General features: G+C 33.5%; 6 protein-coding genes and 1 pseudogene across 8 annotated transcripts in view; 5 read left to right on the plus strand and 2 right to left on the minus strand.

Moving 5' to 3' along the window:
* Positions 8,422–10,101, plus strand: LOC105172104 (annotated as a pseudogene).
* On the minus strand, positions 21,417–23,095 carry LOC105171981 (3'-hydroxy-N-methyl-(S)-coclaurine 4'-O-methyltransferase 2-like). Its single transcript, XM_011093284.2, has 2 exons — positions 21,956–23,095; positions 21,417–21,834 (listed from the first exon to the last, which is right to left on the minus strand). Exons 1-2 carry the CDS (start codon positions 22,682–22,684, stop codon positions 21,538–21,540), a joined length of 1,026 nt encoding a protein of 341 aa, XP_011091586.1. The 5' UTR covers positions 22,685–23,095; the 3' UTR covers positions 21,417–21,537.
* LOC105171982 (UDP-glycosyltransferase 86A1-like) lies at positions 35,541–44,168 on the minus strand. Of its 3 annotated transcripts, XM_011093286.2 has the most exons (4): positions 43,892–44,168; positions 39,308–39,452; positions 37,454–38,023; positions 35,541–36,628 (listed from the first exon to the last, which is right to left on the minus strand). In XM_011093286.2, the coding sequence occupies exons 3-4, from the start codon at positions 38,004–38,006 to the stop codon at positions 35,694–35,696; spliced, it is 1,488 nt and encodes a 495-aa protein (XP_011091588.1). In that variant the 5' UTR covers positions 38,007–38,023; positions 39,308–39,452; positions 43,892–44,168; the 3' UTR covers positions 35,541–35,693. The 3 variants fall into 3 exon arrangements, with proteins under 3 accessions (XP_011091588.1, XP_020552784.1, XP_020552782.1); XM_020697125.1 differs by lacking the exon at positions 43,892–44,168 and having other exon boundaries at positions 39,308–39,559; XM_020697123.1 differs by lacking the exons at positions 39,308–39,452; positions 43,892–44,168 and having other exon boundaries at positions 37,454–38,115.
* Positions 49,166–49,825, plus strand: LOC110012699 (uncharacterized mitochondrial protein AtMg00810-like). The gene is made up of 2 exons (XM_020697252.1): positions 49,166–49,183; positions 49,313–49,825. Exons 1-2 carry the CDS (start codon positions 49,166–49,168, stop codon positions 49,823–49,825), a joined length of 531 nt encoding a protein of 176 aa, XP_020552911.1.
* LOC105171983 (WAT1-related protein At4g30420) lies at positions 51,462–55,380 on the plus strand. Its single transcript, XM_011093287.2, has 7 exons — positions 51,462–51,772; positions 51,887–51,955; positions 52,649–52,765; positions 53,066–53,297; positions 53,622–53,780; positions 54,044–54,192; positions 55,084–55,380. The coding sequence occupies exons 1-7, from the start codon at positions 51,591–51,593 to the stop codon at positions 55,256–55,258; spliced, it is 1,083 nt and encodes a 360-aa protein (XP_011091589.1). The 5' UTR covers positions 51,462–51,590; the 3' UTR covers positions 55,259–55,380.
* On the plus strand, positions 63,211–63,967 carry LOC105171985 (non-specific lipid-transfer protein 2-like). The gene is made up of 2 exons (XM_011093288.2): positions 63,211–63,654; positions 63,780–63,967. The coding sequence occupies exons 1-2, from the start codon at positions 63,308–63,310 to the stop codon at positions 63,787–63,789; spliced, it is 357 nt and encodes a 118-aa protein (XP_011091590.1). The 5' UTR covers positions 63,211–63,307; the 3' UTR covers positions 63,790–63,967.
* LOC105172106 (polygalacturonase-1 non-catalytic subunit beta-like) overlaps positions 71,131–72,089 on the plus strand; it is a 1,011-nt gene continuing 52 nt past the window's right edge. Inside the window, exon 1 of the mRNA XM_011093443.1 lies at positions 71,131–72,089. This exon is cut by the window's right edge and continues 52 nt beyond it. Within this exon, the coding sequence (XP_011091745.1) occupies positions 71,131–72,089 (959 nt within the window).

Genomic DNA, 72,089 nt, shown 5'->3' on the forward strand with positions numbered 1-72,089 from the left:
TCCAAAAGTATTGCAAAAATTTCGTTTTTACTAACTCTGCTAGAGAACTTTGGGTAAAATTGGAAAAGCATTTTGGAGAAAGTAATGGGCCTATGATATATCATGTACAAAGAGAGATAGGTTCTGTAACTCAAGGTAATTCTTCAGTTACAGATTATTATGCCAAGTTAAAAAGATTGTGGGATGAACTTATATGCCTTAATCCGCTGCCACAATGTGAATGTAAGGCATCAAAGGCTTGTGCAGATTTTAATTTCACTACTCAACTCATGCAATTTCTGACTGGATTACACGAAAGTTTTGATTACATTAGAAACCAGATCTTGATTATGGAACCATTACCTACTGTCAGTAAGGCTTATTCAATGGTGTTAAGAGTTGAAAAGCAAAGGAAAAATGTTGATAATACTGATTCAGTTCAAAGCATAGCAATGCAAGTGAGAGATATCAAAAGAACTGCTGGTTTTAATCCAAGAAATGCCCAAAGAAAGAAGACAATAATAGAGAAACAAAATATGATTTGCCAAGAATGTGGCAAGACCGGGCATCTCAAAAGCACATGCTTTGAGATATATGGATATCCGGATTGGTGCAAGACCCTTGTTGACAAGAAGAAGAATGGGTGGTATCAATCAAGCTTTCAACATGATGAACAGTGACAATTCTGTTATGATTGGAGATGGATATACACTGAACAAGAAAGATACTTCAGAATTGATCAAGAATGAGTTCCAAAGACTCATCACAGAAAATAATCTCATCAAGAGTCCCTTTCATCAATTTTCAGGTAATCTGTTACCCAAACCACCTTATGTTTCTTTGGATAAAAGCATATGGATTGTGAATAGTGGGGCTTCTAATCATATGTGTAAAGATCCTAAATTGTTTCATTCCTTTACACGGTTAGACACTGAATCTTTCATCTATTTAGCAGATGGTTCTAAGCAGATAATCAGAGGGGTTGGGGATATAGCATTATCTGAAAATCTTACTATAACAGCTATTTTTTATGTTCCTGGACTAAAACATAACTTACTATCTGTTAGTAAAATATGTTCTAGTGATTCTGTAACTTTTCTTTTCACTGATACTTTGTGTATCTTGCAGGACCTCAGGATTAAAACAATACTTGCAGTAGGAAGATCCATAGGAAAGCTATACTTTTTAGAATCAATATCATTCACTAAAGATGTTATCAATTCCTTTAAAAAGAACATGGATCATTCTTGCTGTTTTTCTGTGAATAATGATTTCAGTTTGTGGCACAAAAGATTGGGCCACTCCTCTAAAAATGTAATGGCACACATACCTTCGATTACTGAGCATAGTGACAATAAAGATGTATGTGATATATGCCCCCTAGCGAAACAACACAGGTTACCCTTTGCTCCTAGTAACACTACTACTGTAGAAATTTTTGATCTTCTCTACATAGACCTGTGGGGTCCCTATGATCAGCTTTCCATCTCTAATTGTGTTTATATGATGACTATTGTAGATGATTATAGTAGATGTACATGGACATTCCTAATGAAGCACAAAACAGACACCTTATCATTGATTATGACTTTCTAGAAAATGGTTCTCACTCAATACAGTAAGAGAATTAAAACTATTAGGATTGACAATGGTAGCGAGTTCTTAAATAAAGCTTGCCAAGATTTTTTTAGACAGGAAGGAATCATACATCATAAAACTTGTGTTTATACCCCACAACAAAATGGGATAGTTGAAAGAAAACATAAACATTTTTTGCAAATTGCAAGAGCCTTGATGTTTCAAGCTTCTTTGCCTTCAATTTTTTGGGTTGAAGCCATTCTTACTGCCACTTATATTATGAATAGACTTCCCTCTGTTGTTTTAAAGTGGAAAACCCCTTATGAAAAACTGTATAACAGGCCTGTTACTTATTCCAATATGAAAGTTTTTGGATGTCTTTGTTATGCCACCAACACTCAACCTCTTAAATCCAAATTTGATCCTAGGGCTGTAAAATGCATTTTCATTGGATATGCCCATGGACAAAAGGACTATAAACTCTATGATATTGAGAATAAACTTACATTGGTTAGCAGAGATGTGGTTTTTTATGAAAAGGAATTTCCTTACAAAAATGACCTTGTAGAACCTGCAGATTATTTAGTTCCTTTACCTTTAAGTGAACATACTGATGATATTCTTTTTGATACTAATGTCTTGAATGAAGAAAAGAAAGATCAACATCTAGATGATATAGTCTCTGTTCCTATACCTAGAAGGTCAGATAGGATCACATCCAGACCTACTTGGATGTCAGACTTTATATGCAGTTTTTCTGAATCTCATAACAACAATATTGTATCTTCTATCTCTGCAACATATGCTAGTTTTGTGGCTTCTATCTCACCCTTTTAGGAACCATTTACGTATGAAGAAGCAGCATCAAAACCTGAATGGAATGAAGCAATGCAGTCAGAGATTAAAGCTCTAGAAGATAATCATACGTGGGATATTACTCCACTTCCACATGGCAAGCCTATTGGTTGTAGATGGATTTTCAAGATTAAATTCAAATCAGATGGATCTATTGATCGACATAAAGCTAGATTGTTAGCCAAAGGCTACAATCAAATAGAAGGCATAGACTATTTTGAAAGCTTTTCACCGGTTGCCAAGGTTGTTTCAGTAAGAGTTCTCATTGCATTGGCAGCAGCAGCTGGATGGGAATTACATCAACTAGATGTTAATAACATGTTCCTTCATGGGAACTTAGATGAGGAACTATACGTGGAACCTCCTAAGGGTTATGCAGTTCCAACGGACCATGTATGCAAACTCCAGAAGTCCATTTATGGGCTTAAACAAGCATCGAGACAGTGGAACTGGGAGTTCACTTCAAAGCTGAAGTCTTTTGGATTCATTCAATCCAAAAACGATTATTGTTTGTTTACTAAAGCTTCTTCTCAAGGTTTTCTTGTGTTATTAGTTTATGTTGATGATATTCTTCTTGCAGGAACATCTTCAACACTTATTAATGAGGTGAAACACTATCTTGACACACTGTTTACCATCAAGGATATGGGACCTGCTAGATATTTTCTTGGGATAGAAATTGCTCGAGGAGGTGAAGGGATTACACTTACACAAAGTAAGTACATATCCGACATCATCAGGGACCTCAAATTAACAGAAGCTGGAGCTGCCAACACACCGTTACCACCTGGAATAAAACTTAGTTCTGCCTCAGATCAAGCCCTGTCAAATCCAGCCATTTAAAGAAGACTAGTAGGCAGACTTCTATATTTGAACTTCACCAGACCAGATATCTCACATGCCGTACAACAATTAAGTCAATATCTACAGGTTCCATGCAAGAGTCATATGGATGCAGCTACATGTAGTTCACTATTTGAAGGGATCAACACACAAAGGTCTGTTTTTTGCTGCCAATACTAATTGTGATATCTATGCATACTATGATGCAGATTGGGCATCATGTTCGGACAGTAGGAGGTCCTTAACAGGGTACTGTGTCTTCTTGGGAAAGGGACTAATATCTTGGAAGACCAAGAAACAAAATACGGTTTCAAGGTCTACGGCTGAAGCGGAGTATAGAGCAACTGGATCAACTACTTGCGAGTTACTTTGGATTGTATCTTTAATCAAAGACTTGGGATTTCTAGTGCCTCGTCCTATTCCTTTCTACTGTGATAATCGTGCTGCCTTGCACATTGTCAGCAATCCCGTGTTTCATGAAAGAACAAAGCACCTTGAAATCGACTGTCATTTGGTTAGAGATTACTATCAGTCTGGCTTTCTTGCACCTACTCATGTTAGCTCCAAGAATCAATTGGCAGATATATTCACAAAGGTTTTAACTGGTCTGTTGTTTCATACTTTGCTTGGCAAGCTGGGCTTAATTAATTTTACTATAAGTCCAGCTTGAAGGGGGGATGACAAAAGTACTGGTTCCTAAGCTGCAGAACTTGGAGCTTGACAGCTTGAAGACGATGAAGCACTTATCCACTAAGGCTTGAAGAAGTCGCTGTTTTCAGACTCCTTGGCACTAACACTTTCTTATGTCTTATGCGTTTTTATTAGTGCTCCTTTTCGAGCATTTTTTAGCTTAATCTCTTATAAGCGCCTTTCTCTTTTGCACGCTTCCGTAAGTTGTTTCGCGTTTTCTCACTAGCCGTTGTAAGAAGTGGTTATGAGTAACCACTCTTTACCCTCCCTCTGCTGTATATATACAGCAACTCTGTATCTTTCTTTTTTTAAGAGATTTTTGAATAAGAATGAAAGATTGCTTTGAGTTTTACTCTTCTTGACAGTTGCCCAGATTTAGGTCTTTTTTTCCCTGCATCCGTATCCTCTACTCTTACTGCCTACTGCAACGCTGATTGGGGAAGTTGTTTACTAGTCGTGATATTTAAAGTCGGAGTTTTGGCTATTTGGTTGTTAAATATTCTAGTCTTTTGTTGGGTTTGTATTTAAAATTATAGTACTATTTTCTTTTGAAGTTATGTATATGATGACATCTTATGAGGATAAATATAAAGTTTTGATGGTAAATATATTTTCTGGATATTACGATAGATCAGAGTCAGAAAGCAATTAATTATATGGTATGGAGACGAGAACATTGGAAATGGAACTGTATTCATCACTTTTGTAGAAGGGAACTGTATCATTGGAAATGGTAAGTAATTAATATCAGTATACGTATTCATCACTTTTTGTGACAACCAAGCTAGTAGTGAACATGCGTATCACGTATATTAGAGTATTAAATCATGCATGGTTGCATGCATATAAATAATGCTTATGCTGCACTACTGGCTGACAATGCTGATATTATTTATTAAAAACTTTGGCACTGGAAATAATTAATAGCTTTCCACCACCTACCCGTAATTAATATGTTATAAAATAAAAATATCTTCATTCACACACTCTCTCTCACACACACAGTCTCTCTTTGTGACTTTAAAGAATTAATTTTATTGCTATTTAATTTTTTGCAATAAAAAATACTTCTTTATTTAGTAATAAATATTATAGTTAAAAAACATAATATTGTTATTGATATTATATTTATGAAAAAATAAAAAAAATATTATTTTTCACTACGATCAATTACTATAGCTAAAATAAGAAAATTACGACAGATACAAATCAACTACGCTTTGCAACGACCATCAATTTTTTTACTAGTTTTTTAGGACTGCCTTTGGGATGGCTATAGTCGTCTTAAATGCAAACCAATAAATAAATAAAATTATATCTTTTTGTGGGACAAGAGTTACAACCGCCGTCCCAAATATTATAATTCCATCTAAAAAATAGTTCCTAAATAATTTATTAAGATAAACCTAAAAGATACGTCTAGTGCACCTAATTGTGTAAAATTGAATATTAATATTTGTATTACAAATCAATTAAATTGCATAAAAACTAGAAAGTAATTATTTCTCATATGCTTACTGAGAAGGAAATGATAATTGAATTGCAACTTGTCGCTTCGAGTTTATGTTCCGTCACAGTGTATATCGTTAATTTTTATCTGATTGCCAAACAATGAAAAACTATATGATCACTCTTCGTTAATAAAAAATAGGTAATTTATGGCACACTCTATGTGTGTGCGTGATTCTTCAATATTATTTATAATTTTTCTACTATCTAATAAGTATATACAAAATAAAATTAGTATTATATTCATAAGAAAGTGATGATAAAAAATAAAAAAAATAACAATATAAGATATAGATGAGAGAAAGATGCATGAAAACAAAAAAGAAAAACCTGCTAAAAGATCATGGGAAGTAGGAAGTTGGATTAAAAAAAATAAAAAAATTAAATTAAATAGTAAAAAAAGAAAAAATAATATTTTTGGTCCCATAAGTTAAGGCCGTCTTACAAAAATTAGCATTTTTTATGGGTTAATTATTTAATTGTTACAATCGTTATAATTGTTACAATTTCTATAATTGTTATAAAATGGATATATATATATATATATATATATATATATTGGATTTGGGAGTCCATACCCATTTTTTTTTTATTTGTAATAATTATTGAGATCACTTTTATTAACATGCTATCTTCTCGGTAATGAAATTTGAAAAACAAATATTCTTTTATTAGGGGCGTTTACAATTTGCTACTTATATTGATGGACAAAATGCATAAAATTCTTCTGTGTTTTAAAAGATTTGCAAAGAAAATGATATGGTATTGACCATGGGTGGCCCGATCTTTATGGCGTAAGCTACAAATGGATAAAGTGGTCCGTAACCTGAAGAATGTAAATAGCCAACCACGTTATACAAACATGACCTACTACTTAGAACATTCAACCAACCACGAGCACGAGTAAACCAATCCACACAACGACACACTTGGGTCGAGCACGAATTGGGGGCTTTGTGAATTTGAATCACTAATCTAAAAGACTAGATTGACAAAACAAAGGTTTCACCAAAGCTAAAACAAGTATATGACTCTCCAAAATAAGAGAACACTCAATATTTTATAAACTTAGATCAATTCTTGAGTATTTCGATTGTATCCCGCATGCATCGCTGGTATGTGCATTTTATAGGCCTAAAACACTTCCAAATTAACCTTTCATATCCCCAAGTGACTCCTTGGTAGACGTACATTCAATACTTGGTCAAAAATAACTAAAAACTAAGCATTCTTGGTAAAAAACGAGTAAAACCCAAGCATGACCATGTGAATCCGAAAATTGGTGTATAAATGCACTTTGAATGTAGTTGAAAGGTCTCTTTTGACCACATGGCTGCACTTGGACGAGTTGGGCTCCTATTGTGGGCTTCCTTGGGTTTGAATTAATGAAATTAAGCTCACATGTTGGGACTCCGATTGTGACTTAATCCCATTAGCAAAGTCTAAGTTGGATTGGGCTTGAATTACTTCTTGCATTCTCTTCAACCTTTCTCTTGTCATTGGCCCGCTTCCAATGGTTAAATCTTGTCCATTGGATCTTGAATTTCTTTTACATGTTGGACGCCCTCGGTGTTCCTATCAGAAAACCCTCCTGTTATGAGAGCAGGTTAAAAGCCCTCCTGTGTTTTGTAAAACTCAACTCAATCGCCCCCTTTACGTTAAATCCAACTAACGGTGTTACTTTTTTAGAAAATAACCGTTATACCCTTATACAATATATATTATTTCTTATTTTAATAAACGTTATATCTTTTTTAATTAAATATTGATCGTTAGATGTAATCAATTAATCTCAATTGTTAGAATTTAAAAAAAATAAAGGTTCTAGATTCAACAATTATTTAACTTATATTATATATAGATAATTTAAAATTTAAAAAATATATTATTATATATTTAAAAAAACTAACTACCCCACCCCACCCCCTACCCCCACTCCACTCTCACCACCCTACCACCATCTCCGTCGCTGGCGGTGCAGTTTCTTAAAATCATCCTATCTACGTAAATTTTTTATCAAATTGAGTGAGGCCGGTTTCGTTAGAATTGTCTTGTAGAGACGAGCTTGATGGTAGTGGTCTGAGACCGAGAATTGATCGGATGGCGATAAATCAACGGCAAACATGTTCGGCAGTCGTGGCTTGAGCTTAGTCTCTCCGATCGATGAAAACTCAAATTGAAGGTATGAAAATGTTCGTCTTGAAGAGAGGATTCAAATGATACCATTGACCATCGAAAACTCGTCCGGACGGCGCCGGAAACTTAGAAACAAGTTTTTGGTAAAAAAGGGGGAAAAATCGTTCAGTTTTTCTTTTTTTTTTAATTTTTTAATTAATTTTAATTATATTAATTAAAATATATTCTAGTTAATTAAGAATATTTTAAATAATTATAATATTAAATATTTTAGTTAATTAAGAATAATAGTAATAATAATTATTTTAATTAAATATATATTTTAATTAATTAAAAATAATTTTAGATTGAATAAATTAACAATTATAAAATTGTTTAAATTTAGATATAATTTAATTTAATATTTATTTTTATAAAAAATGAAAAAATAAATAAAATAAAAAGGGCATTTTAGTAAAAAATGCCTAAGAAAAAAGTAAAAAACAATTAAAAAATATCCCCACATGCAGAAAGAGCGCGTATAATGCATTTTTCGTTAATTACTAACGAATGGGTGTTTATTATTGAGTATTACAAAACATAGAGGAGCTTTTAACCTATTCTCATAACAGAATGATTTTTTTTACAAATTTTTCAATACACATGGAATTTTATGCATTTTGCCCTTACATTGATTGAATTGCACAAAACTGATTGAGATAAGAAAAGTGGAGTTTAATGAAATTTAGTTCATGAAATGATAGGAATAATTGTTTGCCTGCCCTTCCCAGAATGCCTCTATATATCATCTTCTGACCCTCAATAGCCGCAGCAATCTTCCTTTTACCATTCTATAATTTCCATTGCAGGTCTCTTGCCCCTTCCTCTTCCGGGTATCCAATTTTTCAATTTGTTGTATACTAATACGAACATCAATCTGTGTTTTTGTTATCCTACTTATGGTTGAAATTAATGCAGGAAAAAACAGAGTTTCAAACAAGAAACAATCATGAAGGTCGATGTCATTAGCCGAAAGCTGATAAAGCCATGCAAGCCAACTCCCTCAGACCTCCGCACCCACAAGATATCTATAATAGACGAACTCAATCCATCAATGCATGTGATTCGCATCCTCTATTTTGAATCTGATCATGCTGTTAATGGCAAGCATATAATCTCCTTGGAAGAATCACTGTCCCAGGTTTTACCCCTTTTTTACCCATTGGCGGGACGATACAACAAGGAAAAACACTGTGTTGACTGCAACGATGAAGGTGCGGAGTTCTCAGTAGCAGAAGTCGACTGCTCACTCCACCAGTTCATTGGCGCTGAGGTGAAATCCGAGCAGATCAACCACCTCCTCCCACTAGAAATAGGTGCAACTGACGAGCCGACCGACCCAATGCTAGCAGTCCAGATCAACAAGTTCCAGTGCGGGGGCCTGGCTGTCAGCATATGCGCTTCACACAGGATTTTCGATTCATGCTCACTGGGCATATTACTGAAGGCCTGGGCCAACGCTTCTACGGATGGGGGATTGGTAATTTGTCCGGATTTCACTCTCCCTTCTATATACTTCCCGTCGGAGAACATGGCACCACTTCAATTTGAGGTGTCGAGAACTCGGGACAAAAGTATTGTGAGCAGGAGGTTTGTGTTCGACAAGAATGCCATATCAAAACTGCGGGAGAGCATAAGTACTGAATGGAAATCAACTGGAACCGAACGCCCGCCATCCAGGGTGGTAGTGGTTTCTACAATACTAACCCAGGCTCTTTTGCGTGCGGACAGGGCAAAACACGGGAAGTCGAGAGCCTCGCTGATTGCGCAGGCAATCAACGTCAGAGAACGGACTGTTCCGCCTGTGCCGAAGTATTCTTGTGGAACGTGGGTTTCCTTATCATACTTGGACTTCAACCCAAACCAAAGCAATGAAATGCAACAGAATTATCTTGGCATGGTTCTAAAGATGCGGGAGGCCATTGTTCAGGGAGTCAAAGACTGTGCAAGAATATTGAGAGACAGAGAGTTTGGAAAATGGGTTTTGGTTGATAGTTATTTCGATGCAGCTCAAAAGGCCTCGGGACCTGATTACAAGGTCATATGGGTGACTGATTGGTCTAAATTCGGAGAGTATGAACTTGATTTTGGATTTGCTTGGCCGATGTGCCGCTTCGAGATCTTATCATTCTAATGAACACCAAAGACAACGATGGGATTGAAGCATGGGTTTATTTGCATGAGTCGGACATGGCGTATTTCGAACGGGATGAGGATCTTCGAATGCTTACAACACAGTCATCAGGCTAAAAGATCTGGACCAAAATTCCATCAGTCTTTGAAGTTCAATTTTCTTGGATGTCAATAAGCAGCTTATTACCGCAATAAGTTTACTTGATAAAAGGACTTCTCTATGAGATATTGCATGTTTCTAAGATTGGTCGTAATTGCTTTGTTTATTGAGTGAGTTTGATGATTATTTTGCAAACTTTTTAAAACACAAAGGTTTTATGCATATTTGCTAGGGTCTAACTTGTAGTCTTTAAAATGTTACCCCCTTAGTTACGGGTCAGTCTTTGCAATTTACCCTATCAAATAATGTCAAATCTCTTAATTAATCTCTCATTTTTACTTTTCATTTCACTTAACTCCTTTATCTTTTAAATGGTTCCTCATCTCTTAAATACATTGCAATAGTCTTTACCTTTTAAATAAATGTTACTATTGTTCTGGACCTTAAATTTTAACGAAATTTATAACCAAACAAAAACACAAATATAAATAAAGAAACAACCATCTTTCAGAAAACAAAAAAATTCAAATGTAATGAATAGTTTTATACCTTATAATGCAAAAATATAGCTAAAATTGGATATGTATCAATCTCATCAATCAATATATTTTTTGCCTTTATTTTAATAAGTTGTTTTTTCTTATTAAAATTTCTTATAATTTGTTTATTTTTTTTGTTATTTTCGGCCATCATATTGTGACGTCCGTAAAATTTTTCACATAATTGAGACTAACTGGTAATTATTTAAGAACTCAAATTTTATTATAAAGAAATTATAATACTTGAGGACAAATTATAATAATTAAGAAATTAGGTAGAATATAAATTACTAAAAAGATAAAATAAAATAAAATAAAATAAAATAAAAATAATATAAAATACTAATAAAAAAAAGAAGAGGGGTGAGCAGCATCACGCCATCCATCGCCTCATTTTAAAATAAACACATACATACACACACATTTTACGCCAAATTAACGCACACACAATCATATTCCAAACACACACACCGACGCAGACACATTGCGAAGAACAGAAGTACGGGATTTTGGATTTTAATTTATATAATTTATATATTTGTGTTATATAATTAGTCTGTTTATTAAATATAGTTTATATTGAGCGATATACTATTTAATCGGACATTTTACGATTTTGGCTACTCAAATTAGTATCGAAGTAAATATCACATTTGATATAAAAATGATATAGTTGGTTAATTAAATTATTAGATTTGTTAGATTTAATTATTATTATAGCTAATTTACACAATTCCATCGAATTATGATTAACCAAATACGTAACTCTATATATTATTTTTTAATTAAATTATATAGCAACGATAAATTGATAGAAAATTCATAAAAATATTTTGAAAATTATATTCAAGAAATATTATGTTATTAAAAAGGAAAAATGAGATTTTAGTGATAATCTAATTTAGGGATGTTATTAAAAACAATAGTTATAAATATATAAAGGGTTTGATTAAATAAACTCTTATTAGTTAGTTAATAAATCAAATATATACCTGAGAAACTTAGAAAGTGTAGTTATTTAAAAGAAATGGAACAGGGGTTTGGACTTTAAAATAAGTGAAATGTTAAAATATTGGTGGAAAATATACAAATATTATATAATATTGTATTTAAATTTATAATATTCTATGTATATTGATTATATGTATAATATTCTATTATAGGACGTGAAGCAAAGTAGAGGGTTGAGCAGTCCTTTGTGGAATCTAACAATTTTAGAATTTAAGGTAAGTATAGCTAATTGGATTTATATATATAATTATATGTGTAGTATTTTATATATATTGGGATTTCTTAGATGTGATCATGAACTTGAATTTATATTTATATACGTGGAATTTATATATTGGTTGTTTATATATTTACTTCTATTTGTTGGATTACCTTAATATCGGTGGAATTGCTACTATATGTCATATGTGCTTGTAATGAATGGACGTGAGAGTGGTATGATTATGTGATCGTATAATTGATTGTTGCATAAAATCGAATTGAGAAGTTATTACTGAGTAAGTAATTATTACAGAGAATAGAATGATGATCATAAATTGAAATAAAAGATGACGCTTACCTAATTGGGAACATAGTCAATAGTTTACGATAATGTGATTGATGATGATGTGATTGATGATGTAATATGAAAAAAGCTGGATACCATGGCGCGTAGGGTACCGGGGTATTCCAGATAGAGGGGAATATCCTGTGTTGTTACCTACATACTGGGGTGGTGTGGGGATACCATGCTTGTTGTAATGTCCTGTGCTGATACTGCTACACACTGGAGTAGAGAGTGTGGGGATATCATATACAATGAATATTCTATGCTATATATGATATGACGTTGATAAGATGATGATGGCCGGCAAAATCATTGGCCAATGTACTCCAATTAGAGTAAGTAGAACCTTAGTTAATAAGCGATAATGTCAGATATTATATTGTAGATTGATGTACAGTCGTGAGTATGCATTATTCCTCACATCTATTGTTGCTATAAGATGAATATTTGTTAATTGATGTGATTGCATTGTACGTGACTTGCACCCTATGTGTGTGTGTGTATATATATAGACTGGTTAGCTATATTTATTGAGTAGGCAGCTTATTCTTTGCCACATACTTTTCAGGGAATAGGTCACACTGACTAGCCACATTGGACTTTGAGCTGTGTCATTGTTCTTATTAGGTGGGTTAGCCATGACATCTGAAGTCGGAGTTTTGGTTGTTTGGTTGTTAAATATTCTAGTCTTTTATCGGGCTTGTGTTTAAAATTGTGGTACTATTTTCTTTTTAAGTTATGTATATGAGGACATCTTGTGAGGGTAAATATAAACTTTTGGTGGTATCTATTATCTTTTGTGATATATATATACATTATATTGATAAAATAGAATTTATTCTACGGGTTGAAAAGAAATTACTTATAGAATGAGTTCTAATTAAGGAAATGATGAAATAGTGATAATTAAACATAGTGAGTAGGGGGTGCTACATTGGGTGGTATAAAAGTAGGTCCACGTTTTTAGGGTAATAAGTTAATTGTGAGATGTGCCTAATGATTGAATTGTTTAATATAGGATGGCTTCTCAATGTACACGTGCTAACCTAGTAGTTAGCAGGGAAAAGTCAGCGGCGTCTGTAAAGGGCTCAGTGGCACCTGCAAGTGCAGGTGGGGTGGAGATAGGTCAAGGGGTGTTGGTGCTGAGGCTCTAATTCCTCTCAGTAGTGCTCTAATAGCAGAATTACCACTAGAGTATGCACAGATATTCCGAATGGCCTTTCAGGCCCAAGCACAAGCACAAGCACAATTACTTGCATAGGCAAGTGCATCCACTCTTGTTCCAGCACCAGTAGTTCCTACAATTGATCGTAATTATGAAAGTATCATAAAAATGTGAGCTACATAATTTCAGGGTACCCTAGATCCCGAGATTGCTGAGAGAATCGATTTAAGTACGTCGAAGATGTGATGAATTTAGTAAATTGCACTCTAGATAATTGACTCAAGTATGTTGCTTCTTTATTCGTGGGTGATGCCTTGATTTGGTGGAGGTCTGTAAAGAGGGTATATGAGCTAAGAGAAATAACTTGGGCTGAGTTTCAGAAAGAGTTTGATGATAAATATAGACCCAAGATGTACTGAGATAGGAAGAGGACGGAGTTTCAACATTTAGTACAAGGGGATGATCAAACGGTGGTAGAATATGAACTCCGTTATGTGGCACTAGCCAAATATGCACCAGAAGCAATAGCGACGCAGGAGGACCATTATTACCGTTTTGAGCAAGGGCTACGATCGGAAATCAAAAGACGCATCGCAGTTAGAACTACAAATTTTAAAACTCTTGTGAATCAACGGTCTGGGTGGAAGAAGCAATAATTGAGGACAAGAAGAAAGAAGAAGAGAAGAGCAAATCAATGTATACAAAAAGGCAATCGGGTAGGTTGACCAAGAGGGGAACCAACCACTCATTCTCAGCGAAAAGTGGAAACTTCACATGCGGTGGTCCCATTTTTCGAGGAAGTAGTAGACAGATGTTCGGTGGATCCATGGACTTTAACAGAGGCTCGTTCGAATGCAGTTCATTTGCTACGCCTTTTACTAGATCGGGAAGGGGAGCTGGACAGAGTTTTGGCCGAGGACCAGTTTTCCCTTTGAGTTGTTCTACCTTTAGAAGACAACATCAAGGGCCATGTTGGAGATGGGATGATATAGCTAAAACCTATTATCGTTGTGGAAGTAGAGGAGCAAGGAATTGTTCTAGTCAGAGTATAAGTGTGGTTGGAAGTGTTGCTAGAGAGACCCAGAGCCAAAGCAAACAATGAGAGTAGTGGCAGGGGAGCTGGGAGAGGAAGAGGTAGAGGAACTGACAACAGAGATAGTGGCCACACTATTGGTAGTATTATGAGGGAGACTGGAGTACAAGTTACTCAAGGGCAGACCCATGCAATGATAAATAACATAACTAGAGAGGAAGCCCTAGTACGAATGACGTGATATCAAGTACTATATTGTTATTTGACATTGAGGCTTATGTTTTGATTGATCCTGGCTCTATACATTCATATATTTCATCCAAACTTGCATGTAAAATACAGAGAGAGAATAGCCCGTTAGGATATAATTTGATGGTTTATTTGCCTGTGAGAGGGGTGTGGTAGTAAATAGTGTTAGGAAAGGGATCTTGGTGAGAATCGGAGATGTAAATTTACCTGTAGACCTTGTAGTGCTAGATTTGAAGGATTTTGATGTGATTTAGGGGATGGATTGGTTAGCACAACATAAAGCAATAGTTAACTGTTATAAAAAGAAAGTGATGATCGAATATTCCAACGATCGAAAGTAATATTTGTAGAGGATTGTCAGGTAGTAACATTTTGTGTAATATCAGTCATAGAGGCAAGACGATTGATGTTAGGAGGTTGTGAGGTGTATCTAGCCCATGTGGTAGATATCGAGAGGGTCAATTCCACATTGGAGGGAATCCCGGTAGTGAGACTTTCCTGAAGTATTTCTTGTACCAGGTTTGCCACCGCATAGAGAAGTGGATTTTTTCATAGAGATTCTCCCAAGAGTTGCCCCAATTTCTATTGCGCTGTACAGAATGGCCCTAGTGGAATTACAAGAGCTCAAAAAGCAAATCAAAAAATTGTTGGGGAAAAGGTTTATCAGGCCGTGGGGAGTATCAAGTGTTGTTTGTGAAGAAGAAAGATGGGAGTTTGAGGTTATAAGTCGATTACTGCCAATTAAATAGGGTAACAGTGAAGAATAAATATCCATTGTCAAGAATTGATGACCTGTTAGATCAGTTAAAAGGAGCTACAACATTTTATAAAATCAATTTGAGGTCTGGGTATTGCCAGGTGAGGATAGCAGAGAATGATATATCGAATACATCTTTCCGTACTCTTTATGGTCATTATAAGTTTTTGGTGATGCCCTTTGGATTAACAAATGCACCAGGGCCATTCATGGCGTTAATGAACCGTGCATTTCAGGAATATCTGGATCACTTTGTTATTATTTTTATAGATGACATCTTGGTATACTCGAAGAATAGAGAGAGTATGAGCAACATCTGAGGATAGTGTTATAGATTTTGAAAGAGAATGAGTTATATGTTAAGTTAACCAAATGCGAATTTTGGGTAACTCAGGTGGTTTTCCTTGGGCATGTAATATCTGGTAATAGGGTTATGCCTGACCCTTCAAAAGTAAAGGCTATTATGAAATGGAGAGTGCCAAAGAATGCCACTGAAGTCCAAAGTTTCTTAGGGTTGGCTGGACATTATAGGAGGTTTGTTGAGGGATTCTCTATAATTGCCGGTCCTCTGACCCAACTGTTGAGAAAGGGGGTAGAATTTTAGTGGACGGAACAATGCCAACAATGTTTTGATGAGTTGAAAAAAAAAATTGACCTCTACTCTAATTTTGGTGTTGTCGTCTGGTAGCGGTGGATATATAGTGTATATGGATACTTCTAAACAGGGTTTGGGATATGTGTTAATGCAAAACGAAAAGGTAATTGCTTACACATCCTGCCAATTGAGGAACCATAAGTTAAATCATCCCACACATGATTTAGAGTTAGTCGCGACTGTGCATACACTGAAGATCTGGAGACATTCTTTGTACGGAGAAAAATTTAAGATCCTTATTGACTATAAAAGTTTGAAATATATATTGACACAGAAGGAATTGAATTTGAGACAGAGAAGATGGATAAAACTGCTGAAGGATTATGATTGCATTATTGACTTCCATCTAGGGAAAGCAAACATGGTAGCAGATGCCTTGAGTGGAAAGAATTCAAGTATATTAGCCAATTTTGGGAGTCACAATCAAACATTACTACTGGAGATGAGGTTTATGAATACAAAACTGGAGGTTGACTAGGTAGCGGGTTTGTTAGTAGGTTTGCAACTTAAGCCAGACTTTATGGATCAAACGAAAGAAGCACAAACTCGAGATCCTTTCTTATTACGAATGCTTGAAAAGATAAGACAGGGTAAGAAACCAACGTTGTGTTTGGATTTGTGTTTTAGTTGTTTTGTTTTGTGTTTTGAAAATAGAGAGAGAAAAATAGAGATAAGTTAGTGTGTGTTGAAAGTAGATGATATGTTTGGATTTGTGTTTTGGGGTAATTTAAAATATTTTAAAATAAGTGGTGTAGGTTTGATGTTGGGATTTGGGAGACAAAAATCACTGTTCATTGTCAAATCATATATTTTTATATATAAATATGTATATATATAAATATTTTATGTTTAATGTTGTATTTTTGAGAGACAAAAATTACTGTTTATTGTCAAATCATGTCTGTTTTATATTATATATATATATATATTATATATGTAAAGTTGAAAACCAGAAAAATACGCAGATAAGGTGTAAAAACACAAAAACAAACATTCGGTATATTTTATCTTATCTCGAAAAACGCAAAGAGTGGAATCCAAACAAAGCCCAAATTTTTGGATAAGAGTTGATAGGGTGATAGTGAATGGGGAACGAGTTTGTATGCTTGATATAGATAGGTTAGGAGAAGAGATTTTGCGAGAAGCTCATGATACACCATATATGATGCACCCTGGTACCACAAAAATGTATCGAAACTTAAAACCTTACTATTGGTCGCAGACAATGAAGAAGGATGCTGCTGAATTTGTTGCTAAGTGTATGACATGTCAGCAAGTAAAAGCAGAACATCAGGCACCAGCAGGTAAGCTTCGACCTCTATCAATACCAGAATGGAAGTGGGAGAAGATCACTATGAAATTTTTCATGGGGTCGCCACGTACATTCAGAAAGCACAACGCTATATGGGTAATTGTGGATAGATTGACGAAATCTGCTCATTTCTTGCCGATACGAATAACTAATTCTCTAGATAAGTTAGTTGGGTTATACATTTTCGATATAGTGAGATTACATAGAATGCCTGTATCTATTGTGCCAGATAGAGATTCTCGATTCACCTCACACTTTTGGGAAAGTTTACAAAGGACGTTAAACACAAAATTACATTTCAATACTGCATTTCATCCTCAAACAAATTAATGGGTAGTCAGAAAGAACGATTCAAACCCTAGAAGATGTGATGAGAGCTTGTACAATGGAGTTTAAGGACAATTGTGATGATCATCTACCTCTAACGGAGTTTGCATATAATAACAGTTTCCGCACTAATATTGGTATGGCTCCATATGAAGCTTTTGTATGGAAAGAGGTGTCTCAATTCGATTTGTTGGGATATAGAAGGAATAAGACAATTGGAAGGTCCTGAATGATTCAGGAAACAGTAGAAAAGATACAAGTAGTTAAGAAGTGTTTGAAGGCAGCACAAGATCGATTAAAAAGTTACTTTGATAAACACCTAAGGGAGATGGAGTGTGAAGTAGGTGATAAGGTTTTCCTAGAGATGTCTTCTTGGAGGAAAATCTTGAGGTTTGGCAGGCAAGGGAAGTTGAGTCTGAGATATATTGGACCATATGAAATTATTGAAAGAATCGGACCACTAGTATATCGACTACCATTACCAACGGAGTTGTCACAAATACATGATGTTTTCCATATTTCGATGCTACGACGATATCGGTTTGATCCTAGCCATATTATTCGTCAGTCGGAGATAGAGATTTCTGAGGAGTTGACATATGTGGAGGAGCCAGCAGAAATTTTGGATAGAAATATAAGAAAATTGAGAAATAAGTAGATACCGATGGTTAAGTGAGATGGAGCCATCATTTCCGATAGAGGCGACTTGGAAGGTTAAGGAGCATATGAGAGAGAAGTATCCCTATTTATTCCATTGAACGGGTAAGGTAGTTAAATTTAGAGGACGAAATTTTGATTAGGGAGGGGGGAATTACGACATCCGTAGAAATTTTCACATAATTGAGAGACTAACTGATAATTATTTAAGAATTTAAATTTTATTATAAATAAATTATACATTAAAATTGAGATATAATAAAATTCGAACGGATTAAATTGGAGTTCGTTATACTATTTGAGGACAAATTATATTAATTAAGAAATTAGATAGAATGTAATGATAATTATTAAAAAAGTAAAATAAAATAAAATATAAAAAATATAGAATAATAGTAAAAAAGGAAAAGGGGTGAGCTGCATCATGCCACCCCCCGCCTCATTTTAAAATAAACACACACACACATTTTACACAAATTAACACACACGCACAATCATATTCCAAACACACACACCCACGCACACACATTGCGGAGAAAAGAGGTACGAGATTTTGGATTTGAATTTATAATAATTTATATAATTATATTATTTAATTAGTTCATTTATTAAAAATAATTTATATTGAGCGATATACTATTTAATCAGAGTATTTTAGAATTTTGACTATTTAAATTAATGTCGAGGTAAATATCACATTTGATATAAAAATAATATAGTTGGTTAATTAAATTATTAGATTTGTTCGATTTAATTATTATTATAGAAAATTTATGCAATTCCATCGGAATGATTAACAATATATGAAATTCTATGTATTGTTGTTTAGTTAAATTATATAGCAACGATAAATTGATAAAAAATTCATAAAAATATTTTGAAAATTATATTTAAGAAATATTATATTATTAAAGAGGGAAAATAGGTTTTAATGATAATTTAATTATAAATATATAAGAGGTTTGATTAAATAAACTCTTATAAGGTAGTAATAAATTAAATATATACCTAGGAAGCTAATTAGAAAGTGTAGTTATTTCAAAGAAACGGAACAGGGGTTTGGTGGAAATATTGGTGGAAATATTGGTGGAAATATTCAAATATCATATAATATTTTATTTAGAGTTTATAATATTCTATATATATTGATTATACGTATAATATTTTATTATAGGACGTGACGACGAAGTATAGGGTTGAGCAGTCCCTTGTGAAATCGAAGAATTTAGGAATTTAAGGTAAGTATAGCTAATTGGATTTATATATAATTATATGTGTAGTATTGTATATATATTGATTTCTTAGATGTGATCATGAACTTGAATTTATATTTATATACATGGATTTTGTATATTGGTTGTTTATATATTTACTTCCGGACTATTTGTTGGATTACCTTAATATCAGTAGAATTGCTACTATGTGTTATATGTGCTTGTAATAAATGGACGTGAGAGTGGTATGATTATGTGATCGTATAATTGATTGTTGCATAAAATCGAATTGAGAAGTTATTACTGAGTAAGTAATTATTACAAAGAATAGAATTATGATCGTGAATTGAAATAAAAGATGGTGCTTACCTAATTGGAAACATAGTCAATGATTTTCGATAATGTGATTAATGATGTAATATGAAAAATATATGTAATAAGCTAGGTACTATGACGCATAGGGTGCCGGGATATTTCGGGTAGCGGGAAATATCTTGTGCTGTTAGCTACACACTAGGGATGTGTGGGGATACCATACTTGTTGTGATGTCATATGTTGATATTGCTACACACTGGAGTAGAGAGTGGAGATATCACATACAACGGGTATCATCTGATATATGATATGACGTTGATTAGATGATGATGACTAGCAAAACCATTGACTAATGTACTCCAATTAAACTAAGTAGGGACTTAGTTAATAATTGATAACGTTAGATGCTATATCGTGGATTGATGTACAGTCGTGGGTATGCATTATTCCTTACTTTTGTTGTTGCTATATGAAGAATATTTGTTAATTGATGTGATTGCATTGTACGTGACTTGCGACCTATGTGTATATATATAGATTGGTTAGCTATACATATTGAGTAGGCATCTCATTCCTTGTCACGTACTTTTCAGGGAATAGGTCACACTGATTAGCCACATTGGACCTTGAGTCGTGCCGTCGTTCTTATTAGTCATGATATCTGAAGTTGGAGTTTTAGCTGTTTGGTTGTTAAATATTCTAATCTTTTATCGGGTTTGTGTTTAAAATTGTGGTACTATTTTCTTTTGAGGTTATGTACATTAGGACATCTTATGAGGCTAAATATAAACTTTTGGTGGTATCTATTATCTTTTGTGATATATATATATATATATATTATATTGATAAAATAGAATTTGTTCTAAAGGTTGAAAAGGAATTACTTATAGAATGAGTTTAATTAAGGAAATAATGAAATAATAATAATTAAATATAGTGAATAGGGGGTGCTACAGATATCGACTAAACTTGTATTGTTGGGTGTGACTCAATATGCTTCACACTAGAATTCTTATAAGTGATTTTTTACCTCCTTCTCAAATGAAGGTGGGTATTTATACTATCACAAAATCATGCTATTTAGGGTAGGTGAAAGTAAAGTACGATTTCGTCCTTTACCTATCCCGTTAAATGGCTATAATTTATCAACTTCGTAATATGTAGAGGTACAATAATTTAGTAAGTTTGATTTCAAAGTTTCTTTATGAGGTTGCATTTTTCTTGCCTTATTTGATTTGTTTTCTTCCTTCATAAATGCAACTTGTTTTCGTTCCATCAATTATATTAAAATTTTATTGTAATTGAGTCTTTAATTTAAAACGATGCATTGAGGTAGAGTTAGATTATTAATTTAGTGCAACAAAAATATTTGTGTTGTTCGGTCACATGAATAGAGTTAGAGTCAGAGTCGAAGATAAAAAAAAAGGGAGGTCACATATTTATTTAAAAGACATTTTCAAATAAGTTGATAGTAGGCAATCACTACAAAAAACAAAAAAGAAAAAGAAAAGTAATTCGGGGCGGGTTTAGGAACAATTTCTTTTTTCTTTGGAACAGTTTGCAAGTGATCGAATTAATTTGGATCGATTTTTGGAACGATTGGACATCCGTCTTTATAAATGGCGTTACAAATATTTAATAACGATTTATTTGTGATCATTCCAATTTGCGACGGGTACTATAACACAATGTTAAAAACCGTTCCTAATATATAGATATAGATATAAATATAAATTAACAATAAAAATGTGATAAGTGTAAGTCATAAAAAACTAAAATTAATAAATGAGAAAGTTAAAGTAGGAAACAACTACTTCTCCCAAAAAGCAACTTATGGAAGTGAATTATTTTGAAATCTTTCAACCATGACCAAACGCACTGCGACACACACAATCAGGGATAGGCCTCAATGACAGATTCGATGGCTTTCATATGCTTGATAGTGTGCCTGCTGAAGCCTGCAGCATCCAGAAGTTGTCCCCATTCCTTAGCAGTCCTTTCCTTCCCATTTACGGTTGCAGCCATGATCGTCATATCCAATGCCAAATGAGCACCCGTGTATTCATCACCTCCTTCTTCATCAATCACAGCTTCAACAATTATCACCTTCCCTGTTTCCGCCGGTACAGCTTCTTTGCATTTCTTGAGGATGTCGATGCACATGCTGTCGCTCCAATCATGCAATATCCACTGCCAGAAGAAATTAACAAATCATACATGCATGAAGAAAAGTATCTGACCTGTCACTTATTATAGAAGAAACAACAAACCAAGTGGAAAACTTTTGCCTATTAATCAAAAGCCAACATACCATGAGCATAACTGCATCAGCTTTTGGGACACTTTCAAACATGTTTCCTCCAACATGCTCAATCCCATCAATGGGTGGAGCCTCAGCCACCACCTCAGGGCGATCAAAGTTAATCCCTTTCATCCAAGGAAAAGCCTTCACCAGCATGCCTACAGCCGTCCCCTCGTGACCACCTACATCCACCAAACAACCAATTCCTTGCAATGCTTCAGGACAGCAATCGATAATCGCCTTTGTGGACGCCCTAGCGTGGCATGCCAAAAATTCCTGGAACAGCTTATCAAACGCTGGGTCTACTTCACCCTTCCATATTATATCCTCACTAGGCGCAGCCTCTAAACCAGATCCTTTTCCAGCTTTTAAATCTTTGGCGCTCATACCAAACTGTTTTCCCGGCGGCCCGGCTTGTAGAAGCACGAAAGGGCCCATGTTATCTCTGGTGAGGAGACGGGAAAGCGGCGTTTGAGCATAAGAAACTGATGCAGGATCTTCTGTTGAGTTACCTAGCTTTTTGAAGATCCCATTGTGTGTCAGGAAACGCAAAATGCGGTAGAGAGAAGTCTCCGGGCAGCCCACAGCAGATGATAGTTGAGAAAGAGTCATGGGACTCCCATGATTTTCCAGGACATCAGGTAATCCTAGTTCGATCACACACTTCACCACTCTCATCGTATCAAAGCCATAAGCATATTTCCACACATCTACTCGAGCTTGAGCTTCTTCGTCCATTATTGATGATATTGTGTGTAATTTAATTTCTTAGTTTTCTGGATGTTCCGATAGAGGAGAAACTGCTGCTTCACTTTAAATACGGAAAGATCAGATTTAGAAAGCAATTCATTAAATGGTATGGAGACAAGCACATGTAATTTTTAATTAAATGTAATGGCAGATCCAGCTGTTTATTTTATTGATTAAGATCAAGAAGGTGGTACCCAAGTATTTGGAGAAGGGAACTCTATCATTGGAAATGGTAAGTAATTAATATCAGTATACGTATTCATCACTTTTGTAATAACCAAGCTAGTAGACCAGCTAATGAACATGCGTATACGTATATTAGAGTATTAAATCATGACAATGCTCACATTATTTATTAAAAACTTTTGGCACTGGAAATAATTAATAGCTTTCTACCACCTACTTGTTTGATCCGTAATTTACGCAGGCCATGAACTGGACTTTGCTTTCAGTAATCTTATAGCATGTTGTTATAGGGTCAGTTTCCAGATGCTTAAATAATATAATTAATGGTGAAGTGTTCCACATGGATTAAGATAAAGAGATAGCATGTGGTTATTTTATAAAAAGTAATCAACTTAATTCATTAAAAATTTAGAAAATAAATAAAATTATAATTTATAATCCACAAGGAAATCTTGGTCATTTTACTACTAAAAAATGAATGGAAATTCAATGAAAACTAATGGATTGAGCTAATTATTAGAGGGTTGTTAGAATCAGGAGGTACTGGTGATAATTTTGAAACAATAAAAAGGTATTTTATAATTATACCAAATTTTAATAAAACTTATCGTAATTTATTTAAAAAGCCAAAAGAAGAAATAAAAGATGATAATATACATTATGTCGCTTGACTTAATTGAAGTAACGATACCGAGCAAAAAATTATTATTATCATTAAACTATATTTTTATAGGAAAAATAATTTTAATTTAATATAAAATACAAACGGTGTTTATGTAATTTGATATAATCTCAAAAAATATTAATATAATTTACCCATATTATTAAATAATTCTCTAACAATTTAATCTTTTTATTTTTTTGGTATGCAATATTAATATAATTATTCATTTTATATTAAATTAAAATATTTTTTCTTATAAAAATACATTGTCATAAACCTTGACAAAAACATTTAATTATGTAGTGGTGGTGGTGACTTCTAATTATCAACTTCAAGAAGGAAATGTTTAGGGATTAGATTGTGATGCTTCAATTTTTTTAAAATGGCACTGCGATTTGAAATTGTGATGCTGTTATTTTATATTTGACTTTTTCTATTCATTTTGTCACTGCGGTCTCCGCGGTGACATAAAATTTTTTTTTTTTTAATTCAAATTGTGGCACCGCGTTTTCTACGCGCGGTGCCACTTAAAAATTTAATTCATCCCAAAAAACACAAAATCTCTATTTTTTTCTTTTTTTTGTATTTTTAAAATAATTTCACCCAAAAATTAAGCATGAAAAACAAGTGGACTATGCTCTCATATCTCCCAATCTCTCAAGTATTTTTGATCGAGTGTTTCGCTCAAATGCTTGATATGAAAATGCTTCACCATAGACTTGATTATACACCAAAATCTCCATCACTTATAAATATGCACACGCTTGAATCAAGAGGTCTTATATTTTGGTTGTAATGGGATTTTGGTATAGAGGTAGGAAGAATTAAGAAAAACAAGGTGAAAATCTAAAGAACTAAATTAGAGCACAAAGTAATAAATGTAAGAATCCAAGCTTCTCAAAATTGATTTATCCCATGCTCTAATTCCATGTCACACTATCCTCGACTTGAGCTGTGCATTTCTTTTGAAGAGAAAATATTCCTTTTTTTTCTTTTTTCTTGTCTTCCTTGATTTTTTTTAGTTTGTTTTTTTTTTCCAAGGTATTTTTGTCTTTCTTTTCTTTTTGCCATGTTTTTCTCTCTTTCTTTGTCTATTTTATATTAAGGCATAGAACAAGATTGTCACATGACATGTTAGCTCATAAACCTCCTTGGCACAAGTATAATCATAATAATTTAGATATCCCCCACATTTAATGTCGAAACCCATACTTAGAATACATCTTTGTTTCCTTGATGCTCTACTAGTCCTTGGAAGGGCCAAACAAGAGTAATAAAAAGACGGTAAAGTTGGTTTATAATTGAGATTTCATGTCAAGGAATTAAGGCTTATAAGACTTAAATGGGCTTACTAGTAGGAATTGCATATGTGTGGTCTTTTAAGCCAAAGGGGTTTTTATCCTAGTGCCGTTATCATTTTGAAGTGTATCCATCGAGATGTAGCCTTTAAATGGTTCAAAGCAAGTTTTAGGAAGACAAAATTATGAAATATTGTCTCTCAAGAGACGAAAAATTTGCAGATTTTCATGCGTGTATAGGCTCAAAATTCTTCTCTAGGTAGGTTATGTCCACCAATTTTTCGCATTCAATTTTCAAATCAAATCACCATTTTGCAAAAACAATTTCTTAACCATAAGTTGTCAAAAATTATTAGATGCACTTTTATCACACATCACTAAATTATTACTTGATTAGCCTAAGTCTTTGATCATAAAGTAGCATGAGGACAAGAAAAAATTGGGTTCTCATAATCACTCAACAAACATGGAGAGGGTAGCAAGCATCAATAAAAAAATCATTTTTCAAGATGGCAAAAGAAGTTCATTCTTTCCAAGACATCAATAGTCCAACAATTAATCCACCAAGACTCATTTTTATATCAAAATAAGCATTCACCATCGCCACACCTAATTCCACAATGTGACAAGCATGCATATCTAGGATGATAAAATAAGAGAAAAGGAGAAAGAGAACGTCCCTTAGTAATTCCGTGGTAAGTGGTTGAACTGCGGGAGCTCGAGAATTATGAGACCAAGAATGAGAGGGAGAGTCCTTTGTGGTTGCTATACCTATTGAAAGAAGAAAAGTGAAATAAGATAGATAGAAAAAAGAAAAAAAATGGAAGAATGAGAAAGGGAGCAGGGGGCGGCGAGAGGGGTGAGAAGTGGTTGACACAATTGTAAAAAGAGAAGGTGAGATTTAGGAATTTAGGGTTTTGATTTTTTATCTTTTTTATATAATTAAATATAAAATAAAAATATAAATAATAAATGAAAAAAGAAAAAAAAATGTGTGAGTGTGTGTATGCATGCAATTGTGACAAATTAGGTCATTGAGTTAGGCATGGGCACGCCTAACTCCTAGTGTCATACTTCCTTTATCGACAGATTAGTTGGTCAAGTTAGGTGTGGGCACACCTAACTATGGGATCAATTTATGATCACCTTAACCTGTAAAAATCAATGTTAGTGATATCACAACACTCACAAGAATCTAAATGAGACAAAAAAATTGAGAAAAAGAAAAAAAAAAAAAACATGGGTTGCCCCAAGGAGCGCCTTTCTTTATCGTCTTTGGCTAGATATTGTTGTGCATTACACCAGTTCTCCCAATTATACTTATGAAAAAATATATACAAGTCTAGAATAAGCTTAACTCGATAGAGTAGAATGACGTTTGATCACGTTTCTAGGAAATAGGAGTTTAAGCGAAACATTGAGGAGCTGAAAGTGGTTTTCCTATTGAGTGAGGATAAACAATGACTTTATGATTTAAGGGGTACGTTAGAGGAGTCACAAGTTAGAGAAGAGATTATGTGAAAATAGTGCTAATGGTTGCTTGAATGAGGCTGAAATACGTCTTACTTTCACTCCCGAGCAAATAACAAATGGAGGAGATATTCCATTTATAGTTGCGAGATGAGAACGAGATGTGGTGCATGGAGGAAAAAGATATCCATATCAGGTTATTTTGGGTATTTTTAACTTATATTTACGTCCACTAATCCCCACCCAAAGGCCATGAATGTAGTGCTTGAGACAATGGAGGCTAAAGATAGCCACCGTGAATGAGACGCTTTTCCAACCATACATGCCAAGGAGGTGAGGACACCTTAGCTCAACAGTACCATTAAAAGTCTCCAAGTCCAAATGGTATCTCCTTCTTTTAGGAATATTGACTCGTCATTGATCCTGCTGTATTTGTTTGTGTGCTAAAATTCTTAAAAATGGATTATCCATATAGCCTCATTTCAATTACGCTCACATACTTCTTATCCCGAAAATCCCTAACCCAAAGAGTGTTGCACATTTTCACCCAATTAGTTTAGCTAATGCGACCAATGAATAGCTTCAAAAGTAGTACCCAACCGCTTGTAACCTTTTCTCCATATTATTATCTCACAAAATCAATCATCTTTTATTCTCAGTAGGTTATTACAGATAATGTCCTTATAGCGTATGAGGTCAAGCATTATCTATCATAGTACTAGGGAAAGTAGGACATGTGGCGTTGAAACTTGGTATTAGTAAGACTGATGATAGGGTGGAGTGAAATTTTCTTCACACTGTTTTTCATAAACTTGGTTTTCATCCTCAGGTGATTTCACTAATCTTGATGTGTGTTAATACTCTCTCCTATTCAATTATATTGAGCGACACTCAGATTCGTCACTTTGACCAGTAGAGCAGTCTTGATTAAGGAGACTCACTCTCTCCTTACTTTTGTCTTTTTTGTGTAGAAGCGTTCAGTTGCATGATCCAGTGTGAGGAAACATGTGGTGTCATATAAGGACAAGCAGTAAACAGAAGACCCCCCCCCCCCCAAATGTGTCTAACTTGTTCTTTATTGACGATAAACTGATATTTAGCCAAGCCACCATTGAAGCAATGGAAAGAAGTAGGCATCTATTATGCCATTTTGAAGTCGTCTCAGGCTTACTTGTCGACATTGAAAAATCAATCTTCATATTTAGTAGGAATATCACCCTTGATGTTAAGATTCAACCAACTCATATCATTAATATGGTTCTATTTGAGAAACAAGATAAATTCTTGGGCCTAACTTCAATAGTGGGTCACTAAAAAAAGAGGTGTTCCCTACATCAAGGAACAAATCTGAAGTAAGATAAATAGATGAAAGTTAAGCACATGTGAAAAACGGGTAAGTTTGTCTTGTTGAAAATTGTGATTCAAGAAATACCAATCTATGTTATGGGTGTTTTAAGCTTCTAAACACTGTTATATGAGATTGAGGGTTGGATGACCGACTTTTTCTAGGATAGTAATTAGAATAGGAAGATACGTTGGCTCTCCTGAGAGAAATTGTGTACTTGCAAGGAGGAGGTGGACTTAGGTTAGACCTTCATGCATTTAATTTAGCCATATTGACCAAATAATTTTAGCCTCTCGACACTGACCTAAGTGACTCTTGAGTAGGATTTATAAGTTCAAATATTATCCTCACTCGGATGTGTTTAGTGCAAAAAATTGTAGCCAAGGCTTTTATACATAGGGGAATATATTATTAGCACAACCACGTCTAGTGGTCGGTATGGCTGGAGATACTACAAGAAATTCCATTTCTAGTAAGGAAAATTTTGTTCCAAAAATTTCTGATTGTGACAAATTATCGTTATGAGTTTTGTCCTTTAAAGCCCAATGCTACAAGATCTTGTAACAAACCTGGGTTTTCGTCACAATGTATTCATAATAAAGTATGACTCCTTACAATAATATCAATTCTAATAACAAAATTGTCCTAAAAAAAGCTTATGCCATCCTTAGAAGCTTAAAGTTGGCGATTGGCGAAGCATATGTGTGTGGATAAATCCGTGGCTCCCCCAACCTCAAACTTTTTTAGGCTCCTGACTTGTCCCCACATGTTGTTTGATACAACTCTCAGCTTTTTAATCTATGAGAATAACTGAGGGTGGTATAAAGTGATGTTGAGGACTGTTTTTCTTGATGAGGATGTCAAACTCATTAATCCTGCTTGGGGCTGCACAAAATAGAGACATGTTGTTGTGGCATTTCAAACACATTAAAAGAAAGATTTTCAGTCTGAGATGTTGCTTTTTTCTTTGGCTTCAATGTTCAAGAATCGAAGCAATCAGTATATCAAAAGTTGGATAACACAGACTACGACCTCTTTCTTACCATTTATGGGATGTTGTGGTACACAAAGAATCAATGCATTTCCATGAATACCAACTAGAGGCAAAAATGATGGTTAGTATAGCCCGATGTACTTCAACTATCGCCTGTGAGATCAAAGACGAGTTAACTGTTAAGAATTGAGCCAAAAACAACAGGGAATTCGTGCAATTGAACAGAGCAAATCATAAAGGCAGACATGGGTTTTCTTCTTATTCAGAAAATTCTATTACAGAGATCATATGAAGAAGATGAAGTCTACCGTTTAAATAAAACCTGGTGCCTAAAATAACCAACACATAACTGCCTATACCATGTGGACCAAGTAACCAACTCATAACTGCCTATATGATTTGGATGATGACTGGACAACTAAAATGCTACAACATAAAACGCTAAGAATGCAAATAACGCTTTTGAATACTGCTTCTTATCCTCTGTCCAACATATCAACTGTAGCTCCAGCACCTGCAGCTACCACAACACTTTGATGATCATCTATGGTGGTAATGTAGTCATGAACTCCATCAATGGAAGAAGATCCAACAGCCCCCCCACAAGTGGGACTGGGGGCAAAAGACACCAAGCCCAACTTGGATAAAAAAGAGCCAAACACCTTCAGTGGAAGCGCCTTGGTAAAAACATCTGCGAGTTGAGCAAAACTGCGAACTAAGACAGGATCAATGAACCCCTCCTTATAAGCATTGCGAACAAGATGACAGTCAATCTCGATGTGTTCAGTGCGCTCGTGAAAAACCGGATTAGCAAGAATGTGTAACGCAGCCTTGTTATCGCAAAACAAAGAGATAGGCAAAGAAACATGTACGCCAATATCTGCGAGCAAGTAAGATATCCAACGGAGTTCACAAACCGTAGCTGCGAGGCTGCGATACTCCGCCTCCGCAGTAGACCTAGAAACAGTTGATTGTTTCTTTGTTTTCCAGGAAATGAGAGCAGGTCCAAGGAAGAGACAAAAATCGGTTAAGGATCGCCTAGAATCCGAGCATGATGCCCAGTCGGCATCACAATACCCCTGCAAAACCAGAGAATTATCAGCAGGGAGAAACAACCCAAGTGAGGGGCATCCTTTGAGATATTTGACGACATGGAGAGCAGCATTCCAGTGTGCGTCACAGGGATGGTTCAAGTATTGGCTCAAACTTTTAACGGCGTGGAAATATCCGGTCTGGTGAAACTTAAATAAAGCAACCTGCCCACAAGACGCCTGAAGGAATCAGGATTACGAAGTAGAGCACCTGCATCCGAGCTTAATTTGATGCCAGAGGGGAGTGGCGTTGAGGCAGCCTTGGCCTGCATCATGCCAGTATCCGCTACTATGTCTAAAACATATTTTGTCTGAGCCAAATAGATTCCATCACAGCTACGTGCAATCTCCAATCCTAGAAAATAACGAGCCTCACCAATATCTTTAATTGTGAAAAGGTTATGAAGATAAGTTTTGATCCTTTGAATTTCTTCAACACATGCACCGGCAATAAGAATGTCGTCCACATAGACGAGTAGACAAACTAGACCACGGGAAGTTTTGAGAAGGAATAGACAATGGTCATGAGCACACTGATTGAAACCAAATTTCTGCAACTGCAACGTCAATTCAACATTCCAATGGCGCGAGGCCTGTTTCAAGCCGTATAAAGACCGTTCCAATTTACACACAAGGCCTGGACCAACCTTGTAACCTGCTGGAGGACTCATGTAAATATCTTCATCGATGAACCCATGGAGAAATGCATTGTTCACGTCCAATTGATGAAGTGTCCAACTATTGGCAGCAGCAAGAGTAAGCATCAAACGGACTGTCACTGCCTTTGCTACTGGAGAAAAACTCTTCGTGTAATCGATGCCCTCCACTTGATTAAACCCTTTTGCAACAAGATGAGCCTTGTATCTTTCGACACTGCCATCGGTTCGTAGTTTCACCTTGAAAACCCACTTGCTGCCAATGGCTCTCTTCCCAGCTGGAAGAGAAGTCAACCTCCACGTATGGTTGCCTTCCAACGCCTGAATCTCAGCATCCATGGCAGCCCTCCATTCTGGATATTGGACAGCTTCTGTAAAAGAACGAGGCTCCTGCAAAACCGATAAAGAAGCTACAAACGAGGTATATGCTGCAGAATTGGAATGCAAGATGGAAGAGTTATGGTGACAGATGAAATCATCAAGCCAAGTAGGTTTTTGACGCATTCTAACAGACCTTCTAAGGGGCAGTAAAGCGTTTGAGGGATCAACTTGAGGAGTAGTAGCAGGAATAACATCAGTGGAGTTGCAAGCCCCTCCAACTGTAACCGTGGGAAGAGGGCAGCTTGCAAGTTCTGTCAAAGAATTCTGAGCAAAAGGGAAGATTTCTTCATGGAAGATCACATCCCTGGAGGTAAAAACGATGTGATCTTCCAAGTCATAAACTCTGTAAACTTTTTGGGTCATAGGATATCCAAGAAAAATGCATTTGTGAGCTCTTTTATGGAATTTGGACTTATGAGGATTGATGTTGGTGGCGAAACAGAGACAACCAAAAATCTTAATGTGAGAATATGTGGGAGGATGTCCAAACAATTTGTGATACGGTGTAAGCCAATTTAAGGTTTTTGTAGGGGTTCTATTTATGATATATGTAGCTGCAAGAATGCAATCCCCCCAGAACTTCAATGGCAAAGCGGCCTGGAACAAAAGGGCCCTTGCGACGTCAAGCAAGTGTCTATGTTTTCTTTCTACCCTCCCGTTTTGCTGGGGGGTATATACACAAGAAGTCTGATGTAAAATCCCCAAGTTTTGACAAAGTTTTTGACACTCTAGATTGACAAATTCAGAGCCGTTGTCTGAACGGAGAACTTTTATCTTTGTTCCAAATTGAGTTTCGACCATAGAAGAGAAAGTGAGCAAAATAGAAGACACTTGATCTTTGTGCTTGATAAGATAAGTCCACAAAGATCTACTATAGTCATCTAAGATTGTTAGAACATAATGACATCCTGAAATGTTTGGTGTTTTATACGGCCCCCATAGATCCAAATGTACTAAGGCGAAAGGTGAAGCGGCATGTGCATTACTAGGTTCAAACGAGGTTCTAGATTGCTTGGCCTTAGGACATATGTCACATATTACTTCCAATGAGTCATCATTAATTTTGCAATCTGGAATTTTCTTGATAGCCAACATCGAAACATGTCCCATTCTCCTATGCCACAAAGTGTTATTACAATTTTCAGTAGCAGAACACGCAAGAGGAGAAGATACAGTAGAGTAAACTGAAGGTTTACAAACAGAGGATTGCACTATATATAACTTTCTTGTTAGTGTCCCTTTTGCCATCACATCTTTAGTGTCCTGGTCCTGCAATATGCAGCCAGATTTTGTGAAATAGAAAGAATATGAGCTGTTGGTACAAAGTTGGCTTACGGAGAGGAGATTAACAGAAAATTCAGGAATGTAAAGCACAGATTTGAGTGTGAGTTTGTCATTTATCTTCACAGTTCCAATATAAGTAACAGCTTTTGTCGAACCATCAGGCAAGTGAACAACTTGTGTGTGTGAAGGAATGGAATATGATGCAAAGCAGGACAAATATGCACATACATGATTTGTAGCTCCAGTATCGATTATCCATTCACCTATATTCAATGCAGAAGAGTCAGAAGTGATACCTGCGAATTGTTCTTCATAGTTCACATAATTCGCATAGTTTGTGATGGGATCCGAAGGAGTTTCTTTGCCTTTCATCAATTTCAGTAGCTCTGCTAGAAGGTCTGCTACCTCAGCCTTTGGTTCAAGATCGGATGTTAAACTCTCCCCAATGTTGACTGATTTCTTTTCTATGTTTCCAGCAAAATTATAATTTCCTCCTGATTGTTTCTTTCTTTCATTCAATGCCTTATACCAATCAGGCATTCCGTGAAGTTGAAAGCAAGCATCTCTCAAATGGCCGGTCTTATGGCAGTGTGTGCAGACTATGGTACGCTTATCCACAAAAGGCTTCCGCTTCTGTATTTGTCTATAAAAAGCCTCCTTTTTGCTGTCCTTTATAGAAAATTGATATGCCGTGTTATTAGCACATTCTGCAAATTGTACCTGCACGCTTCGTTGTTGTTCTACGGCAAATAGCATTGAGAACGCTTTCTCTAGATCAGGCAAAGGATCCATCATCAATAGTTGGCTTTTTTCTTTGTCAAAGGACTCATGGAGACCCATGAGAAATTGAATTAGCTGTGTAGACACGTGCATTTCAGTAATAGCTTTGTTGATTCCACAGGTGCAGCCTCCACAAGTGCACTTAGGATAAGGAGCTAAACACAACAATTCGTTCCACAGTTTTTTTACCCTTGTCATATAGCAAGTAAGTGTCATGTCGCCTTGAGAGACTGTAGAAATCTCTCGTTGTATTTGATATATCATAGGACCACTGCAACGTCCGTACCTGGCTTCAAGTTCAAGCCACAACTCTCGCGAAGAGCTCACGAACATGAAGCTCTCAACTATGTCCTTCGAAATCGAATTCCAGAGCCACGAAGTGACCATAAGGTCTGCTCGACGCCATTGTTCAAATAGAGCAGAACCTGCTATTGGTCGTGGAAAAGATCCGTCGATAAATGCAAGCTTCATCTTGCATCCTAGAGCGACATATACCGCTCTACTCCAAGTTAAATAATTAGAACCATTCAACTGCGATGATGCTAGTACGAAACTGGAATTGTCCGAAGGATGCAAATAAAGCACCTCCTTTTCATACTGTTCCGCCTCCAGTGATGCCGAATTCGACATATTAACACTTCAAATTTGCAGCGATTGCGTGAGATAAAAAAAAACGAAAGTATCAAAGAGACCTTCAAGAAGAAGGCTCTGATACCATGTTAAGAATTGAGCCAAAAACAACAGGGAATTCGTGCAATTGAACAGAGCAAATCATAAAGGCAGACATGGGTTTTCTTCTTATTCAGAAAATTCTATTACAGAGATCATATGAAGAAGATGAAGTCTACCGTTTAAATAAAACCTGGTGCCTAAAATAACCAACATATAACTGCCTATACCATGTGGACCAAGTAACCAACTCATAACTGCCTATATGATTGGGATGATGACTGGACAACTAAAATGCTACAACATAAAACGCTAAGAATGCAAATAACGCTTTTGAATACTGCTTCTTATCCTCTGTCCAACATATCAGCTGTAGCTCCAGCACCTGCAGCTACCGCAACACTTTGATGATCATCTATGGTGGTAATGTAGTCATGAACTCCATCAATGGAAGAAGATCCAACATTAACAGAATGTCATCCAACATTATGGGGTCTAGCAAAAGTTGAAGGAAGGGGAGTTCAAGAAAAATGTTCACAAGGAAGTATTTGGGGAGCAATGTGAGATGGGATTTGGGTTCATTGTACGCGATAGAAAGGTCATTTGTCGAGGGTGGGGACAAAGGAGATTGCTAAAATGTAATTAGAGGTTTAGTGAAAAGGGAGATCGATCACTTTGAATTGGGGACTATTTTCAGTGGCGTGCAATTCCTAGCCTTTGGTGACATTAAGGTGGGGTACTCATATATTTAATTAACGAGCAACACAACTACTCATGTAATTGGCGAAGAGGGCATACCATAGTTCTTTTATAGTTAGTCATGATCCATTATATCTCACTACGTGCCTGTGAGTTTGTTCGATGCTTGAATTGCCTCCAAACCTATTGAGTGCATCCTAAATTTAGGTCATTGTGAACAAATCATCGGAAAGAGATACCTAATGGATGCACTTAAGTTTGTTTTACTAAAGATTATTATTATACCAGTTCTTGATCGGTGTGGGACAAATATCCCAATTATCCCTCCTTACGGACAGGTAATCCTCCTTGCTACATGACATAACCCATGATAGGTCGCCTGATAGTAGGATTCTAAAGGTAGTTGCTAAGAGGTTCATAAGGTGGCTCCCATGAGTGTAACACACTTTGTCCCATATAGCAATTAGTTCCTAATTCTGCTTGGCGATCAGCACGAATACCATTTGCACGTCTTGGTCCCGTGAGCCCATTGGACATAAAACTTGCTTCCCAAACCTACCAAGTGCATCCTGAAATTAGGCTATGAACAACCCATCCAAAAAGAATATCCAATCAATGTACTTCAGTTCTTTGACTAATACTTATTTGATACTTATCTTATTAATTCTTAATTGATGTGGGATAGGGTATCACCATTACCTTTGAATGTTCCTCTATTCTTGTGAGCAATAAACCCTAATTCAGTTTTTCGTTTATTTTATTAACATCGATTGTCCTTTTCTCAAAAGGAAAAAAAAGAAAAAAGAAAAAGAAGAGATAAGCATAAGAGCAAGAGATAATTACACTCATTTCCCCTGAGGTTTGCTGTAATATACGTAACCCCTTGTGGTTTGAAAAGTTACATTTGGTACCCTTTGATAAATAGGTCCCTTCGTTATTCATTCACTGAATTTTTTTATATTAATAAAAGAATTGAATGAAAATCGATATGTACCCTTGATTGACTTATTATTGATGTAGTGCAGGCCAAACAAACCTTTTATAACTAAACTACCTTTATAAGGGTGAAGTTCTACCTCCTCATATGCATTAATATGTGAAGATATATATGTGTAATTTGATCATAAAAAGATTCTTTTGGCCTGCAATAAATTAGTAATAATTTAATTAGGAGTAAATATGAATTTTTATCTAATCTTTTTGTTATAATCATCACATTTACTGATATTTGTTAGACATAAGTAAAATTTAGAGGTTCTAGATATAATTTCCGAACCAAAGAAGATTTACGTGTAATTACACTAAACCTCAAGAGAGGAGAGTGTAATTATCCCTAAGAACAACCAGCATCTAGCTCCCCCCTTACATTTTACAAATTGAAATAGAATCCAGCGCCATTACAATCTCTTACAATCATGACTAGAATGAAGTAGAGTAAGTGGTGCAAAGCCTAGAAAATTGAGATTTAGCAACGACTCAGTTAACCGATGTTCTTGCTTCTTGTGCAGATTTTAGTTTTCAAATCCTTGAGAAAGTGATCCAAATTCCTAGTTGAGGATCCGTCTTTTTCTACTGCATCATGAACAATCTTGCTCGTTTTCTTCATATTCTGTTTGATCAAGTTTCCCGAGGCAGTTCCATTCATCAAACTGTTGATTGTTTCCGCAACTCTCTCTTTTGAAACAGGTCCCTTCTCACAAAGATTGATCCCAACCTTCCAATCATCAACAACCATGTTCCTATTGAAAGGTTGGTCAGTGGAAAATGGATAACAAATTACTGGCACGCCATACCATATACTCTCCAGTAACGAGTTCCAACCACAGTGTGTTAGGAATGCTCCAATTGCTGTACTAGATAGCACCGCACGTTGATCGCACCAGGGTATAATCAACCCTTTATCCTCGGTATCAGCCATGAATCCGGGTGGCAAAGCACTCGTTTCATCACTTGAGTTTAATGCTTCGAGTGAGAGAACCCAAATAAAATTTACACGTGCAATGAGAAGGCCACAAGCAATCTCCCAAACAAGTTGCTTATCAGCCTGAGCAAGACTACCAAATGAGATGTACAAAACTGAACCAACAGGCTTAGAGTTGAGCCATTTGGTGCAATCTGTCTCAAATTGTAGGCTACTTACACTTGTAACTTTGTTGAAATTCGCAAAAAAATTCGTGGGGCCAATTGCATAAGTTTGCAGGCTTTGCTTTATACCTAATATTGCTTCGGGTTCCAGCTCTTCCACAGTGTTGCACAAGATAAAATCTGCTTTCCTGATTTCTCGACGTGCCTTCATTATGTTCTCATATACTGGTATTGGCACTTGAGGGTCCTCGTCCGTAGTGTCATACTTGATAAAATCTTCAATATTGCTCCGCCGGACTCCCGGTACATCTATGTGATCCATGTCTTGACCTGAAGTAAAAGACATTGCATAAGTTGAAACTAAGTGCACGTCATATTTTTTCTTCAAGTTATTTAATGTGATCCTAAAGAAAGTAAAATTCATATAGCTTCTCTTGTTTCGTATATATATCATGTTTTATTTTAATTACCTTCATTTATTTTTCCAAACCAAACAGAAAACCTCTTATTCATTTCTATCTTACTTATAAATTCATTTTCTCTCCAACTAATCAAATTTTTTAGGTCCAATACAGATAACAACCACATTATTATAAAGAAGTGCAAGATAACTCGAGACGCGGACTGAACAAAAGCTGGCTGGATTTGAACTTGATCATCTCGAGCTCGGCCCGATCTGGCCTTCACATGTTTGCTCGACAGGTTACAAAGTCCGCAAATATCTTTCTTTTTTTCTAAATCTTATATTAGTATATTTATGTATTACATATTATATTATTATTTTAAGTTACTGTATCAACATTTTACATACAATATTTTGATGAAAATTAAAGGGGCATCCAAGAATAATACAAACTAGCTAGCTTATTAATTTCTACGTACTTGGCATATGAAAAATCTTCTATTTCTGTCTCATTGTGGCACGAACAAAATCAATGCATTTTACTTTTAATATAGTTTAATTTAATTTACAAACGAGTGTCGTCAAGCTCCAATACCGAAAATACGGAAATTTAATCTTAAAAACCAAAAAAAAAAAAAGCAAGCTCCAATACGGAAAACAGTATCTTCAAACATATCATCATGTGCACATCGATCAGAAATTATGGGATGGGGAGACCGTTGAATTACGTGAATGAAAGAAGAAACACATACCACCCAAAAGTAATTGTCCGTTTTCTTTGAGAAGCTCAAAGTGATAGCCCAAGGACAAATGCAATGCTGTTGATGTCCAGAACGCGACTTGCACCATATTGTACTTGTTGGCAATTGCTGGAGGCCACAAGTAGGTAGCATCCGCCACCAAGAACGGCGTCAGGGACCGATCCGACTCCACGATCTTCCCCACCAACTCATCGACACGGGCAGGGAAGTCCCTCAAGATGGATTCATAAAACTCAAGGAAGTTGAGATCCCGATCGAAATCCAGGGGGAATCCATCTGAAATCGTCGTGTAACGAATGTCGAGACCCGATTCACGAGCTCCAGGGAAGAAGAGATCAACAGCCTCTTCGTTGCTTAATTGGTCGTGACGAGCAGAAGCGGCTGTAGACTTCATTTGGTAGTGTTGGAACTCCGTTTGAACATAAGTAACAGTGCAGCCCTTTGAAGCGAGAGCTAAGGCGAGATGGCTGAAAGGGGTGATGTGACCTTGGAATAGGAATTGAACCATTATTGCATGTAGCTTAGCGGCATCTGCTTCAGCCATTGCCAAGTCAACTGGATCTGGTTTGGAGGAGAAGGGGTGAAGATTGCACAAGAACCAACGTTGATCGGTAACTAGTAGAGATTTCAATTTGTTTTATAGCACTGTCTCTTGCTTCTCAAGTTAATTATTTTAATAATATAGAAAAAAAAAAAATTGCAAACAGCATGGGCTTTTAAAAGGATTGTAAATTAATGCAAGTCGTGATACGACTTTCTGTTATATTTTTTTAAAAGAAATGCGGCTGGAGTAGTCAGAAGCCCGTACTCGTATTTATTCTATAAAATTATTATATTAAAATAATAAAATAAATTTATAAATAAAAATGTATTAACTGAATTTAATAGGCACTTTATAAACAATGAATATTATGGTTACAAGGTACAAGCATACACTTAAAAAACGGGTGAACAACAATTTATCCCGTATGATATTGAAAATGAACACATTACATTCTTATAAAAAAAATATAGCAATTTAGCCCCCTGTATTTTTTAAAATGAATCAATTTACCTCCATGTATAAGGAGATAAATTGCTTCATTTTAAAAATCATAAGGGATTAAATTGTTGGTAGTTTAAAAAATTCAGGGAGGTAAATCGCTATTTGTTTTTTCATAAGGAGTAATTTGCTCATTTACAATATTACAAGGGGGTTGCTTCCATTTTTTCTTTAAAAAATAAAATAATTTTTTCTCCATTTTAATTACTATTTTATATTATAAATTATATTTTTTCTAATATTAATATAGGCATCCTTTTTAGTATAAGTAAATCTCGTTAATTCATATAAGTAAATTTGTGTCGAGGCATTTATATACATAGACAACAAATACACAAACGACACACGCATGCACATGCTATATATGTATGTAGGGCTGGCAACGAGTCGAACTCGAGCTCGAGCTCGACCATTTTTGTCGAGCTCGAGCTCGAGCTCGAGCTCGATGCAGTATTTTTGAGCTCGAGCTCGAGAACTTGTTCCAGAAAATTGTAGCAGAAAATTTGAATAACATTGCAGCAGAATGGAGGTGGAAAGGAGAGAAGAAAGAGACGATAGGAAATTCAGAAATGTTACTAATTGATAATGGTCTTTCTTACAACATTACAACTCTTTTACAAACAACTCTCAAAGCAAACAAAAGTGTAAGGAACTAAGGCTGGAAAGGAATCTAACAACAAAAATTAAACAAATCCCCTAAAAACACAACCAAACCCAAGAAAAAAAATTAAAGAAGATGCTAAAAACATACCCAAACCCAAAAAAAAAAAGAACAAGCAAAATGCAACAGAGAGAAGGATTACCTTAAAGCAGTACTCGTCGCCGTCCTCGTTGCCGACTTACCGTCCTTGTTGCCGTGAGTTTGGAACTAGGGTTCTAAGAGATGGGTTTGGGGAAGAAATAAGGAGAAAGATCGTCGGCGTACTCGTCGACGTACTCGTTGCCGACCTGTCATTTTTGTTGCCGTGAGTTTGGGGTTAGGAATCTAAGAGATGGGTTTGGGGAAGAATTGAGAGGAGAAAGAATGGGGAAGAAACAGAAAGAGAGAAAGAAAGAGGAAGAAGAAACGAGAACAAGAGAGACAAAGTGATGGATTTTGATTTTTGACTTTTTGTATTACTACTATTATTATTATTATTATTATTACTACAACTATTATTATTATTATTATTGCTACAACTATTATTATTATTATTACTACAACTATTATTATTATTATTATTATTTTAAATCATGAGATCAAATCATAAAATTTTTAGATAGATATAATTGAAATTAATATATGTTCACAATTTACAAAATTTTTATATTTCTAAATGTTAGTATAATATTGATTTAACTATCATCTTATATTGTTGAACAACATGGGTTAATCGGGCCATCAAAATTTAGATCAGACCGTTAGATATGATAAAACTTACAAAAAAAATACATTTCGTAAAGTTTTAAACTTATTGGATATACGGATGTCGAGATATAATACTCGAAACATAAGAGTAATCATTCAAGACGGTGTATAGTTGAATCAGGCCATGTGATTTTAAATCATACCGTCTGATATGATCTAATGGACACAGTCTTGTATATATTTAAATTTCGTATGAATCAGGTGTCCGAATTTTAAGATATCGTAATTATTGATTAAATTTTTTAATCTCATTATATATATAATAAAATAATAATTAGAAGTTCAACCATCATCATCGTCATTATTATTATTATTGTTGTTGATATTATTATTATTATTATTATTATTATGATTTTTAGCTTAATTCATAGGATTTTAGCTTATAGGAATTACTAAATTTTGACATAAATTTATAAATAATAAAAATCATAAGTGAATTACTTATCAATTTAAAAAATATATAACATAATATAAATATATATTAAAATATAACATAAAGATATTATAATAATTTTAATTATAAAAAAATTATAAATTTACTAAGTTGTTGATTAAATTTATTTTTATACAAAGATCAAATGTATAAATAAAAGTATCATAATTTATTATTATTCAAGATAAAATGTATGATATTAATTAATAATTATAATATATGGTCAATTTAAATTATAAAACTGATCAAATATTAAATATAAAATTAAATATATAAAAAATTCAAAAATAAAAATAATATATATATATATATATATATTTACCAGCTCGCTAGCCAGCTCGCGAGCTGGTGAACAACAAAAACCCAGCTCGAGCTCGATAGGAGCTCGAGCTTGAGCTCGAGCTGGCTCGACTCGAGCTTAAAGTCGAGCCCGCGATTTTTTTTTTATATATAGAGAAGTAATGCATATAAAGTTTTAAGTGTGTGTATTATATACTTTACGATATAAAATATTTTAAAATAGAATAAAACCTGCATATTTATTTATTTTTTTACTCGATGCTTTTTAATTATAGTTTTATGTTAGTTATCAAATATTTATTTATTAAAGCTCTTATTTTCTCAATAAATATTACTTTACTTTAATGATAACATTATTGGAACAAAAAATGAACTTAAAATTTTGCTTCTTTCTTTCACTTTTTACTTTTAGACATTTTATCTTTTTAAAATACAATATTGTATTATGCAATGAGCATAAATTGTAGATAAGTATATCATGAACAATTAATGAGGTCAATAAGTATATCCACAAAGAAAATGGAGAGGAAAACATATGATTAACTTGGCTTATTGTGCACTCTTGGCTGCTTGCATTTACCACATTTGAAGGGAACGAAATTTGAGACGCTTTGAGCATACGGAGCGATCACCGAATATAATAGTTACCATTATTGTGGAAAATATTAGATAGAGGATTATCAGTGTTAATTTATCTCGTTCTGTTAGTTCATGTACGTTATATAAATTATGGCGTATCCCTTGGCCTGTCGAGGAAGAAACCACCAGTTGAACACTATTGTACTGTACGATCTTGTTTTATTAATAAAACTTACATTTACCCAAAAACGTATATCCACAAAATTTCCTCTCTTCTCAATTAGTTAATACAAATGACAAAGCATAAGGGGATAAGGTTCCTAGAAGGTGCAGACCATCTCCGAATTTCTAAAAATAGAATTTTTTATTCTATGGTACTTTTTTATTATATATTTTAATAATAAAATATTATGTCCTTAACACGATCATTAATGACTTTACACTCTCAGTCCCATTGGTTACGAAATTCTTAATTTTGGTCCCATAACTTTTAGAAAATAACATTTTTAATTTCTCCCATGCACTTAACGGGCATAGGTCTCTTCCGTTTAATTATATCTAACAGAATGTTATTGTCATGAGACCAAAAATAATACTTTCTGAAGTTACGGAATAAAAAGTGAGAATTCCGTAATCAATGAAATAAAAAGTGAAAAAGTTCTTAATTACAAAACGAAAAATAGTAATTTTCCATTCTATTACAGTAGCGAATTTAATAGCTTTAGTAATTATAACAATTATTTTGTAAAGTTGTCACCAGCAAGAACCAGTGACCATAAATAACAAAAAATTATGCATAAAATTGTCATTAAAATTCGCTAATGACAATAACTATATTTTTCTTGCCACTTTTTTTTTGTAAAATTAATTATCTAGTCAGACAATTTAATTTGTACATAATTCTTATCACTAATATATAATTTTATTTAACTTCGTCTAAAGTAATTATATAATAGCAAAAATGAAATTACTGTCATTTTAATGATAATTTTAAAATAAATCATCAGTAATATTATAAAATTATCACTTAATATTATCTTTTATTTTATACTGGTTTAGCGGAAGTGTGAATAATGAGATGATTAAACAAATAAAATAGCAAGATTTGCATTAGATTGATTAGCCAACTATTGTCGTATATTTATCTTAAACCAGCTTTCCCGTACCATGACAATGGCAGTGCCAACGAGATAGTTCAATGATCCATCGTCCATCGGATACTCCTAAAACTTCATGTTCTACGCAATCAATGAATTGATATGCAAGTTTCCAGCAAACTGTTGAAAGTTCTGGTTGAACTTATCAAGATCTCTCGTACTTATCATTTTGTTCTTAGTATTTATTTTTTATTAGTATTCTAATATTTAATTTTTATTGAGTCTGTTGACAACTAGAGTCTCTCTAACTTTAGAATGAGAGAGTTTAGATGAACAAAGTACTTGAGTTTTTAGATGAATAAAGCCTAATTTTTCCTTCTCTAATTTATTGCCATTAATATACTCTGTTCCCCACACCTTAAATTTTAACACAAACCAGAACATTAATTTCTCGTGGGAAAAAAGATAGAAATATACTTTATAAATTTAGCTTCGGACCGTATAAACTCCTCGGCAAAAAAATACGGTTTAACCCCTTGTGATATTGTAAATATGCAAACTATTATCTTATGAAAAAAAATTAACAATTTATTGTCTTGTTTTTTTTTTTAAATTAAGCAATTTACCTCTCTATACAGGAGGTGAATTGTTTCATTTTAAAAAATATTATTGACTGTAGTTTTCGCGAGGGTGGTTAAAACATTTGTCATATTTCTTAGCTATAACAAGTAATTTTTTCATGCTGAAAAAGTTATGTTTTTGCATCAATTTTAGTTAATATAGTTAATAATAATTATTGACCACAATTCTTAATCCATTGTCATTAAATTGTAGCTAATAGTAATTCTGTTTCCTAGAACGAAAAGTATGCAACGGAGACATTCAATTATTATACATGTTTTATTGTAAACAAATCGTATGCCAAGATTTGGACAAGATTGATAATGCAATCACTGTCAAATCGTCTGTTCCACAAGAAACTAATGATCGACATAGATTACTTAATTATGACAACAAAAAAGAAAAAGCTTCATAACGACTAACTTTCCGATGGCCTGACAAAAGATTTTCACAAATTCATCTGAAAATAAGGTGTCCAAAATAATTTCCGACCATTTTCCGACGGAATCGAAAACCATCGGATGCCCAACTAGGTGTCATGGCGCTGCTTACGCTGATTTATCAACTTCTAGAACGTCTCTTAGAACAAGCAAATAGAAAACATTAATTTACTTTTAAATATTTATAAATTTAGAAAAATTATTTTTTATGTATTATTATAGTAATTTATGATATTTTTAAAAAAATCCATTTGTCATCTAAAATCGCAATATTTTTTAAAAATTCGTGCTAAACTTTCAATTATTTTCTGTAAAATTGCTACAAATAAGCACTAAAATATTCACAAACCTCACCCAAGTTTCAACTAATGCAAATAATCTCTCAAAATTCACATAAAAATATTCACAAAATTAACCAAAAATAACAACAAAATTCATAATTACATACAGAAATCATAATGTCATACAAAAATAATACAGAAGAGATAAATTCAGTTCAGCATACTAACCATAATTAGGCAAAAATCGGGGACATGTTTGCTCCTCCTCATCATTGCTGCTAATCAGCTCCAAAATTTGCTTCAGCACTCCCCAGCTGCGACTTTTTCGGACAATCATTAGGTGTTGAGAGTACTACACTTTGGAGTTTGGGGATTTTAGCCGCAAAACACAAATTTTCGAATGGGTTTTGTAGAAAAATGAGAGAAGTTTGTTTAATTTAGTGAATAACAGAAAATAATAAGTGGATTTACTGAAATCGAGCTACGATATTTTCGAGGAAGAATGAGGGAGTTGGGGAGAAATGAGAGTTGGGCTAGAATGAGGGGAAAAATTACAATTTACGTCCCATAATTTATTTTATTGGAGACTTTAGTCGCATTGTCTTATGACTCAGCAGATTTAATTCCATAAGTCTAAAAAAATTACAGTTTAGGTCCCATTACCCATTTTCGTTAAATTGTTAACGAAAGGAGCACGTGCAGTGCTCTTCCATTAACAATTTAACGAAATGGGTAATGAGACCTAAAATGCAACTTTTTTAAACTTGTGGGACTGAACCTATTGACTTGTAAAACAATAGGACCAGAAAAGCAAATCGGTAAGTTATAGAATATAAATTGTAATTTTTCTGCTATTTGCCATTTGCTTTCTCTTATCTCTTTAATGCTTCTTTCTTTTAATCAACAAATCAGACCGATATGAGCAAGTACTCTAATTATAGAAACATAATGTAGGCTAACAAAATGAGATTATTGTTAAATGGACGTTAAAATTAGAAACATATTTATAATTTTTCAAAATATGAGAAGATATTTGTAAATGGCAAATTTCAAGAGATGTGATTGTATTTTACCCTTTTTAATAAGTGAAAATAACTAACATCCTATTTAATTTAAAATAAGTTATTTTTTTATGAGTTGAACCAACTAATTCGTTGCGATAACTTTAAAAAATAATGATATACAAATATACACACACAAAAATATTGTTTTGTTGAAATCAAAATTTTATTTAGAGATGGAAGAACAGAGACGGAGAAAATATTTAGGCATGCATTAGGCTGACGTCTATATTATTTGAAAATGACCCAACTTCTGAAATATTAATAAATCATATGATTTCAAAGTAGGTAAAGAGGACACGGGCTACAATTAGCATGTGAAATTGGGCTAGTTGAACATCAGCAATGTAAATATTTTTTGTATAAGGTTACAACCTCATTTCCCATTTCTTATTTGCCATCTGCAACTCATTGATTTTGCGATTTTGGTCCCACTACTTTACAATTTATCATATTTAGTCCTACAAGTCTAAAAAATTACAATTTACATCCCATTATCCATTTTCATTAAATTGTTAACGGAAGGAGCATTGCATGTGCTTCTTCCGTTAATAATTTAACGAAAATGGATAATGAGATATAAATTACAATTTTTTTGAATAGAAAATCTGTTGAGACGTAAAAAAAAAAAGGTAAGTTATGAAATTTAAATTTCAATTTTTTCAGAATGAGGGTTTCAACTGAGAACCCTAGTTCTTTCCATCTAATTTCAGCTCCACGTGCACATCACGTGATGGCCTCCATTAACTCTAATACTAGAAGTAATGGTAGGGGCCAAAGTAATAAAAAAATGTTAGCCTAAGAACCAATATTATCAAGATCAATAGTTTGGGGACTAAAACAGTATATATAAGTGTTAAGTATAGGGACCAAAATTATAATTATTCCTAAAACATTCATTGTTCCAAAAGTGAAAGCTTGGATCAAAACAAGAACCTCATTACACTCCAAAACAATTGATTCTTCGCTAGATTGTAAATGACCACGATTTAAAAATCGTAATAAATTAATCAACACTATTTACCATGGTCAAACAAAATCGATGCGAAAACTTCTAATTTCACCACTATTAACCAAGACTCGCAATAATTTTTCTTCTGGCCAAAATATTTATCACAATTTTTAATTATAGCAAATATTTTGACCTTAATTGTGGAACGGTTAATAGTCGTTGTGTAATCATGATTAATTAATATCGTAATAATTTTTTTATGTTTAACTATAATAATTAACTATAGTAAAAAATACATTAAGAAAATCCTCAAAGATTACTTAATAAATTATGGTCGTTAAAGATTCTTTTATGCTCACTTGTTTTTTACATTACATATAATATCTGAGGGTGTTAAAAGATGACCCATTTGGAAAAATAATTAACCATTTCAACCAATAACCCGAATATTATTCCATCAACCCCACACAATGTGCAAACACACGTATGTGTGCTTAATGTAATTTATCTCTTGTAATATTGTAAATAAATAAATTATATTTCTACATAAAAAAAAGTAGTAATTTATCGTCCTATAATTTTTAAAATGAATCAATATTCTTTTGTATCTAAAGAGGTAAATTGTTTCATTTTAAAAAATACATAGAGTAAATTGCTGCATTTTAAAAATATAGGGAAGTAAATTGATATTTTTTTCCATAAGAAAATAATTTGCTTATTTATATAACATCCTTGAGCGTTGTTTGCATTTTTTCCCATATATGTACGTACAAATGCGCCGTAGGAAACGTAAAACACACATTAAAAGAAACAATAAAAAATATAAATAACCTAATACAAAACAAACGAGTATTTACCCAAACTCACTCTCCCCGATACAGGTGGGTAAGTGATCCCTGTTTATCTGATACGTACAGACATATTTGTGAAATTTGTATCCCGATTCGTGCAGGGAAAATGGCTCCAGAATAAGAGGAAGAAAGCTGAAAATATCTCTGCAAATTTTGTTTTCCTTTACATCATTCCCAATTACCTTCCTAAACTATACATCAATCACACAATAAGTATATTATTTTTACTATATAATTGATTTAAATTTAATCAAATCGGGTTCGAATTAAAATTTTCCACATATTAGTGAAACATTTTGGACTTGTGGGATTTTATTTTGGGCCTGTGATTCTTGTCAGCCGCAACTCCGTTGGGCCTCACCACATTTAGTCTCACCAATAGAGGGCGCCTACACTGCTAATTAATAGGGGATTGAACTGGATATCCCCTTTATCCGACCAAGGCTCATTTGGTCTTTGTGATGATATTAGAAGGGATGGGAAATGAAATTATAATTAATCTCCTTATTTATTATATAGTGTTTTGTTTGAGATATTATGTGTGACATTCTATATGGTAATATAATATAATATTTAGTTGAAGTGATTATAAAATATGATTAAATATAAAAAAAATTATTGATGTTATTGTTTTTTTTTATTTTGATATTGTAGCTTGTGAATATTTATAAATACAATATTTATTAAAATATAATTTGTGAAATAGTAATTCTTGTGGAATGTTTTTTTTTTTTTTTCTGCAGTCATATAAATCGGGAGTTGAAAATAGATATTTAATTAAAGAAGAGAACGAAGGGTTAATTTTTTTAAAAAAGTTATAAAAGTATGCCAAAAATTTTACTTTTCGAATAATAACTAATCAAAATTAAAATACTTTTCAAAAGTCTGAAAATAATAAATTATTATTTTTTATTATATATATCATTAAACCATTAGAGTAGATTTTTTTAAGCATGCATGTATTCACAAGTAAGGAGAAAGTCAAAATGAAAAAGCGGTTTTCAACTTATTTTCTAATCGATTGATGCATACATTATCCCATAAAGTAGGATTGTCAAAAAATCGGGTTCGATATTAATACCGAATATTCTGAATCAAGTATATAACTATGCATGATTAGCAATTTTATCATACTTAATCACTAAACCAAACGGACCCTTAAAGTCAGTGATAAGTTTTTAATATTGATATCTATCTTTTTATTTTTTGATGCATGTTACAAGTGTCCATTTATGTTCTTCACTAAGTTTTTGATACGTGTCTTTTTTAATATTTTCTTTCCAAAATACATCATATTTAAAGTATTTTCCTTTATTTATATTTATCTAATAGAAGTAAAAACTTATTTTTCTATGATAATATGTTAGTCATATTTTTGTACTCATTTAAACCTACCATGTTGACTAAATTGCTAGCGACATTGCTTAATTACTTTTCAAGAGGAATAGAACTTGCGCTTAAGATTAATGTTTTTTATTGTAAAGAAAAATAAAAAGAGATTCATTTGATTTCTTTCTTTTAAAATTGAAATACTTGTTCACATTTATTTTTAATATGAATATATAATTTTGTCACACTCAGGCCCCATGAGCCCGTTGGACGCAAGAATTATCTCTTATCCCTCCAATTTTATCATGAAATTCGTCTATGAATAAGCAATATCCAATAAATATAGTAGAGTTCTTTAGCTAATAATTTATATTGCTTATCTTATTAGTTAATAATTTATGTAGGACGTGATACACAATCACCCTCCTTTAGAACGCGGCATCCTCGTCACGGAGTGACATAACTCATTATCGGTCGCCAAGTATTGAGACTGTAGAGGTGGCAAGTTCAACAGGTGGTTCCCGCACTTATAGCACTTTGTCCCATGGGTTCAAGGAATGACTTCCGCATAGCACTTAGTTTCCAATTGACTTTACTAAGCAGTCGGCTGTTATACCATTTGTCACCCCTAGGCTCGCAAGCCCATGGATGCCAAAATTGCCTTCAACCCCACGAATTGCATCATAAAATTCGACTATAAACAACTCACAAAAAAAGGATATCTAATGGAGGCACTTGACTTCCTTGACCAATAATTTTATATTGCTTATTTTATTAGTTCATAATTTATATAGGATGGAACATCACAATCACCCCTCCTTTAGAATGCGACATTCTAGTCGTGGCATGACATAACCCATGATCGGTCGCCAAGTATTGGGACTCTAGAGGTGGCAGGTTCAAAAGGTAGCTCCTGCACAAGTAGTACTTTATCCGGCATAACACTTAGTTCTCGACTCTATTTTGTTGTTGGCTCTTATATCATTTGTTACCCTTGGCCCGCAAGCCCATTGGATGCAAGAATTGCCTCCGACCCTATCGATTGCATCTTGAAATTCGACTATAAATAATTCATCAGAAAGGGATATTCAAGCAATAATTACAATTTTGGTCCTTAAATATTGCTACTAATTTGTTTTCAGTCCCAAAACATATTGAAATTTTATTTTAGTCCTTATGCATTTCTAGCCAATTTAGGAATAATGTCACTTGTTGTTCCTTATAGTCAATAAATCACTTTTGATACTTTATGTTTCGACCTCATCAATTTTGGTCCTCGATTTTTTTTTTTAAATGATAAAAAGTACTCATGTCCGTTAATGACCATGTAAACTAACCAAGAGATCTTTTCGGAGGATAAAAGCGCGAGAAATCAATAATGAAAGCCAAAAATTAGCAGCCCCTTCCCATTGTGGATGACATCCTAGTTTCTGCACCTTTAGAATCATATGTGCAGGAAGTGAAGCAATATTTACATGGCCTTTTCACCATAAAGGACCTTGGAGCTGCAAAATATTTCCTGGGAATTAAACTAGCTAGATCACCAGAAGGAATGTTGGTCACTCAGAGCAAATATATTTCAGACAGTGTACAAGACATGGGACTTGTGCAAGCCAAGGCTAAGAACACTCCTTTGCCAACACTGAAGCTTTCTTCAGACACTGGAGACCCGCTAACAGACCCCTCCAGATGTCGCCGCTTAGTGGGAGGCTTCTTTACTAGGCTGGATGCATCCTATGCAGTCCAGCACTTAAGCCTGTTTCTGCAATGGCCGTGTCAGGCTCATTGGGATGCAGCAGTCCATCTAGTAAAATACCTCAAGAGCTGCCATTCTACACGTTTATTCTTCTCTTTTAACAATGTTTCAAGGCTAACTGCATTTTTTGATGCAGATTGGGCAGGGTGTCCAGAGACACGAAGATCATTGACAGGATTTTGTATCTTCTTGAATAATGCTCCTGTTTCCTAGAAAACAAAAAAGCAGGCCACAGTTTCTAAATCTACAGCAAAAGCAGAATATCACAGCCTTGCATCGACTATCTGTGAAATTATTTGGATTGATTATCTGTTGCAAGATTTTAAGGTCCTTCTTCCAAAACCAATTCCCCTACTTTGTGACAATAAGGCATCCATTCACATCACAGCTAATCCAATTTTTACGAAAGAACAAAACACATCGAGATTGATTGTCATATAGTTAGGGAGAAATTCAAACAGGGCCTTGTTCTGCCCACGCACACCAGTGACAAAAACCAGGTGGCGGACCAGCCTTTTCCCTCATGAGGTCCAAGTTGAACTTGTTCTCCCTTCCCCAAGTTCAACTTGCGGGGGAATGTTAAGATTGGTGAACTCACCATGCTGATGCAGTCTTTTGAACAGAGCAGCAGCAAGAAGAAAGATTATTCAACGACTCTGTAAAAGCGTGTTCTTACTTATTGGCACAAATAGTGGCATTCTACTTTTCTTTTTTCTTCCTTTGCGTTTTCATTAGTTGTTCGTGTTCTCCAGTTATTAGTTAGTTATTTTTGGTGGTTTATTTAATAGGCTTCAGAAATTCTGTGAACTGAAAAACTGTAAACTTCTTCTTCCTCTTACAGAGCTTAATTTTCTTGTGTTCTTGGTCACGATTTTAACAAACTTATAATTTCTCTTGACATCCATTCAAGATGTTTTCTTTGCTGTTGTTCTTCCAAAATTGCTAAGACATTTCATCCTTTTCTTTATAAAAAAATATTATTTAAAATCTTAAAAATAATAGTTCATATTCAAAATTTTAAATTAGTAGTTCATTAATTATTGTATTTAGTAAGTTTTTTATTCAAGTTTCAAAAAAACTCGACAAGCTTGGATGTAATTTCACAGTATAAAAACGAATTATGGAATTTATGGCATATAAATGTATTGTTATTTTTGTTTGTATTTTAGTCTTGTGATTGCTTGTATTTTCATCTTATTTTATGTGTATCTTTGTTCTGAATGTATAAAAATTTTAAAATTACATGATAAAATTGTCATGCTGAAATTCATACAAAACTAAAATTGCTATATCCGCACTTAAAGATTAAAAATTATTTTCCTAGGTTAAATGCAATTTACCTCCACTAAACATGTGACCAGATTAATTTATGAAATAAAACATATCCCTTTAAAAAAAAAAGAAAAAAGAAATATGCAAAAACCTTATGTTAAAAAAAATATATTAGTAAATTATTAAAGTGAAGCAAATTACCTCCTTCAATGGTTTAAATAGAGGATAATTTTTGCTTTATTCTCCAATACATATGGGCTAAATTGCATTCCTCCCCCCCCCCACCCCCCCCCCTCTCTCTCTCTCTCTCTCTCTCTCTCTCTCTCTCTCTCTCTCTCTCTCTCTCTCTCTCTCTATTCAGTTCAGTTTATTTTATTGATTAAAGTTAATTATTATAATAATTTTAATTAGATATTGATATTCGATAAAAATAATTATAATTAATTTATTTTAATTAATAATAATTTTATAAGGGAGAGAGAAAGTTTATACAAAACCACCTTGCAATTGACCAAACTTTCTTCACAAATATGCATGCCCATTATTTAAATAAAGAAGAAGAAAAGGAAAGGTAAACGTGATGTGTTCTGGGCCAGATCGACACTTATAATAGTGAGCACGCCAATCTGTAGCACCATCACGCACATATTCTTTGACAAAAGAACAGACAGACAAGTTTTCGGCATTGGAGGAAACAAAGAGAAGAATGGGTTGGAAGGATTACATCCCGTTTGAGCCGCTGGTGATGATTGCATGTCAATTCATGTATGCGGCAATGATTCTCGTCACTAGAAAGGCTCTTTCGGAAGGCCTGAGCTCTCTGGCCTTTGTTGTGTACCGGCAGTTTATAGCCTTCTTCCTTCTTGCTCCTCTCGCCTTTTTCACAAGGTATTCTTTGATTACTTGAGAAGCTGGTTTACTTATGTTTGCGGAGCCAGATCGACTCATCTTGCAGTTTTTTTTTATTTTTTTTTTCTTGGGATCTTTTGTTTTGGGGTGCAGGCGGGGGCCGAACGCCAGTTCTATGGGATGGAAGAACTTCTGGTTGATATGTTTGCTATCTTTAGTTGGGTAAGTTCGGAAAAAATTGCATTTTACACCTCAAAAGTTTGTTGTGATTTTGGTCTCATTATTTTGAACTTAATATGTTGCACATGGTAACTCTAAAAGATTCGCAATTTTAATCCCTATCCCTTGATCTGTTAAGTTTCTGACGAACTAATTGTAGAAATTATGCAAATCTTTCGGAGTTACCGTATGCAATCTAGTGAGTTAAGAAATAATGAAACCAATATTGCAAAAAAGCTTATCTATGGGAGGTAAAATGCAATTTTATTGGTAGATTACAATCCATTTGGCAAAATTATACTTTTAATCCCATAGGATAGAGAGTTCAACCTATTTAGTCTTTTGTTTTACAAGATTTTCAAAATGATCCTAAATTTGAGAAAACTTAACACATTTAGTCCTTAGTGGTCCCAAATTGAGAAAACTTAACACATTTAGTTATTTATTTTTAGAAATTTATGGAACTAAAAGTGTCGAGTTTTTCCAATTTTGGAACTATTTTGAAAATCTTATAAACTATAGGACTAGATGTATGAGTTTTTTCAATTTTAATATCATTTTAAAATTTTTGTAAAATAAAATACCAAAAGTGTTGAACTCCCTATCCTTCGCCCCAATCCATTTCTTTCAATAATGACTAATTTTTGGCAAACTTGCAATTTGTATGTTACTAAGATTTTTATTTCCTCTTGGCAGTATCACACTTAATATGAACTTGTATTTTGGAGGGTTGAGTCTAGCCTCAGCGTCGGCAACAAGTGCATTGGGCAATTTGCTGCCCGCCATCACCTTCATTATGGCCTATACCATAGGGTAAATTTACATTAACTACTTATACGGTGAACGTTTTGAAGCTAACATCTAAATGGTCGATCAATTACATCAGAAATTATAATTTTGATCTCGTAATTAATTAAGATTGACATTCTTCACTCTGTTGGAATTCAATTCGACTATTAAATCTTACAATTTAAAATTATTAGCACATTAAAAAAATATTCACTGAAATTGCAAATCGGGCGGTTATTTGGGGCTCGCGTGAGGAGTCACATATGTACCATCTATGCAGGTTTTTATACTTTGATGAGTTTCACTTTTCTCTGTGTAAATTAGGTTAGAAAAGCTCCATCTCCCAAGCGCAAGAAGTGTGGCGAAGATCATCGGAACCATAGTATGTGTCTGTGGCGCTGTCGCCATTGCGCTATTAAAAGGCCCTAAGTTATTGAACGATGAATTTCTACCAATTAGACCTGCATTTTTACATGGAGATCACAACCAATGGTTGCTAGGTTGTTTATTGGTCTTCGGCAGCTCTTGTTCCTGGTCGCTTTGGCTAATTCTCCAGGTATTTCATTAACACAATAGAAGAAATATAACTTTTTGTAGTGACTAATTATCGTGGTCGAAAGTGAAAAATTATGACAAATCGTACTCGCTGGTTTTCGGAGCGAGGACAAAATATTAGCCACAATTAAAGATTATAACAAATGTTTACAGTACCCAAAACTGCCGTACTTGCATTGATTTTGTTAGAACGTGGTGAATAGTATCGATTTGGTATAATTTTAACTGTGACAATTGTAATGTAAGGAATAATTATTCATTTGTAGAAGATCTCAGTGCCTCGAACACTGAAAAATGACATATATATGTTTTGGATAATTTACAGGTCCCTGTATCAAAGAGCTACCCTGATTATCTTTCATTAACAGCATGGATGTGTCTGATGGGAGGAGTGCAATCTGGAGTGGTGACGTTGATCGTCGAACCCAATATGAAAACTTGGAATCTCAATTCCCCATTTCAACTATTTTGCTGCTTCTTTGGTGTGAGTAATTCATTACTTAAGCTAAATCACGACGGTCTTTCTTAAAATTTGTCTAGAATAATATAAATACTTCTTTTGACAAATCACGGCAAGGGTATTTGTAATTTTTCAAATAATGAGAGGTATTTGTAATTAAGACAAAATCCTGAGAAGAACCACTTGTAATTATCCTTAATTAATTGCTTTATTATTTTTTTTGGGCATCGTAATGTATAATTAAAATTCACAGAAGAATTTTAAAAAAAAAAAAACATGGAATATAGGGTCTGGGAGCAGCAGTAACTTTCCTTGGACAATCGTGGTGCATTGAAAGGAGAGGGCCGCTCTTCTCTGCTATGTTTCAGCCTCTCTCCACTGTCATCGTTACGCTCTTTGCTTGCCTATTTCAGCACGAAGAGATGTACATGGGAAGGTATGTATACTGCATTATAATATGGGAAAAATTGTAATCTTAGTTCTACAAGCATAAATGTAATAATTTGTTATATTGAAACAAATTGTAGTAATTTTATTCTATAATTAAAAAACTTACGATTCACTAAAAATTCATAAATTAGCTGGAAGTGCATGTGTTGTATTTTGGGAAAAACGCGAGCAACCCCATGGTATTGTAAATAAGCAAATTATCCTCTATGAAAAAAAATAACAGTTTATTTCTCTATATTTTTTAAAATGCATCATTTTATCCTCATGTGTTTTTTAAAATGAAACAATTACTTTGTTAGGCAGGGAAGTAAATTATTTTATTTTAATAAACACATGGGATAAATTGATTCTTTTTGTTTTTGTATATGGGGTGATTTGCTTATTTGCAATATTACATGGGGTTAAATTGCATTACATCCGCTTTATTTTATATGAATATGACCGACAAATATTTTTTTTTTCCTAAAAATTTTTAATTATATATTGGGAAAAGTATTATTTTAGTCCCTTAAGTATGCTAATTTTAATTTTAGTCCGATAACTATGTCTATTCTTGTTTAGGTCCAGTAACTTACGAAATTGCTTGCTTTTAGTCATTTGGTAGATTTTCGGACAATTTTACCCCTATGGTGCATATGAACTAAAACTGCCTTTCAAAAGTTGCATAGGAGTAAAATTGTCCGAAAATCTGTCAGATGACTAAAAGTAAGCAATTTCGTAAGTTGTTGGATCTAAACAAATATAGGCGTAGTTATCGGACTAAAATTAAAATTTGACATACTTAGTGGAGTAAAATGATCCTTTTCTCTTATATATTTTATGCCATTAATTATCGTATCTTATTTTCTAATATTTTATGTTTTGTGATTGATAACAGCTTTATAGGTACATTAGCTGTAATCACGGGGCTGTACATTGTGCTGTGGGGCAAAGCCAAAGACCACGAAGATGTGAGTGGAGAGACAGGTCATGAAACAACTTTGTCTGCTGAAGTTTCGGACAACGAAAGCTGCACGATTGATTTGAAAGAGCCACTTTTGCCTGGAAAATAGCTGAACTTTGGACGTCAATTAGGGTTTAAAATCAATCCTACGAGACATAGAAATTACGTGAACTTTTTACTGTATCGGATTATATATTTAATTACTTTTACAGACTGCTTTTGTCTTTTGTAGTTAAAGTGAGACTCTAAAAAAATTGAAAATCATGATAAATTAATTTTATTAATTATTTTCAAATAAAATTATTGCAAAAATTTAAATTTGTGTTATGATTAGTTAATATTTACCATAACTTTAATCAATTAAAATATTTTTCATGATTTTGACTATGATTAATGATATAGCCTCACTTGTAGCCTTCGACGGCTAATGACAGTGGAGCTGTGGTTAATATGTAGGGTAAATATTATTTTGTCATCCGAACTATATTCGTTCACTTTGCGATCTATTATTTTTTTTTTATTGTCAACTTACCATCTCAACTTTACGAAATTTGCACTTTACCACATATGATCATTTTTTTCTTATTGATTTTTCGAAAAACATTACATGTTGGTGTATGTGAAAAATATCACATCACATAATTCTTAAATATCACATGTGCACTGTACGTGATGTTTTTTCCGATTAAAAACTTGATTGAAAAATAATTATAAATGACGGGTGCAAAATTTCATAAAGTTGAGATGGTAAGTTGACATAAAAAAAGAATTTAGATACCAAAACATAAAAATAATTATAATTCGAATGATAAAATGTAATTGATCCTTACCATTATTTTTTTTAATTATAATAAATAACTGTGACGAACATTATGTACATTATTCAATACTAATCCGTCGTCAAATGCATGTGTTCATACACTAACCATGTGAACCCAAAAATATTAATTGATTATCTCATGATTTAGTACGTATAGATTAATTAATTATACATGGAACAAGTTCGCAATAAATTAGGATTTTATCTCCAGCCTACCTTGTTTGTCCATTGTTCAGATCTTCAACGTGATCATGAATTTTTATGATATCACAGATTTTTTATTCTCCATAATTAAATACCACAATCAGCTGCGATCCCAACATTAAATAAAAAGAAGTGGTCCAGATTCAGAGCCAAGTTAACAGTTAGTATTTTTATAAAATCCCTCAAGCTCATGATCAAGAAAGAGAAAGGATGAAAATGACAATATACCTTCAGACGATGTTCTCTAAACAGCATATGATTGCAGGGGGTCTGGAAAATATTGGATTATGCACTACATTATGTGGATTTTGGGAAAAATAATATTCTAATTCTCTAATTTATGGGTGGTGATTTTGGTCCTACACAAATTGATTTTCGCAATTTAATTCTATAATTTTAAATTAAAATAGTTGGCATTTTTTGGGTCATTAATGAATTTATTTACAGGACGGTCAAATTGGCTGAAAAATGACTAAAATTATCAAAATTATAAAGTTACAAGACTAAATTAAAAAATCAATTTATATAGGATTAAAAATGCCACCCTATTAAATTACATGACTAAAATTATAATTTAATTCTTGTAAATTTTTTAAGTTACTACCCGTATACTTTCCATAGCTAAAACAGTGAATTAACATTGCATACATGTTGGATAAATACAATTTATCCAATCCAATTCAGCGTAGTAAATATAACCCAAAGATAATAATAATATATATTGCACACATTAAAAAAGAATATGATTTTTCCTTACCAATAATTATCATAGTTAAAAGGTGAATGGTAGCAGATATAAATTAGTTACGATTTTGCAATGACCTCCATTGTTTTTGTAGGTGTGGCCAAAATCATGACAAATATTTTGACTATAGCTAAAAAACAAGGCGAATATTGATTAATCGTATTGATTACCATTGTTGAAACACGTTGCACATGACCTGTTTTGGTAAGCCCAAGCCCAAGCCCACTCTCTTACCTGGATGGCTCGATCCAATTGCCACAACCCACTTGACGGTCCACTGGATTTGCTTAATCCACCCAATTTGCTTAACCCATCTATCCAACCTATTAACGCTTCTATTTATACCTAAAGGCTGAAACTCTAACCCTATTATTTCTCTTCCCTTTCGCTGTTTTCTCCCTCATCTCTCTTTTTCTCTGATTTCTCCCCCATTGATTCTGATGGTCTCGAAATCCCTTCTCAGCCGCCTCTCTCTCTCTCTCTCATAAACCTTATTGGATTTTTGAGTGAGTCTTCATGGCCGTGTGTATCTGGTAGTGTTTGGCTATTTTTCGAGCAACCGTGAGAGGTTGCCGTGGGTTTCTTTTTTCCGAATCTGGCTCTCTGAGCCAAAATCATTTATTTTGTTTATTGTCATATTATAAATCTGTAAAATCTATTATTTGTATCATTGTTTTATTCTTTTGTATATTCAATTTGTAATTTAAGGATTTTATACCCACCATTATTCTGTAATAATTTGCTTAGGACTTGTGAGATTTGGGCTCATTACTGATGGAATTAACTTCCAACAATCACGATTTTAAATTGTGGTAATCGATAGTGTAATAAAATCTCAAAAAATAAAATAAAATTATAGTTACATAAATACACTCTGAACTGTGGCACCATATATCAAGCCCTACACTTTAAATGCATTCAATGTGTGACAAGATTTGTCTTTCCTACACTTTAAACTTATCGAAAATAATTTTTTCTAAACTTTTAAACCCCGTATTGTTAAATCACCTAAATCTTTTAACTCTCTGCGTAAATAAATTCACTATTATATCATTGCAACACAATCTTAACCCCAATTACCAATTATGGAAAAAGTGTCAGACTTTTTTAATTTAGTCCGATTCGTTATGATTTTCTAATATTACATCCCATAAATTAAAAATATTCTCAATTTTAATCATTACGTCCATTTTTCATAAGAATATTACACAATAAAATCCATTATCAATGCACTGCATAACCACTAAAACACAAACTTGACCAATAAACTTCATATATAAAATATAGCTCTTCAACATTTCAACTCACTCCCAACGTCCAATCAATATCAAATAAAATGCCATATGTCCAATATAGTTGTATAAATAAATTTGGATTAAAGGTAATTCTTCGTCTATTAACTATAATTATTTTCTATTTTAGTCCTTTAATTATTTAGAATTGTAAAAACGTCCTTTAATTATTTAATTTGTTCAATTTTGGGATGTAGCCACCGAAATTTTTTAAACTTGTCGAAAAAAGTCGCATGTACCTAACGTGAAAAATGTTCTAGCGGCTGATTTCTCAAAATCGAGCAAATTAAATAATTGAAGAATATTTTTGCAATCGTAGATAGTTAAAAGAATAAAATGAAAAATAATTGTAGACGAAGGTTGCCTTTAATCCTTCTAGTCGCTGTAAGCCATATTTATATTCTCTTCCTTGACTCATAACACAATGATAAAAAATTTTTTTTTTTTCTATATTTCATATTTTTTTAATAATTCACTTTTTTATTAAATTCTATCGTAAATAGATAAAGATTTGTATAGTTCACTTTTTTCATAGTCTTGAGTTTATTTAATTTCTTATGGGAAGAAACCGAATATTAAGAAATTTAATTCATTTTTACTTTTTTATATTTGATCTATTATTTGTTGGGAGTACATTGAATCGCGATGCACAAAAATAAATTTATTATTTTTAGTAAAATATATAGTAATGAATTTCACAATTTGTAGAGTTATAATTATTAACATCCAATAAGAAAGGAGTGCATGAAATAAAATGTGGGAAGATTATATTTCTGGTCTCTCGACAATATCAGTAAAGTGATTTTGTTCCCCCTATTCAGCAAGTTGCACGTTTGGTCATTGAACTTACCTATTTTGAACATACGTGGTGCCAACCGTTATGTCTCTGTCAAATGCCATGATGCAAGCGTTCCTTGGAGCCATGCGCGCGGCTCATGGCATGGCGCGCATATTTTTAAAACTCGACACACATGCATGTACAAAAATAAATTATATATTTCATACATTAATATATTTTCACATAAAAAATGCACAAATAATTAAATAGAAATACTAAATAATATGTTAATCATCATACCCTTAGAGAAAGATGTAAAACAATAATTAGAAAGAAAAGAAAAAAAAGTTCAAAATATGAAGGACCATTAAGCAAATCACTACGACAAAATGGTGGCTTTTGAGGCACATTATTTGCGGCACTTTAAAGTGGGCAATGATTTTCAAAAAGCATTGTAAAGTAACAAATTCTAGCCAAAGGATTAGGTATTAGATCATACAACAATAAACAAAAAGAAAAAAAAGGAATCATTACACTTTCATTTTCTAAAATTCGATATAATTACATGTAAATTCTTTGTGGTTTGAGTAATTATATTTAGCATCTATGAAGTTTGCTTCTGTCTAATAAGTAAGTCCTTCCGTTAGTCAAAATTCACCAAATTTATTGATATGATATTTACCCTCGATTGACTTATTACTGACATATTGCATGTGAAATAATTTTTTTCCGACTAAACTACCCTTGTAATATGAAGATATACCTCCTCTCATGCATTAACGCTTGAAAACGTATGAGGGTTATTTGATTACAAAAACACTTATTTAACTTGCAATAAATTAGTAATAAATCAATCAAAGGTAAATATAGATTTTTTTATTTTTTTTTTGTTAATATTAGCAAATTTGGTGAATTTTAACTAACGAAAAGACTTATAGATCAGATAGAAGCAAACCTCAGGGGTGTTAAATGTAATTTTCTAGACCACATCAAATCTACATATAATTACACCGAATCTCAAAAGAGGGAAGTGTAATTATCCCTAAAGAAAATAAAATGCCAGAGTTCAAACACCAAGGAAATTTGTTATAATGAAATATAGGGAGAATTCTTGTCCAGATCAGAATTAGTCGAACCGAACTAATTATAAAGTAATTGTATCACACCGACTATGTGACATTACCCCATCAACTTTACTCCATAAGACACCTCATTCCATAAGATTACTAACTTGTGCCTCATTCAAATTTCCTTATCACTCTGACGCTCTCCTCTCGTGTCATGTTGATCTCTTCCAGTTAATTTCAACACAACTTGTCAATTTGGTTGTATCACATTACTGAAGTTTGTTAAGATGAACCTAATCATAATTAAAGGGAAAAATGCAATCAATTTCTCAAAGATATTTTAAATAAGTAAATTATCTTCCTATAAAAAAAATAAAAAATATAACAATTTACCTTTGTGTATTTTTTAAAACTCAGTAATTTATTCCCTTGTATTTTTAAAAATGAAACAATTTACCTCCTTACTTCATTAGATAAATTACGTTATTTAAAAAAATATAAAAGGTAAATTGCTAATTATTTTTTTTTTATGATGGGAGGGTAATTTGCTTTTGGAATATCAGAGACAGTAAATTGGATTAAGTTCCACAATCAAATAACACAACGTTGTTTCCCCTAATATAACGTAACTGGATTATATTTTCGACAACGCCATAATGGTATATAAATCATGAAATTATAGCAGGCAATTAGTTAGATTAGGTTCTAAGTTAGCAGCAGTTACAATTAATTCCCGTTTAAACAGCTAAGGTAGCTCTTGTAATTAATCGTTCTTTCATAATTCAGGATTTAATTTTTCCACACAATTACTCATTATCATCTAAACTCCATTTCCATTTCTTGCTTCTAGACTTTGGCAAGCAAGCCGGTTAGAATGGACGGAATCAATCACGTGCACGCCACGTGATGCAGCCCGGGAAGGGAAAAAACCCATATAATTTCCACCTGATTTTTGCTCTTCTACCCGATTTGGTTGAAACCACCCATTTTGCTCCATTTTTTCCCAGTTGCGGATGGTTTATGGAGACTGAGCTTCTATGAGAAGAAGGGCAAGTTCCAAGTTATTTAGGGAGTGTTTGCGAACGTTCTGGAAAAATGTTTTTCAATTTTTGGTTCTTGAAAAATACTTTTAAGTGTTTGGGAAGCTAAATGTTTGAAAAAAATGCACAAAGAAATCGACATTTTTCAGCTAAATGTTTTTGCAAAAGGCAATTGCAACTTTCTTAACTTAGGAGTATTTTCAACACCTAACATTAGAAAAAATTCAATTTACCTTATGTGATATGGTAAATGAGTAAAAAAGCTTCTATAGAAAATGAATTAGTAAATTATCTTCTGTGTTTTAGATAAGGGAGTAATTTGCTTCATTTTTTAATATATAGAGCATAATTTTCTAATTCTTTTTTACAGAAAATTTTTTACTCATTTCACATATCACAAAGGGATAAATTGCATTTAACCCCCTCACGGTAGGCTTTTAATTTGATTGAAGAAATTAATTGTGTCATCAAATGATTTTTTTTCCCTTCCCAGCTGATTGATTTCGTGAATTCTAACTGTTGGCTAATGGATAGTTTGTGGACTAAAATATCAAAAATGTAAAAAAAAAAAACAAAAAAACAGTATTTAAAAACTAAAAATTATCGTCCCTATAGTTTGACGACCAAAACTACAAAAATGATTGAATTTGAGAACCAAAATTGTAATTCCACCTCACCCCCGCTAAAATGCAAGTAACCCCTATAGCATGTATGAAGTATTTCTTACTCAAAGTAATATTGATCCAATTTTAAATCCAAGCGACTCTCTTGTAATAATATAAATTATCTCTATGTGAAAAAAATAATAGCAATTTATCTCCTAGTACTTTTAAAAACACAGTAATTTACCCCCTGTGTTTGTCAAAATAAAACAATTTATCTCGTTAGACAATAAATAAATTGTTTCATTTCAAAAAATATAGAAAGATAAATTTTTATTATTTTTCTATAAAAAGATAATTTGTTCGTTTACAATATATAATAGGAGTAAATTACATTAAATCCATGAATTAATAGGTGTGGGCCATGAGAAAAGATCGATAATCGAACAACACTAAAAATATTACATATTTAGAGCTCATGAGTTGATAATCACGGGGTGTACGTAATAACATGTTTTCTAAGGCTCCTTAATTCAACACAGACATTGAATAAAAACTGCTAAGTCATCTAGAGAAATCGAGAACAGGCCCCACAACCGTACATTTAATGCTTTTCGAGTACGTGGCTTGAATTGCGTACTCTAGCCTGTTGGCCTTTCTTCTTGATGTTTGTCCTATCGGAGCAGCCCCTTGCCCATCGCCTATGCTATGCTTGCACAATCAATATTCCTCAGCTACTACCAACTACATCTGCATGCCATTGTTGGACCCATCAATACTTCTTTGAAACTTTAATTTCGATTTTAAAATATAGGGCGGTTTGCAATATTAATTTCATGCTTTTTGAAATGGGTTAATAGCAATTTATCCCCCTGTGATATTAAAAAAGAGCACATTACTCCTCTATGAAAAAAATATAGCAATTTACCCCCTTATACTTTTTAAAATGAAGCAATTTACCTCCTTATACAGGGAGGTAAATTGCTTCATTTTAAAAATCATAGGGGAGTAAATTGTTGTATTTTAAAAAATACAGGGAGGTAAATCACTATTTATTTTTTCATAAGGGGGTAATTTGCTCATTTGTGATATCACAAGGGGGTTGCTTGCATTTTTCCCTTTTTGAAATAGATAATATTTGTCTTATTTAGAAAAATATTAGAAAGTTAGTTTTATCGTTGCAATATTAGTCATAAATTTAAGAGAAATATTGCAAAGTTAGTCCCACACTTTAGGAGAACGTTACAGAGTTAGTTTTATTGTCGTAATACTAGGCACGTACTTAAGGAAAACGTTGCGGAGTTTGTCCCACATTTTAGGAAAATATTGTAAAGTTAGTCACAAAAATTGCAATTTTTTTTATGATCTTTGCGGTATTTTTCTAAAGTATGGGACTAATATTAACTATTTCAAAAAATATGAGACTAATATTACAAACCACTTTATATTTTGAAACCAAAATTGCAATTTTCTCCTTGGCTTAATTTTCTCTATATAAACACCACCACAGTACATGTTTTCTCCACACACCAAAACTTCCCTACTCACCTATTGCTAGAAAACAACACTAAGCCCTTTGTTCGCCTGTCATTTGAGATCTTCTAGTTACAATGGCCGGAATTATCAAGCCATTGAGCATTTTCCTCATCGCCGCCGTCTTGGCCATGGCAGTTGCCCCTCGCAGCGAGGCGGCAATTACCTGTGGCACGGTGGTCTCAGACTTGGATTCATGCCTGTCTTATCTGACCAACAAAGGCCCTCTAGGCAGTTGTTGCAGTGGAGTTAAGGGTCTGTATGGCGCAGCAAAGACTACACAAGATCGCCAAAGCGTGTGTAACTGCTTGAAATCTCTTGCTGACTCATACACTGATGTCGACCTGAGCAAGGCCGCTGGACTCCCTGGACAATGTGGCGTGAACATTCCATACAAGATTAGTCCTTCCACTGACTGCTCAACGTATGTACATGTCTTGTTTCCATCTGTTTCATTATTTCTTTTGTAAGCATTATTGATTTATTTGAATTATTACATGTGAAAAAGCAGATGAATTTATAATTTTTGGTGAATTTTTTGTTTTGCAGGGTGCACTGATGAGTTATGTTCGGAAAAATAGATGTCTACATATATAGTTATTAGCCATATAAAATAAAGGGTGAGTCGTTCGAACAGTGAATCTAGAGTTTTCTTCCCATAATGGACTATTGTTGAATCTGTTGAACCAATATATGTAGCAAATTATGAATAATACCAACTTTTCATGTGTTATTTATTTACTTATTTTACTTGTTTTCCTAGTTGTTCATAACTGTATGCATGAACAAAAAAGAAATTTAAGTAAGAAATATAATTAAATAAAAACGAAAAAGAAATTTAAGAGAAAATATAATTTTGATTCTATAAGTATAAGACGGTGGCTACATCAACAAATCATATCATGATTAAAAATCTCAAATTAAAGGGTTTACATGTCAAGTATGAGTCAATTTCCTAGGAATTTTGGCCACCAACAAATCAGATCATGATTAAAAATCTCAAATTAAAGGGTTCACATGTCAAGTATGAATCAATTTCTTAGGAATTTTAGCATTTTTTTCAGCGACACTTGAACTTAATGTGGTAACTTTTCTTTTTATTATAGTCCCTATTGCGAACAAATTCAAAATTATAGAGGATCAAATATAATAAGTGAATTATAAAATAATGTACGTGCTATATAATTCCATTTCAAGGATCCAACTAACAACTCAGTGCAGATTTTAGAACATAAGGGGTCATTTGATTTCAGTTTTAGGAAAAGAGAAGTGAAAGGGGGAGCACAAGTGAAAGGGAGAGCAAGAGAAAAAGAATAATAGCTTGCTTCAAGTTATTTGGTATGATTGGAAGGGGAGCAAATATAAAATATTTTCACTTGTTTGGTACGAGGAAAACACACTAAGGAGAAAACATTATCTTTTTAATTTTACTGAATAACCCTTCTCTTCGTTTTGTATTAGAAAATAAAAAAATTAATACTATACAAATATAATTTTAGTATATCAAAAAATTTTATCAAACAAGAACAAAAATATTTTTTATTAATAAAAATATTCATCGTTCACTTCAATACAATAGTTATTCAACGAGATCTTTACTTCTTTTCTATGGCGATTATGTACTTTATTATCAATTGAAGAAGAGAACAATTGGATGGAAATTATATATATATGGGCAATAGAGTAAATAAAAATAATATATATTTTTTTTGTCTTTTTGGCCTTAAACTTTTACTTGTCTGCCCAATTTTAGACTGAAATAAAATTAAACTCAGGAGGGATTCATATACATTGAGTTTTATTTCTCCTCAATCTCTTCTCCCTAACTAAACACCAAACTATCTTTTATAAATTTCAACTTTCACTTCTCTTATACTCCCACTTTTCACCCAACCAAACATACTCTAAGACATAATAAAAACTAAAGAGTACTGTACCTAACAACGTAAACCTATTGATATATATGTATAATAATACATTGTACTAGAGCCAAAGTTATTGACTAGCAGTACTAATAATGAAAAGAATTTTTTGAGAGAGAAAAAAGATTGAATAAATTATGATAGAGTAAAAGTCATAGTCACACCGTTGTATTGATATGCGGGCGTCCAACCAGTCGTTGTATAATGAGTGTAATGAATTTCACCTATCTGCATTGTTGGACCGGTGAACATCAAGGCGAAAACATGTCGAAGAGATATTAGGATCAAGTGTTCCAGTGGACTAGTCTTCTATTACCACACAATCACATCCTGCCCCTCGATTATTATAGTACGAGGAAGTTGATAAGGAATTTGGTTTATCTATCGAGAAGATTGATGCGTGTAAAAATGGTTGTATGCTATACTGGAAGAACAACATTGATTTGGAGTACTGCAACTACTGTGGTGACGCTATGTATAAATCGACCAGGGACCGAAACCCTGCCGTAAGAAGTGCTCGTATGTCTTTCTTAGGTACTTATCTTTTACTCCTCGACTGTAGAGGTTGTATGCTTCAACAGCAATGGGGGATGTGTTGGCTAGTTATACTTAAACCTTACAATCTCCCGCTGGGGATCTGTATGAAGTCTGAGTACATGATCTTAGCGATGGTGATCCCTGTTCTGTTTAATTCGAAGTATTTGATCGATGTGTACTTGGAGCTGTTGATCGAGGAGCTACTGCAATTATGGCATGCGGGTGTGTGGACGCATGACAATGCCACGAACCAGGCATTAATGATGCATGTGAGTTTGATATGCAACCACTTTCCTCATCCGTGGGCCTGTATGAGAGATATCGCATAGAAACACCAGTATTTCTGGCTCAACGACCAATTGAAGGTAAATAATAATTATTTCTTTTATTTACATCTTCAAAAAAATTTTACTGCTCATCTGTAATTTTTTTTTCTCTCTGTCTTTGAGCTTACTTACTATTGGGACTGCACTGATGACGTCATGTTCAAAGTGTTCAAAATGTTTATCGGGAAGTACATTCGTCCAATGTTTGGTGAAGTCAGTCAGAAATTAGTGCAATCATTGTAGTTGGCCAACGAGATCTGGCGTCAGTTGCATGAGTATTGGGCTTCCTATAATTTTCAAGAGGAGGCTGTGAATAATAAGGCTAACCGAGCGACCAACGCGCCACCTGTGGCACTGTGCACCACGGGCGGTCATCTTCCGTTCGGATCCACAATACGAAGTTGGTAGGTTCAGTTTGTTTTAATTATAAATCTAGAAATAATTTAAAAATTATAGTCTTAAGATGCATTTTTTGCACAGGAGACACAATTAGGTGGGTTGCTAAAGCAGGTGGAGCTCTTCTCCAAATGCTATAAGAAGAAGGACGACAGTTGCTGGAGTGCCCCGAGGATAGAGCAAGTAGCGATAAGTATATCAATAAATAACAAGTTTATCATATATTTTTTCATCTACTAATTCATTGTTTCTTATTTCAGGAGATTTTTCATAAGTTGCAGAAGGCCCAGCAGGTCCAAGCACCCGCTGATGGGCAAGAGCTTTCTACTTCTTTAGCAAGCTCCGTGGCCTAGATTCAGAAGCAGCTGCTGATCTTGGTGGCTAAAATAAGGGCTGTGTATTCGATTTAGGCTTAGAGGCCCACAAGTTGGCTGCACAGCCATCACAGAGGACCGCACCAATGCCACGAGCACCAGCACAGATCCCAGATCCAGACGCCATCATACCGAAGGACTGTATCTCGAGGATGGAGGAGATGATAATGCACACGATGACACATTTACCCATAACTCGGCCCCAGGGGATGACAAAAACCAAGACGAGGAGGCCGATTTAAATAAGGCTTTTTTTTTTTAAAAAAAATGTCTGTATCTTCATACACTTTCTAAGTAATATATATAGTATGTTATCAATTGTGCTTCTAATAATTAATTGTAGTAAAATTTAGTTAATTCTTTCATTTATAGAATGTTAAAAAAATTAATATTCAAATTATTGTAATAAGAAGTATTAATTTTAATTATTGAAATTTAAATATAGAAATCAACTAATTTCAAATTAAATCAATTAAAAAACTAAATAAATTAGAATAATGTATTGTAATATAAAAGAGAATAAACATAATTCTTTTCTAAAAAAAATAAACTTTGTAGCCAATTTCTTAAAACCACATATAAAGAAAAAAATCATAAAAAATGTCGGAAGTCGAACCAAAAACTGCGACTAGATATACTACATAAAAAAAATGATCCAACACCCGTTCCACAATATGCCGACACAAAAATATTATCCAAAAACCTGTTTCAAAATATGCCACCACAAAATACATCTTGCATTTATCCCTCCTTTTGGCTGTTAGGTATTAAAACCCATAAAAAATGTTCTAACAATTTTATGACGGGAACTCTTCATAAACTTTGGCAGAAAACTATAAGCAGAAGTGGTTCCAAATTTTGACACAAAAGCTGGTGCAAATTTAACAATATTCATACCTATAAATTGGACAAGTTTTGCAATAGGCTAACGAAATCGTTGGAGTCCATCTCAAACTTGTAGCGGATATATTGATACTATGGCAATTTTTTTTTTCGATAAATGTAAATTTCATTAAGTAAATGGTAGTACATCGGTACTATACAACATGAAAGGCTAGGGAGTCACCTAGTATGACAATTTTTTTTCGACTTTACTAGCGGTGACGGGCACTGTCCCGATCCAAATTCCGACCTCTCGTTCCAATTTTTTTGTAGTGTGAATAACATCTCTGTATCTTAGATAAATATTTCTAAAAAAATTAAATAAATGTATATATTTATATATATTCATTAATTTTCCAAAACAAAGTAGCCAAGATTTTGTAAATATATATGTCTTTGTCAATATTTATTTTTAAAAAAAAAGTATATTTATCTAAGTTAATGGGGTTAATTATTTTAATGATGAACTCCTTATGTTGGTTAATTACTATCTTCTTTTTGAGATAGTTTTAATATATCTATTCTATAATTAAACTGTCTTTTTGAGATAGTTTTAAGTATATATCTATTATACTATTCTTTTACTTTAATTTAATTCGAACCTAATTAGATTGTTAACTACTTTTTTTGTTATATAATTAAGATATAATTTTTTCTTCTATTCAAAAAATAATTTGATGTTGATTTAGTATAGAAAATACTAAAAAATACATCAGGAGCAATATTATAAATATATATTGACACGAGGACAAGTTTGTCCAACAAATTAATTTAAAGGGGGTAAGTTACAATGACTTCTCCTGAAATTTGACAAAATTATGAATATTTTCTTATTGTTTGAAAAATTACAAATACCTCCTAATGTTTGATAAAATTATATAATCTTTGGATTGTGGTATGAAATTGTAACTTTTCTCTTACTATATTTTTTTTTATTTTTTTTAAAAAAATAAAAAAAATTATAAAAAAATCAAATGGGATGGATGAAAAAATTTTAAAAATTATGAAAAAAATTATTCACTTAGTCTATAAAAAAATAATTTTTTTTAAAAATAAATAAAATTATAATTTTTAATTCATAGGGGCATTTTGATCAGTTTACCATAAAAAATGGATGGAAACCTAACGGATTGGGCTTATTATTAGACGGTCATTAAAATCAGGGGGGTATTGGTATTTTTTCAAACAATGAGGGAATGTTCGTAGTTATGCCAAACCTCAGGAAAAGTCGTTGTAATTTACCCTATATTTTATTACAAGGGGTAAATACAACTCATGGTATAATTGAGAGGGGTAAAGTGTATTTAATCTTTTTACTTTGGTGGATAACCGCTTATAATTTTTATTTATACGGTTCAAAAGCCAAAAGGTTGTAAAAATAGAAATTTATTTTGTAATCATATTTTCAACCTAATAAATTAATAAGTATTTATTTTCAACATTTCCAAACTCCCGAAATCGTCTGACTTTTGCTACTATACATTATTGTTATTTTTCAGTATCATCTTCGTCGTCACTATACAATTGTCCCATGCCGACTACATATCTACATAGACAAACAGTTGGGTTTTGTAATCATCTCTATTACTATGAAATAATTGTCTGAATCATTTTCATCGACCAACTTGGAAACTCACTTTTCTCTCCACTTGCTATACTCTCAATTTCGTAGTACTGAAAAATTCAGACATATCGGCGTTTCTTGGATTCTTGTTCTTTAAAGGGGCCCAACTCTTCTATGTGTAGATATTTCTTTGCCATTGCAGTTTTAATTAGGATCATTATTTGATGAGTTTTCAAATCAATATTTACGTAGAATTTGTCGTAATTAATATTCGCATCCAACAGGCTAATGGGCTGAGAGGCGTCACAATGAATTACAAGTTTTTAGAAAACATCTTATCAGATATCTGAGAACTTATAAGGGGCAAAATAATTTTTTAGTCCTATAAAATAAGGTACAATTTGTTTTGGTACTATAATTATGGTATGTGTTACTTTTAGTCTTACAAAGCTCATAATCAAGCATTTTTAGTGTAAAAAATCCAAAAACCCCTCTTGTGATAATAAGAATGTTCAAAAAACCCTATTAAAATTAAAGTACCAAATACCCCTCATGTGACACAAAATAAAGTTAAAAAAAAACCTCTGTACGAAAATTGGTCCACACGCGGTTTGACTGCGAATTTGCTACGAAAGTACCTTTTTTTTGACATTTTTGTCCTTCTCTCACATCTAATATATATAATATTATATATATTTATTGATAATAAAATATTATTTTAATTTAATTAATTAAAAATTAATTTCTATATTAAAAAAAAGATACAGTGACGCCGCCGCTGCTGAAGAGGAGGGCATGGCGCTTCCTCCTCACCCCTGGGCAACGACCATCTCCCAACATAGCGAGAGCGACGACCATCATCCATCTCTAGTGAGGGGGACGCGATTGCCCATCCAGCGAGGACGACCGACATCTCCAATAAGGGTGGTGGGGAACGGAGGGGAAGGCTGGGGGATTTTTTGATTTTTTATGAATTATAATTATATATATTATAATATATTTAATAGTTATAAATTATATATGTCATAATTATATATTAATAGGTCTAGTTTGATCGATTGACTATAAGAAGTATTTTAGTCATTATTTCTAAAAAAGAGGCTCAAGTTGACCAAGGAACGGTGTAATTATAGCATATTTCTTATCCCTAAGATCTTATTATAAGTTTCATTATTTTATTAATTAATATATTAATTGTAAATTATTATTATACATAATCCTATTCTCTTTAAATATATTTTAAAAAATAAGATTCAATATTTTATAAATCTTAACATATGGTAAGATATTTCAAATTAATTTAGACAAAAACCGACAAGTTACAGCATTAAATGACATTTTGCAAAAAGCTTCTACCCTTGGACTCTTTTTTATCACAGAGTACGTTTTCTCTCTCTTATCCAAAACCACAAACTGGTATCAAATATTTTGGATCACCCGTAGGACTGAAAAGCATATCAAACAACTCAATTTGAAATCAATCAATACAAATTGGTCTGAATTCGATTGGTTAAAACTAACAAATTGAACTTGAATAATTTTTTGTATTCAATAAGCATTTTGAGCTCAAATGAGCTCAAGATCAGCGCAAAAATAATAAATTGTATTTTAAAAAATTAAATTACTCGAGCTGGATTCATTTTTGATAAAATTAAAGCTCGTTTAAACTCAATTAGATTAATAAGCAAATCAAATTTCAAATGCAATTTTTCATGCTCGATCATAATTCAAACAAACTTAAATAATAATATGTTCGACTCTGCTCGGATCATTTATACGCTTTAGTCGCGTATTTGTTGTCCATATAGTTCAATTTCATTTACCAAACTTCATCTATAAATATGACTCATACTCATCACTTTTCCTAGCAAATTTAACAAGTGATCACTTGAAAGGAAAATGGCACAGCCCTTTGCTAATTTCCTCCTCTCCTTTCCCATCTTTCTCATTCTTACCTTCACTTCTTCAGCATTTCCACACCCTCTTTCATCATCTTTTGCTTCAACTGAGATCAACTTCTGGTCTGCAAATGTGCTCAATAAAATGCCAGAAGCCATCTCAAAGAAGCTATCCCCACTAACCAAACACGAATCCGAGTACTATGCAGAAACGATATCGAAAGATAACTTCGAAGCCGATCTCAAATTCTGCTCACTTGCTAAATTAGCCTGTTCCGCAGTCTTGGATGATATAAAGGTAGTAAAGCAATCATACACGACGAGAAACGTTTACATGGACAACAAAGCGATCCCACTGGAAAAAGTCGATCCGTTTTCTTTCTTTAGGCTATCGATTCTCAAAGAAGGAAACACAATCCATCTCTCGGATTTGAAAGCATCCCTTCCTTATCGCGCGTTTCTTCCGCCTCAAATTGCATCAAAAATTACTTTGACCTCAAAAGGCATCGCAAAAATATTCCCCGAGTCTTCTAAAGAAGCTGTCGGCACTACCCTTTCTTACTGCAATGCTGCAGCAATAAAGGGAGAGCTCAAAGTCTGCCCAAAATCACTTGAAGAGATGATCAACTTCTCCAAATCTGCCTTAGGTAAGAACAAGTTGCTTGCATTGACTTCAAAAAGCACGAGAGGCTCAGGCGAAGAGCTCAAGATCGAAAAGATTAAACAGTTTGATGTTGAAAAGATCGTTGCATGCCATGAGATGTACTTGCCCTTTGCAACTTACTTCTGCCATTCACTGCCCTCGTCGCGAATATATTCTGTAGACTTTGTCGAGCCAAAGTCGGGAGCTCCGGTTAATACTGTTCTTGCGATGTGTCACATGGATACGTCGCCATGGCCTGCAGATCATGTCGCGTTTCAGATATTGAAGTTCGGGCCTGGACAAGGCGAGGCGTGCCA

The sequence above is a fragment of the Sesamum indicum genome, linkage group LG10 (genome assembly GCF_000512975.1).
Source record: "Sesamum indicum cultivar Zhongzhi No. 13 linkage group LG10, S_indicum_v1.0, whole genome shotgun sequence".
Lineage (NCBI taxonomy): Eukaryota > Viridiplantae > Streptophyta > Magnoliopsida > Lamiales > Pedaliaceae > Sesamum > Sesamum indicum.

Excerpts from the sequence above, each read along its gene's own strand:
- LOC105171981 (XM_011093284.2), bottom strand. The coding sequence starts at position 22,684 with ATGGACGAAGAAGCTCAAGCTCGAGTAGATGTGTGGAAATATGCTTAT. Across the intron at positions 21,835-21,955 it reads CTGATGCAGTTATGCTCATG|TGGATATTGCATGATTGGAG; the intron begins GTATGTTGGCTT and ends TTCTTCTGGCAG.
- LOC105171983 (XM_011093287.2), top strand. The coding sequence starts at position 51,591 with ATGGGTTGGAAGGATTACATCCCGTTTGAGCCGCTGGTGATGATTGCA. Across the intron at positions 52,766-53,065 it reads ATTATGGCCTATACCATAGG|GTTAGAAAAGCTCCATCTCC; the intron begins GTAAATTTACAT and ends TGTGTAAATTAG. Across the intron at positions 54,193-55,083 it reads GAAGAGATGTACATGGGAAG|CTTTATAGGTACATTAGCTG; the intron begins GTATGTATACTG and ends GATTGATAACAG.
- LOC105171982 (XM_011093286.2), bottom strand. The coding sequence starts at position 38,006 with ATGGCTGAAGCAGATGCCGCTAAGCTACATGCAATAATGGTTCAATTC. Across the intron at positions 36,629-37,453 it reads CGGACAATTACTTTTGGGTG|GTCAAGACATGGATCACATA; the intron begins GTATGTGTTTCT and ends CTTTTACTTCAG.
- LOC105171985 (XM_011093288.2), top strand. The coding sequence starts at position 63,308 with ATGGCCGGAATTATCAAGCCATTGAGCATTTTCCTCATCGCCGCCGTC.